This window comes from Aplysia californica, unplaced genomic scaffold (genome assembly GCF_000002075.1).
Source record: "Aplysia californica isolate F4 #8 unplaced genomic scaffold, AplCal3.0 scaffold00526, whole genome shotgun sequence".
Lineage (NCBI taxonomy): Eukaryota > Metazoa > Mollusca > Gastropoda > Aplysiida > Aplysiidae > Aplysia > Aplysia californica.
Genome location: NW_004797796.1, coordinates 489,305 through 548,332, shown reverse-complemented (window position 1 = coordinate 548,332; position 59,028 = coordinate 489,305). Strand labels below are relative to the sequence as shown.

The 59,028-nt window shown below is 38.3% G+C and overlaps 1 protein-coding gene across 4 annotated transcripts; it reads right to left on the bottom strand.

Moving 5' to 3' along the window:
• Nucleotides 1-14,960: 14,960 nt before the first annotated feature.
• On the bottom strand, nucleotides 14,961-57,188 carry LOC101863838 (acyl-coenzyme A synthetase ACSM3, mitochondrial). 4 transcript variants are annotated; one of them, XM_005106337.3, is made up of 16 exons: nucleotides 56,950-57,188; nucleotides 48,441-48,685; nucleotides 47,943-48,046; nucleotides 46,595-46,707; nucleotides 43,684-43,802; nucleotides 41,899-41,960; nucleotides 37,207-37,261; nucleotides 36,796-36,917; nucleotides 35,620-35,776; nucleotides 31,535-31,663; nucleotides 26,011-26,085; nucleotides 23,753-23,935; nucleotides 22,150-22,277; nucleotides 20,012-20,111; nucleotides 18,472-18,591; nucleotides 14,961-16,370 (listed from the first exon to the last, which is right to left on the bottom strand). In XM_005106337.3, the coding sequence occupies exons 2-16, from the start codon at nucleotides 48,678-48,680 to the stop codon at nucleotides 16,284-16,286; spliced, it is 1,794 nt and encodes a 597-aa protein (XP_005106394.1). In that variant the 5' UTR covers nucleotides 48,681-48,685; nucleotides 56,950-57,188; the 3' UTR covers nucleotides 14,961-16,283. The 4 variants fall into 4 exon arrangements, with proteins under 4 accessions (XP_005106394.1, XP_005106393.1, XP_005106391.1 ...); XM_005106336.3 differs by lacking the exon at nucleotides 56,950-57,188 and adding an exon at nucleotides 56,644-56,888; XM_005106334.3 differs by lacking the exons at nucleotides 31,535-31,663; nucleotides 56,950-57,188 and adding exons at nucleotides 31,727-31,855; nucleotides 55,900-56,459.
• Nucleotides 57,189-59,028: the final 1,840 nt, after the last annotated feature.

Genomic DNA, 59,028 nt, shown 5'->3' with positions numbered 1-59,028 from the left:
ATTTGGTGCCAAGCTTTTCTGGGTTTTCTCGAATTTGAGGGGGGTGATTAGTCTGAAGGGGGTGGACTTGACACGGGTCTAGTGGGGTTGGAGATTCTTTTAGAGAGATTTCAAGTCCAGAGCTGGAATGTCTGGCCATATGGAGGAAGCGTGTTCTTTTTAGGCGTTTGCTCTGGCTTTTTGAAGATCTATCCTTCATTGGATGGGTTGGCATTCTTTTGACCTTTTCCTGATGAACAATCGCTTTCAGAGCACGTCTGTCATTCAGGGGTTCTAGCCCCGTTAGTGTTTCCATGACATGAATGGGCGTGGATCTCATTGCTCCCGTGATGATCCGCAGATTTTGATTCTGGATTCTCGCCACTTTGTGGAAATTGCTGTCTGATGCTGTTCCCCACGCTGTGATACCATATTCTAAGACTGGGCGGACATATCCAACATAGACTCCACGTAAGACGGTGTGGTTTGCTCCCCAATCTGACCCGGCCAACTTTCTAAGTAGTGCTGTTCTTCTGTTGCCTTTACTTCTGCACCTCTCTGTTTGGGCTTGCCATGTTAGTCTTGGATCAAACGTCACACCCAAATAGGTGGGATTTGACTCGTGTTGTAGAGTGTTTCCATCAAGATGCAAGTTTACCTTTCGGGGTTTTGGTGAGAGGCTGAATGTTGTGTACATGGTCTTGTTTTTGTTGATCTTCTATCCCCACTCTTCTGTCCACTTCATCATGTTTTTAAGTGTGCTTTGGGGTCGTACCTGGGCGGTTCCTACTGATTCTGCCGAGCATAAAAGAGCGATGTCATCTGCGTACTCCGCTGCTGTCACTTTCTTGGTGATGGTGGTTGAAATGTTGTTGAGGAAAATCAGGAACAGGGTCGCTGATAAAACTCCCCCTTGTGGGACTCCATTACTGATTGTCTCCATTTTGCTTCTTTTTCCTTGCAGTTTCACACATGCTCTTCTTTGAGATAGGTATTGTGAGATCCATTTCAGCATGTTGTGAGAGATGTTCAGATTTTGTAATTTCAGTATGAGTCCTTCTGTCCAGACTTTATCAAACGCCTTCTCCAGGTCGATCCAGACGGCTACAGTGTTTTCTTTTCTTTAGAAGCCATCCTCTACTATCTGAGCAATGTATGTAATCTGGTCTTCGGTTGATCGATGTTTCCTAAACCCAGCTTGTTATCTGATAGAAGATGGTTTTTCTCTAGGAACCAGCAGAGTCTGTAGTTGAGGATCCTCTCTAGAAGCTTGCACAGACAGCTGGTGAGGCTGATTGGGCGGTAGCTTTCTGCACTGTTCTTGGGTTTTCCGTCTTTGAGGAGGGGTATCTGTATAACAGTTTTCCAAGCTTTTGGAATTTTCCCGTTCTTTCAGCTGCTGTTGAATATTTGGAGGATTTTCTTCTTAGCAGTGTTTCTTATGCATAAGCATGTCGTTGCTGATTTTATGTGGGCCTGGGGCTTGTCTTGGTTTGAGCTGGAGTAGGGCTCTATCCAGTTCTGTCATTATGAGTGGTTTGGTCATAACATCCTCTTTAGGTTCTTGTTGGGATTCAAAAGCATGAATTTTTTCTTTGTACTTCTTCTATTCTGTCTGGGGATATTTCTAACTTGCCCACTTCCTTGTACTGCATGCTGGATGAGTAGGTTTGCTGCTTGTTTTCCTACGTTGGACTCGCCATCTTTGTCAAATATTACTGGTGCATCCCTGTTTAGGTTTTCTCCGTTTAGTGAGCTGACAATCCTCCACATCACGGTCAAATGTGAATGAAAGAGAGGCGAATACTGAAGGGGGAGGGGGCATCATGCTTGTCGATGGATGAAAGGTGAAGTTGTAAGTTTTCAGTAGTTTCTGTTTTCAAAATTGCTCAAGCTCCTGTGATCAATGTTTATGCTTGCTTGAGGTGACTATTTTATAAAGAGCAGTCAGTACACACTTGAGTGCCCAGTGAGATTCACTGATGTTTTACAATATCATGAAGAATCAGAGTCGTAGAAGAGGTTACCAAGAAATTGCATCTGCATACAAGAAGTCCATTTTTTTGCCTTTTTGAAATTGACACATAATAATTTCTGGAATTAACACTATCCATCCACGCCGCTCGCAGAGCTTATTCTCACGACCAGGATACAGATGCGGTACAAGCTATATCACACTGTCGCCGATCGGCGTCCTATGGTGGCAAAGTGTTAAGAGCAGATCTAGTCCTTTAAAAATTCAAACTCCATGAAAAAAAAATTTCAACATTGAGCATTCCGTTTCAATGTCATTGAAATTCAAAGTTCTTCGTCTTTGCAAATGTTGATAAGAACTTGATTGTTTTTGCCTATTTTGGCAATCCACTCAAGTCCTGAATTCTCTATGTAGAGGTTATCAGCTTACGCTATTGTTTAAGATAAGGTAGAGATAATATGGGCACTGTTTAGTTCACCCCAATGATATCATGCTAAACTGGCGTGCATGACCCTGGTTTGATTTCCTACTGAGGTGTTCATATACTTCTGTTGTTTGAGTTGAGTTTACATAAGATTGATACATACATGTGTATTGGAGGTCCCACAACTTTTAGCAACTATACTAAATAAAAAGGGATATTATTATTATATTAAAGCCATTCCAAACAGTAAGGTACAGACAATGATGTCTTTCCTGTTTTTATTGAGCTGGACCGTGCTGTAGTTGTTTTTCTAAAATTTAAGTATTTTTTCTGTCTTCTTGACGCTTGCAAATCGTCTTTTATGAAATTATCACTCGCTGACTTTGCTTTAAGAACAGAAAGACTAATTCCTAGGAATCTTACTTGTCAGAAATTGGCAAAGAGAGGCCACAGACTGCTTTGTCTTTCTCAGGGTCAGTGCTTAGGTCGTAGTTAGAGTTAGAAATATGTACAAAATTAGATCCTGTGAATGGTCTCTTTTTTCCATATTTTCTACTTTTAAGCTAAATTATGTTGTATTCATTTACAGTTACCATTGTTATATCATGTAATGGATGTATTCAATTATGGATCGCTACGTCTTGTTTCGTCTCAAATTTATACAAAGAAGTGCACCGAAAGTATCAATTATTACACTTGCTCTATACTACCGGTGTATAGCAAGTTTGATTCCCTGAGATGGAGATTAATTAACAAAGTGTTTCTGTCTCTTTACTTATGTGATGTATCTCACTCAGTCCTGATTGGTGCTGACAGGCAGGGTCAAATGGGTTCACTTCTTAAATGATCTAATTTGTGTCAATCAAGACATGAAGCATATCATCACTGCACTAGCAAAATGGCATAACTCAGAGTTGTGCCAAAATACAACAAGCTTTTTATTTTGTTTGGTGGTACGCCACTACAGTGGAACTCGGATTCAACGAGCTCAGATTCAACGAGAACTCGGATTCAATGAGATGGGATAGATTCTCTGGGGTCTTTCTTCTTTATAATCGATTTAAAAAATAACCCGGATTCAACTAGCATTAAAATCAGTGAGCTCGGATTCAACGAGGTCGCTTCCAGGGTGAACAGCCCCCCCCCCCCCCCTGCCCTTCCCGCAGACGTGGCTTCGCTCATTTTTCTCCCTGAACGAACTTTAATAAAATTCTGTCCCCGTAGAATTATGCGATTGTGCGGCCGCGAGCTGCTCGCGGCCGCGTTTTTTCGCGTAATTCTACAACATTTGCATAATTTTGGATTATCCTCGCGGCCGCGTTTTTTCGCGTAATTCTACAACATTTGCATAATTTTGGATTATCCGCGTTTCTTCACGTTTTTTCCTTTTTTTCACAAAGCAATTAATTAACGCCTCGCCTTGTGACTAAAGGGACGTAATCACCGTAATAAGTCTCATTTAAGTGGAAAGTTGGTTATTCCCTTATTAGAATATCTAAGTTATGGGTTGTGATTTTGTTCCTTGAGCATGTTCAATTTTTCAATCCATCAAAAGTTGTTGTTCTCATGTCTGCTGATGTTTCATGTTTGACAGGTGTCCCTGGTTTTAGTAATGTGCCAGCATCAGAGGTCCAGATGTCCTTTTTTAAATTTAAAAAAAAAACATTTTTCTTACCTCTATAGATAGATCAAGATCTACAGCTGAAAGTTACAGAGATTATTATTTTTGGGGGTTTTTTGTTTTTGTTTTTTTACTGATGTGTATCGTTTTCTTTTCCAAATACACAACAAATTACTGATACTGATATGTTCTGTTTTCAATTTTTCTGCACATAAAACATGAAAATCATTAAACTTCGTGTTGAAAAAGTGCAAAGGCTATTGTTAGGGGACCGTACGCCCCAATAGCGCGTGGCGCTAGAGGACCGTACGCCCCCATAGTGTTTGGCGCTAGGGGACCGTACGCCCCCATAGTGTTTGGCGCTAGGGGACCGTACGTCCTACCTGCGCTAAGGCGTGGTGTTACGGAACCGTACACAGAATGATATGCATGCATCTGGACTTTGCAAAAATACTGGAGGAAAACGGCCAGTTTAACGAAGCTCCTGGCGTAAGGAGTTATTACTAGAATGTTCTGAATACGATTGTGAGGTATCCAGTGGCCGTAGGTGAACCAGAATTTGAAATTTGCTCACGTCTGCACCCACGTTGTTGTTATGCGTGTCAATAAAAGAAATCAAAGAGAGTGAGGGGGGGGAGAGGGGGGGGAGAGAGAGAGGGGGAGAGAGAGAGAGAAATAGAGAGATAGAGAGAGAGAGAGGTGGAAAGAGTTGGCGACGGGAATGTGGGGGCGAACGATGGGGTCGGCTGGGTATAATTATGCTATTAGATTGAGAAGAGATCATTAATCATGTAATTGTAACGCCTTGCGTGGAATATGAGTTAAGAGTACAAATTAAATTCATAGTATACCAACTTACGCCTATAGTGCGGTCAAAAATGCACGGCGCAACTTATTGTGAAATATCTAGAAAATTCCTTAATAAGTACTAATAAAAAATCCCAGTCGATTGTTTCTACAAATTTTTAAAAATTTACAGCTCCGGCAATATCGCTTTTGCCTTTTAAAAGCAAGTCTGTCATTTTTTTCCAATCGCACTAGCATGCATGCTTTATTGAACGTATGTTTAGGAAACCTTTTTTAGTGTAAAAAGAATGTGTTCATTATAAAAACATTTTTGTATGAAGTTTTGCCACTAAAAAGTGTCATTGGCGAGCTGTGACGTAGGCCATATATTGCAAATTGTGTGCGAGAAGCGGGAAGTGCTATGAACAATCACATTTTTCGCGTGATGGAGATTTATAGGCCTAGTATTTTATATAAATTTATGAAGAACATTTTTTTATCGAACTTCAGTTGTTGTGGAAAAATATTATTCAGTTAAGACATTTTTTTTTAATGAACTGCATGCTGTGCAAAGTATGGGTGACATTGATTCTTCTGTTAAAGAGATACAGTGTATTTGAGGAAAAGTTGGGCCACGAATTTTTGACCGCACTATTGTTACAATTACACGACACCTGTGCGCAAAAGTAGTCCAGTTATACTAATGTTGTTTTATTATTAATGTGGACAGGCGTATAATATTATATATGTAATGCGCTTGCAAATAAACTTTAATTCGTCTGTGCTTAGTTCACTCCCCGACGTTCTGTCAAGTCTCTACAATAGTTTGTTTTGCTTTCCATCTACCTTTTCCAAGCTGTCTTCTTTTTCCTTTCTTTTCATGTTATTGTTATTGTCACTGAATGTGAGTTGATCTTGCGTCTTGCGCGCTATCAAGACTGAGTGCGTGCTCAGGCGTGTTCTCTCATGCAAAAGTGAGTAAATTTCCGGCGTTTACGAGCGTCATTAAATGGGGCTAAGGGGCCTATTTATTTTAGGTCGCAAAGCTTAAAAATGTACTCACGTCTGCCAGCAGAATGCGCCCGAGCACACACACTATTATCCTTCTCATTTTTGTCCAAAACATTCCCTATGTGTAATTTGTTCATCTCTCTCTTTCTCTCACGACCCCCCCTCCCCCAATCGCTCTCTCTCTCTCTCTCTCTCTCTCTCTCTCTCTCTCTCTCTCTCTCTCTCCTTCTTACTTTCTTTCTTTCTCACCTCCTTTCTGTCTGTTTTTCACACACTCACTCAAACACACACTCTTTCTTTTCTCTCTCTCTCTCTTTCCCTCTCTTAGGCTTAGGGGCCTATTTATTTTAGGTCGCAAAGCTTAAAAATGTACTCACGTCTGCCCGCAGAATGCGCCTGCGCACACACACTATTATCCTACTCATTTTTGTCCAAACCATTCCCTTTGTGTAAATTTGTTCATCTCTCTCTTTCTCTCACGAACACCCCTCCCCCATCTCTCTCTCTCTCTCTAACACACACACACACAGAGACACAAACACACACATACTCACACTTTTTCTCCCTCTCTCTCTCCCACTCCTTCTTACTTTCTTTCTTTCTCACTCACTTCCTTTCTGTCTGTTTTTCACACTCACACTCTCTTTTCTCTCTCTCTCTCCCTCACTCTCTTTGATTTCTTTTATTGACACATAACAACAAATTGGGTGCCGACGTGAGCAAATTTCAAATTCTGGTTCACCCACGACCACTGGATACCTCACAATCGTATTCAGATATTTTAAACATTCTCCTTGCAATAACTCCTAATGTCAGGAGCTTCGTTAATAAACTGGCCGTTTTCCTCCAGTATTTTGGCAAAGTCCAGATGCATGCACATATCAGTGTACGGTCCCGTAACACAACGCCTTAGCATAATTTTTGCATACTTTTGCTTTTTTGTGCATAATTTGGCCTTCTAAATTTGCATAATTCTACGGGGACAGCTTTATCTATTCCTGGAAACCATCCATTGCACCTGCATTATTCATTTAGTCGATTGCATGGGACCAATTAGCGGCCTTTTTTCATGCCAACACATGCGTTGTTGACAAGCGCACGTGCCTACTCTGGCGTGTGTCGGACTAGGCGTGTGACAGTGTGTGCGTGTCGGGGATGGGGAAGGGGTGGACACTAGTGGTCCGGGCGTTGAACGTTGCAGATACAAACGCGTCAGTCTTTTTTTTTCCCTCGGCAACTGATCATTATAACAATGTCTTGACGTAGATCTACGTAGGCTAATGAATTATGCCCTGGTCTATGGAATCTAAAGTTGCCGTATGGTAGGCTCTACACTGCAACAACTTTTTGGTAAACAACCGAGATGACTCAGGCGTGTGCGTTTGAACGAATCGGGTCTTCTTTTTTTTTTACATAGCTCATAATATGCAGGCGTTTCAGGCACTATTTGTGACTTCTCTTTATACATTACTTGCTCAGTGCCAGTAATTATCTTCACAAAACCTCATGTTTGCTATAACGAACACACGGATTCCACGAGATTTTAGGTCAGGCTGACCTCGTTGAATCCGAGTTCCACTGTATATCCATCTCTTGGTGAAATCAAAACAAAAATGCGCTGGCAGTCACAAAAGAAATGTGCCTGCCGATGTTTACCATTATTTGATTACAAACAGTCTAGTCACAGTTTTTTTTTTCCATTTATCTAAAAAGTCGCAAAAATGAGACGTGCCACTTTGCTGGCACAGTGACAATACATGTACATGTACATGTATTTATAATAATTACATTTTCTGTATGATTAGACGATGAGATATTTATCTTGCAAATTTGTTTGTGTTCAACTCAAACTTCAGGGTTACATTAAAGTAACAAATTTGGAAGTGTGATGCTATGAATTTAAACAAATGTTTAATTGTGAGTTTGATGGAGTTGTCCTTTGCTACTTGTATACATGTGTGTTGAATTTGATGTGATCTTTGTCAGCTCAAAACAAACTGACCTGTGGCTGGTTTTGTTTTAAGTTTAAGTAAGAGTTTTACAGCACTTGCAACACATTAAGGTCTTATAAGTGACATAGATTAGAGGTGTTACAAGAGAGTAGCAAACACAAAAAGGAAGGAGGAGAGATTTATAAGGATGATGATAGATGTTTGATAGGAAAGAAGGAGCAAACCACACCAGAACACCCACCAATCATACGGTGCGAGTGGTTTGAGGGGGCCACTGGTAGTGGTAGGCACCGTAGGTCGTGTCTGCCTTGCCTTTTTCTTTCAGTCAGTAGCCATTTGTGTGTCATTGTGCTTCTCTTCACTGAAACTTAACTAAATTAAACCCACTTTAAAAATGAATATTTCTGACTGATCAACTTTGATTCAGGGACGTCTCTGTTAGAATTTAACTTGGGTCAGCTGAAATGTAGCCATTGCAATTAGTGTTGATAAAGCAAGTTTTGCTCGCTTTTTTTAAAAACATGTTTTAGCTTTTTATCCCACTAGACACTAAGTATGGCCGGTGGTTGGACTTCACACTTTTCCTCCTCCTGTCTGTCTGTCTGTCTGTCTGTCTGTCTGTCTGTCTGTCTGTCTGTCTGTCTGTCTTTTTCTAAGCAATGAATAAGCATTATTGTGTCAAAGTGCTCCTCTTTTTTTCAAACTTGCTCAAGCACGAAAATTGTTGCATGTATTTTAATAGCCTATATCATATCATATGGAAGCCAACACGAAAGTTTTAGGTATCTTTTTTTTCTGCCAACCGGAACACTTGCTCTGCAGGTTGGCATAAAAATGGATGGTAAGAGGGCACCAGCGGTAGATCTTACTTCTTTCCTTTTCCATTGTTGTTTGTCTGTCCAGTTTTGTTCATTACTACTACTACACAATCATTCAAAACAGCCATGATTGTGGCTGGCTGGGACTACCATGAGGATGGACAAGATCTTAGGCGAGTTCAAAATCTGACCCCAGGCTGCCGGTCTGTAGTGTCCCCGATGTGTTATTGATGTCCACATAACATCATTTACATCAGTATTATAATAACAATAAGAAGGTTGCCTAAGAAGAAATAGTTTGTCCATCAATGTCTAACGAGGAACATTGCATGCACAGAGAAGAATATTTTTCAAGTGATAAAAAAAAGTATTAAAGGTTAAGATGACTAAGAGCTTTTGCTATGGCCAATGAGACCAATTCTGGCAGAGAAAAGTCTGCCAAGTTTTGGGCATCTTAAACTTAAAGCCCCACACTAATTTGTGGATGTGTGCAGTTTGTCTGTTTATCTCTTCGTTTCAGCATTTCTAAATTAATGACTCCCCATATGACTTGCTGCCCACTGTGACTGATGCTCTCCTACCGCTTCTGTCAGGAGCAAGGATAACACAGTGCACAATGCCAGATTAGTGACGGTCACCACTCGAGGTTGCTTTCAAGTAGCGATAAAATCATGGCATATTTTCTTATTTTTATCTTCGCGTGTTGGGCTATTTAATGAGGCAGGACCTCCCAAGTTAAATGCCCAACTTTATTAGGATCTAGCCCAACAGATGAGGCATTATAATGAAAACTATCCAAACAAGGTTCAAGAAATCCTCTTCAATGATTCGAACTGAACCATCCAAATCATGGCGCAGCATACCAACTGAGCTAAAGATGTGCTTTTTGTAGTTACTGCTGTCCTCGTGGTTTTATGCAAAAAAAATTATGAAATTATGCAAACTGAGCCCAAAAATGTTAAATTATGCGATTACGTTGATTTTATATAGATCTAACAAAGAATGAGGAAGGAAAATAATCAGAAATTATGCAAAAAATCATCAAATTTTGCTAAATTATGCGGGGTGCATAAAACCACGGGGACGGAGTTAGAAGGCAACAAGCACTCCACAATGAAAATTAAAATGTGCTGCCCTATTTACTGTTAATAAATGTATTTTCTAAGAAACTATAAGCGACGTCCCTGTATAGTATCAGTGGCTCCATCTATTTGCATGCCAGATACTATACTGCGGGATATAAGAGATATTATATGTAAATTATGCATGTAATGGGTAAGAGCATTGTCCTAAAAGATTTTTTATTTGAGAAATAAAGTCAAACATCTTTTCATCAGTGTTAAAGGTGAAGTCTAAAAAACAGCAGGAATTGATTAGAACACCTTTGTGAAATGAGAATGAACCAACTTGCAAACTTGCAGTCTAATGTCAGATAAAGGGGCAAACCATTCGTTGGTCTACTATCTTTGTTTCTGCATAGCATTCTTTAAAGAAGGTGGTTTGTAAACATCGTATTACAGTGGAATCCTGTCTAAACGAGAGGGAGAGTACCGGGGCAAAATGTCCGTTATACCAGGATTCTCGTTATAAGGGATCCAGTTATAAATTCAAGGGAAATAGTAAAGTAAGCCTTATCCATGAGTTTGGTGTTCTGTTTACTTCTTTTTGTAATCTCCCCTGATGATGATTTTATTCAACATGACCTTTAAGTCTTATTTGATCAAAAATCGAATCAGGTTTCTTTCTCTAGCACTAGCTATGTTGACAGCTCGGCGTTGGCGATCAGAAAGAAAGGGTTTTAGGCTAACTCACCTGCTGTGTTGTCCCCCACCCCACCACACCCTGTGGTGCATTCCGTCTGCTTGCGCACGTCACACATTCGCTCCATCCATCACAGCACTATGGCCTCTCTATCTCCGCATCGGAGAAGTGAGAGGCATGATAGGCCTAGATAATTTAGACTAGGCTGGCCTATCACGCAATGCGTCCTGTCTGTCTGTGCATACCACACCCTCCCCACTCATTCGCTCCGGCCTTCACTGTTGGCACACGTGTGCTTTCCCATTCTTTGTTCCGCTCAACGAGTTGTTGTAAGATCCTTGGTTTCGCTAAATCACCGACAAGTTTCTCAACTGGAGAGGTTTTATATAATACTAGCCTATGCGCTATGCACAGCAGCAGCAATATTCCGCTATAACCGACTCGTGCGTTTGTCTGATTGCGCTATAGCGGCATTTTATTTACAAAGATAAAGAAGGAAAAAAGCGGGGTTTTAGAAAAGTGTCTTTATAACAGACTTCTCGTTATTTCAGGACTCGTTATAAGTGGACTCCACTGTACTTAAATTCATAAATGAATAAATAAATGTAAACCCAAACAGAGTAAAGTTTTAAAACGGGACTCAGACTTGCCAACTTGTTCAAAACCCAGTCAGGTACAGAACACCCAATGTTTTTTACATCAGATTACTACATGACAAACAAAATTACATCAAAATGGGGCTGGTTTTGGTGCAGTGTATGTGAATGACCTCTCAAATTTTCAACTGCCAAATCTGGGACAATTCCAGGAAATTCTGGACAGATGGCAAGAAAATGATGATGAAAGACGGTACATGACTGGAGAACAGGGAAGGAGGTGGAAAAAGAAAATTTTAGAGAAGAACATTTTTCAGAGCCATCATCATTCAAACCCAAGACCTTTTGAATGGGAGGAAAACACCTTACCTCTAGACCATTAGTGAGAACCCCCTTGGGAAGTTTTTATTCACTAAACTTTGATACCGTACACGAATGACAAGTGATTGGTTGGAGGGTGCCATTAGTAGATCATATGTCTCTTTCTGTGTTGCTTCTATTTTGCTTTATCCCTGCACTAAATAGCCATTTCATTATCATTTCGATGTGCTTGTGGTTCTCTTTCCTCAAACTAAAATTTAATTAACCAAATTAGCCAAATAACAGACAAAGAAAACAAAAGTAGGAGCACAGACAAGTGACTGGTGATACCTTCCATCAAAGGCTCATCAGGCGTTAAAGATAGACTCGCTCAAAGAAAAACCAAACATAACTCAACTCCATGGCAAAGAATAGTAAAAAAAAAAAAAAGAAAGCAGGGATATTTTTTGTATAGACATTTTTAATTCCATGTACATCTGAGTATTATATTATAGACTGAACTTTAAAAAAGGAAAATAATCTTGAGAAATAGACAAAAAAACTTTCCGAAAAGGTTCAACAGTATGTAAAAGGTTCAGGTAAAGGCACATTAGCATCTTGAATAAAATTCAACAAGAACAGGCAAGTATGGCATTATAAAAATATAATCAATGCTGATCATAGTCCTGTATTGCAAGAACATTTCATACCCCGGTAGTGTACAACAGATTGTGGATATGATTTTTACACTCCTTTCAACACAGTATGGTTCTTAAAAGATGCAAGATCCCCTGGGGAAGGATGTCGGGGTGTTAACATCATAATTTATTAAGCCAACTGAGAATAGACAACATTTTGGAGAAATGCAGCAAAAAACATTTTTACATTTTTTTCTCTTCACTGGGGAAGAAAGGCAAAGAATTGATGTAAAAGTAAAAGTGGGGTGCAAACAAAAAAAACTAACTGTAACATGAATAGATTATAGATAAACCCCTTAAATAGCAAATTCATTTTTCCTCATATGTGTGTCGAGCAACATAGTTACGGTACATACCATCTCGATGTATTCACTGCATGTTCTGACCCTACTCACTCTTTTTTCTGAGAAAAAAAAAATCATGACCCACTTGGCAAACATTTTGAAGCAGCGAGATGCAAAGCCAGAGCAGCACCCAGTATACTTAACTTAATATATAATTCATCAGCAAATTGAGATACTACGTTAAAGAAAACGACATATGAACGAAAAAGATTGGTAATTACCATTATAATGCACCCTTCTAAAAAAACAAATCATTTAGGCCGCAGGTCGCTTTGTTTCTGACTGTCAGCACCAACCCAGGTATTTCCACACTTATGAATTTAACCCTTAAAACATACACACAAGATGTATGTATATCATGGTGAAATCAACCTCTCGTCACAATAATGATATGAAATCGAAGAAACCAGCAGCTTTTTTTCGCTCGTATGGCAATTTTTGTAAGATTTTTTGCTTTTTAGTTTAGCTCAACACCTGTTATGCCCATTTAAAAACACAATTTCTCTGTGGATTTTACTAAAGACATTGATTAAAGGCACACAAAAATGATAATTTGCAGTTTCTTAGGACTCTATAGCTTTGGAAGTCACCAAACTTTGCCAGCCACTTTCTCACTGATTTTAACTCTGAACCCAGGAGACGCCAATCTTCATCAATAATCTTGACTTCTATTCAAGATAGACATGGGTATTTTTTCACCAAAAGCAATTCAAATCACTCCCTCATAATCACAAAGTTCTATCTGACATTTTTGGCCGTTTTGAGTAATTAAGACCATTATGTCAGAAACCAAATGTTCAACTTGCTCTATCAAAATCGTAAGATTATTCAGAGTCATTATCAAGATATTCAAAGAAATTGCATTCGAAAAAGCTTGACATGATGTGAAACTCAAAATCATTAATGTCAAATCTAAAAACTAGGTACATGTACAGTGCAGATTGAACTTTGTAATCATTTTATGAGGTAGCAAAATGAACAAACTTTAACTCTTCTTATCCGGGCTACGAGTATACTCTTGAGTAAACTCGGACCAGCTAAACAGTCACCTCAAAGAAGCTAGTTCTGCTTGTATTTACCAAAATACGCCAATATGGCGATGCTAGCTCTGTCTGAATATAAAAAATTTTCAATGAACAGTGGTTTCTTCGTTTTTGATGGGTGTAGAAGCTTGAAAGATGTCTCAAAAACCCACGTTCACAACTGACGAAGAACTTTTTGAAGTGGTGCTGGGTTGTGAGGGGGTGACAGAATCAAGTGCCGTAAATTCCGTTGCGGATGATAACAGGACTTAGACTCATCTAATAGCGATCCAGATTATGGTGAAGGGGTCAGTACTGGAATTCGTGCTGTATCGATGGGAAGGGCTAGATCTAGATCTGCTATAAAAATCCAATGGGACCTCGTGTGGGCGGCAATCAGGGTCAAGTTGGAGGGTGGAATACACCTCAAAATCTACATTCTGCAATTGGGGTAATTCCTAACCCCATACATTTATAAAAACTACATTCAATTTCTAACATAGCTGCCAAATTTCCTTAAAACCTAAGAGCAAACATAAGAAATACAGCACCTTGAAATATACACCCTGAATTCCAACTCGTATGGTGCGGCAGAGTCAGTAGGGGTACGGCCAGGATAAAACGAGTGAAGGGGACACCAATAACTCCATGTGCCCAAAATTGACAAGCTACTGTTTCCACCGCGTCATGACACAAAATCTCCGGAGAAATAAATGTTTATACATCTTGCATAGCAAGTAAATATCATGTTAAACTAAAGATCATATATGCATACATGAAAAAATTGTGTTTACAACTTGAATACAGGTGAAGACTGAGTTATAAGAAAAAAATTACTAAATGAGTTATTAATAGTAGGCTACATGACATCAGTTTTTATATCATCTACAAAAATTCATAATCTCACCCTGACTTCATTGAAATATTCACTTTTCAAAAAATAGAAGAATCAAATGTCACTTATAGTCAGCAGTTTAGTACTAATAGTATAGTTATATTTTTGACAATACAAGCATAATACTCAACCTAAAAAAATTAATTTTTTGCTCCAAAGGATTACCCGAATTATGGAAGTGGGGGTCAAGCTCATTGGTCAATCCCCGACATGTTCAAGTTATCCATGCTGGACTGTGTACTGAAGCCTTTTTATGAACATGGAAAACCCGCCAATCTCTTTAAAAAGAATTGTTGAATTGTTCATTTGACAACAGAATTCAACCACACCTTTATAATGACATGTCACAAAGATGCGATAACACAACATGTCAACAGTTTTATGAAGAGGTTGACCATTATATCAAAAACAAATTAAAATCAAGTATTGCAATTTACAGTCCTTAATTCTTTCAGTGTCAATCCATGATATAACATCTAGAAGGTACCCAATCCTTCTTTCCACTTCTTCTTTTTGTGAAACTTTAATGCTACATAATGTATCATAACTTTTATTGAACATTTTTGTTGGAAACAAACATCACTCTCGAGTTTTAAAATAAAATAAGTCCAATAACTATGTGAGGAGAGGGAATGAGAGATATGTCCTGCCTCCTAGAACAGCCTGGGGGGATCTAGAGTAGGCGCTAAAATTGAAACTAAATGGCTACCAAATATCATCATCATTGTGATTTCATAAATTTTCATCAGCATTGCTTAGTCTACTTTGATACATCATCTTTTTTTTTTTAGTTTGGGGTTTTACGGCTCGCAACTGATACATCATCATCATCATCATCATCATCATCATCATTATCATCATCACAATTCTTGACACATATAGCAATTTTTCCTCGGAAGCAAAAATTATAGCAGCAGCAGCAATGAATTACAAGAGATTTTTTCAGCCATAACATTGTCCAACAATCTAAAGCTGTACATGTAACTAACATCTGGCACCATAAAATAGGACACAGGACAAAAAACAATTAAAACCCGTAACTGGCTTTTCCCTGCTCTACTTTTCACAAACGCGGAAAACCAACAAAGACAATCGTAGCAAAGAAAGAGTCGAGGTATCATTATTTTACTGACCTCTCAACATGCACCATATAGTAGCTTGAGATTGCGTGGAACTTGCATGAATAACAAAAACAGAGCAGCCACATTGAAAAAGAAGCATAAAGACCTGCCTGTGAACTTCCATAAAGCTCACAACCAAGAATGCACAACTTACACTTACAAGTAACATTTTTTCTTTCTCCTGTTTCACAATTAGACATGCCATCAGCAATTTTAAAAGAATGGGAAATTCTATACCCCATGCCTTCCATGATTATTAATAAAGACAAACTGTAAAAATGAGCAGTTTCAGTGACACAGCTATGAATTTGGATAATAAATCAGAGATTCATCACATGAGCTAAATAATTTCCTAAGAAGGGAATAATAATAACCAACTGCCTCTATATATGATAAATATTATGCAGGCACCTATGATAAGATTCAAAGGAAAAAAATATAATATGAAGTTTGAGCACAACCTTTCCCACATTCGACATTCTGAAGACATTTTGAGCTTTGGGAAACAACAGGAAGAGTTCACTGAGGCGTTGAGCAATAGCACCTGTGACCTGACATGCAATCACAAAGTGGCAGCAACCAACAACTTTTTTTCATTGAAAAGACAGGGAATGGATGAACACATGAGAATGTTTTTTTACAGCACTTGAAGGTTTTTGCATTCAAACATGATAAAAGAACAAAAATCATCTATGCTGTACTTGAGGTTTTTTTTAAAGCTACGTTTTTATCATTTACCACTTGTAGTACATTAGGTTCAACAACAGCTTATAAGGAAAGAAAAAAGGATTTCAAGATTGTTTTGAGTATGATAATGACAAAAAGGTAAACTTGACATTTGATAGCTTTTTGACTAAATCAGTTGTCATTGTAGGAGTATTCTCACGAGTAAAAATGTTGTGGATGACTTCCCAGACGAGGACACAGTAACACATTTACACAAGAGTCAACTGTTGATGACATGAAGCAGAGGTTGACAGTTACTCCTTGTTCCACTCTTTGTTGCGAAGTTCTACTCGTCGAATTTTCCCACTTATGGTTTTTGGCAACTCTGTGACAAATTCAATCTGGGGAAAATTCAAGTAAAAAGAAATCACATCAAGAAGTTGTGCCATATAAACTTTTAAGAAAAGTTGTCTGGTTTAATTTTAGAAGAGTTTTACTGTGTTTGCAACACATTTAGGTTGTAAAAGTGCAGAAGATTATACAGGTGTTAAAAGAGAGTAACAAACCCCAAAAAAGGAGGAGAGATAAGAACGATAGATGTTTGCTAGGGAAGTAGCAAACCACACCAGAGCACATGCCAACCACCCAAAATAGTAGTTGTCTAATTCTACAATCAGCATCAAGTATAGTATGGGATCATTCCATTTAGCAAGGATGGCGAAAAGAGTGGAGTGATAGAACATTGCAAGTGAAAACAACAACAGCCACACTTTATCAGTTTAGTTAAGTGTAGTTTGAGAAAGAGAGTGCTGAGGAATGCAATATAGAAGGATAGAAAAAACAAAGTGGAAAGAAAAGAAGCAGGCTCTACCAGTAGCACTCTCCACCTACCTGCACAGATTGCCAAAACAAAGAACATATACTTGTGTTTGAAAGCTTCTGACGTGAAACAAATTAGCACTCAATGTTTTGGGCATTACATCCATTACCAAGAGACATACAAGATGGAGTTGAAACACATCTTTCAATAACAGAGAAGGACAACAGTAACAACTGATTAGATGTTGTCTCCAACAAAGAGGAGAAGAGGAGGTATCCACAGCCCAAAATAAAAGTGTCATACAAAAAACACTAACATTCTGACACTAAGTATGCATAAAAATATTCTCAAAAACAAAGCAGTAGCTGTTGCCAGCAATGATTGGAATGTAGAACTTATTCTTCCCAATAAGCAGCTTTCAGTCGAGTGGCAAAGGCTTGAGAAATTCCGATGGGTTTATTTATTCAAGGAAAATATCAGTCTCCCAAAATATGAAATTCACACAGCCAAATTTATAAACATGGAATGCCTCATCAAATTAGGAAAAGACCATTGTTATTGGTCATCAAGTTCACCAATTTTTTTTCATATTAAGTTACAGTGGGTGTCGCATTCAACGAGGTCACATTCAACGAGAAGTCGGCTCTAAAGAGGCAATCTTTAATCCCTGATTTTTCCCTCTATATCTCTTTGTAAATGTACGTTAGCTCCAACAAGGTTGCAAACAGACCGAAGTCGCTTTCAACGAGGTTACGATAACCAAATAAAAGCAGTTAGCGGTCCCAAAATCAAAGAATTTTTGTACTTTCTCTCCATCTCACGCGAAGCACAAGGCCCATCCTCCATTCCTAACGCATTGTATTGCTATCTAGTGAGCCTCCTAATACTAATATGGGTCCCAAAGCCAGGAGGATGGGCGAGGGTTGGCCTACGGTAGGGATGGGAGGGAACGCGACGTGGGCTGTGTGAAACTGGATGAACTCTGGATGGGTAAGTCTAGATCGAGACCTTAATTTTTTTCAATTTTCTTTTCTTCCCTGATCAGAAAATCCAAGCTCCCGCCTTTACTTTATGTAGATCTAGGTCCAGATGTGAGAGGGTACATTTCCACAAGAGAAGTGTTCGAAAAAAAAATATTTTAAAATACAGAAAGGACGGTCAGAACACAGCTCCAACTCCGCACACTGATGCTTTTTTGGGGTTTTCGTCATCAGGGGGAACAGCTGTTTTAATTACTGGTATTGGTACATCGTGTAATATAATAACTTTATAGTCATGTTCAAAGAGAGGTCGGATCCAACAAGGACAACAAGCCGGTCCCGGCAACCTCGTTGAATGCGACTCCCACTGTATAAGGGATCACATCAATACATTTAAAAGTGGGTTCTTCGTCCTGATGGTTCGGCTACGGCATCCCATTTACCTAAGATCCCATATTTTTGTTACTCCGAAGCACATGGATCTTAGGCAAAGACCACTGTATCTCCATCTTAAGCCTGAAATCAGCCATACGGAACAGTCATCTTCATTAACTTCCATAATTCAACTAAGATCAAAGCCTTTCATCAATGTAAATTGCAAAGCCAGTAGAGGCTTTTATTTAAGCAAAACATGCACTAGTTAATTGATTGCCATTCATTCTTTTTCATCATTATAGTATATCCATATATTCAAACACTTACCCTTCTTGGATACTTGTAAGGGGCGGTAACTGTTTTAACATGGTTCTTCAACTCTAGGTCCAGGGTCTCTGGGTCTGTATTCCGATAATCTGGGCTCAGAATCACAAACGCTTTGACCACCTGCAATTCAAACAAGAAAATGCATAGGTTAACCACACACAGTAGAAACTGTCTTGAACGGTCACCCTTTGGAGAAAAGAGCCCCCGAGTTCGATTCCCAAATACGAAGAATTTTTATCAAGTATCTCAGTCTTTTTGGGGAGATGTTGTTTCTCTCTCAGCCTGGGTTGGCCTGACAGGCAGGGTCTAAGCCCACCTCCTAAATGATCCAAACTGTGTAGATGGGGTTGTAAAATCAACTACGATTAATTAAATAAACTTTGAAAAGGAGTGAATCATCATTTTGCATACAGTCTTAGACTGTACTTAAGAGAATTTGAACTTCAACCACACAAAGCATACTAGTCTTACAGTTAGCTTTCAGACGACTATTCTGTCCAATATACAGCACTTTAAGTTTGAATGAAAGAGAAGCCTATAGGCACAGCAACAGTCATGGAATGCTAGGAAAAAAGTAAGAGAGACAGGCAGAAAAGCAGATGGATGTCATAAAAATAAGACCTATGACTGAACCCTCCAACCAACCCAGAGTTGAAAAATTAATCTTTTTACTCCAGAAAAATCAACAAATCAATATTAGCGCAGGTCCTAAATCTCATGCTTCAAACATTTCCCTCCCATTTATGAAATTATGTCAGATACAAGAGTAGAAAACATCAGCTTTTACAAATGTCTTCCTTCAAACATTACAATAAGACATTAAATCCCCTGAACATCATCCCTTTTCGTTTGATCCTACTGTTAAGTGTTGAGAGGAGACATGCCCAGACCTTTTTCCTTTTATGATCAGATACCCATTTTAAATAATGTGAAGGTAAGATTATACCAGAACAGGGACCTCCAAATATATAGTCCATCTGCAGTAGGACCAAGCCAAGTGAGAAGAGAGCCTATAAAACTCCCTCAACCACTCCCCACAGGAGATTCAAATAAGGGTCATCTGCACAGTGGCCCAGAACCAGAATGATACCAACTGAATCTGCCCCAGAAACATCCATGTCCAAGTTGAAAAGGTACAAAGATATGCAATAATCATCTTATGAGAGTTTTTTTTTTTAAAGCACCAAGCTCGGTTGGGCTTGTGTTGTCAGTGTTAGGTACTCAAAGAACAACAATAACAAAAGTCGCATTTTATCCAAAGCTGACAAGGGAAGAGTAATACTGAAAAGAAGTGTATGAATACTAGATGCGACTCGTTGACTCATGCTGGTTCATGAACCGCCTTTTACTTTTAGTTTTAGTAGGACTTTAACGGCACTTGTAACACAATTAAGTCATATAAGTGCCGAAAATGAGAGGTGTTACTAGAGAGTAACATCAAAGAAAAGAAGGAAGTGATATAAAGACGATAGATGTTTGATAGGAAAGAAGGAGCAACCTACACCAGAGTATCCGCAAACCACCAACAAAAAGCCATTACCTCTCCTCTGATGTCATCTGGGCTGCTCACAACAGCAGATTCCAACACTGCAGGATGTTCCAGGAGAGCACTCTCCACTTCAAATGGGCCAATGCGATATCTAAGATGATAGAAATTATCATCCAGTTGTTATTCATAGCAAGTTAGCAAGACAACGGATACAACTTCGGAAGTAGATTAGGACAAAGCCAAAACTGAAAAAAACCCACAACTTAAGAAATCAAATTTTACAACACAAAACTCATCCTACGATCCCACTCTGAGGTCTAAATGCAAGCTACATGAAAGATTTAAAAAGAAATGTCCTCCTTCCAAAAGATTCAAGGGGTAAATTTTGAGCATGACCCAGTTTCACTTGATATCTTTTGGGGCAATGTTTCTCTTTAAGAAAACTTTAAATTCCCTTCTTTTTATAAACGTTTAGAACCTTTATTTTATAAGACGATATTATGCTATAAATATATTGTTTAACCTTTTATATAAGTTTTTCAGACAAATTTTCAACTCCCAACACACTTGACATGAGACACTCGTTCCAAGAGCAACCTCTAAACGTTGGTGTTTTTATTGCATTTTTTAAAAATGGTATTGAAGTTCCTAATAAATTGATCAAAATCATATATTTACGCAAATGAGAAAATACTTAAATTTGATACAGAAGCCAGATTCTAATTCACAACAATTGTTTTATGATAAATTCTTTTCTTAACCCCTTTGTTGCCTTATGAAGTAGCAGGTACATCATGAAAAAGCACGATTTTTAGGTTTGTGCTTTATCATGGACTTCAAAGCGGTTGGCAAAATTTATCGCTCCAGGTTGCCTTTAGGACATTACATGTAAGTCACGCTAATGACCTGGCTCTAATTCTTCTGTAGGACGTTCTAGCAACAAACACAGCATGGATTCGTATTCAGGAATAAACAATGTGCATTTCGGAACAAAATTTGCTAGTATTAGTTTACTGCTTTGCTTGCAAACGTATACAATATACAATTCACATACCTGTAAATGGCCAATCAAAAAATTGTCTGAACTCATCGACGCGAATATCATAAAACGCAAAAACTGCCAAAAGACACAATGTGCGAATAGTTGATAAAAGCAACACATATAGATCTATACAGTGACACAAACTGGTAATAACAGTAATATAAGAAAAAAAATGCCTGAAAATAAAAATGAAATGAAATTAACTCACCCAAAATAAACTACTTTATACAGTAATGATGGGGGGGGGTTGTGGGGCTTGCTTTCAATTGCCTTTAAATCGCTGTTGCGATCCACAAAAGCAAGGCCTGCCATACTGGACATGGAGATCTAGAATCTATCTACATCTAGATCTAGCCAAAATACGGTAACCTATGGATAACACACTCACAATAATATAATAGAACACAATCCTAATAGAAAATCAAATGTATCAAAGTTAAAATTCCACAAAAATCATAAATCAACTCAAGAGGCCATCCTATTCGAACGAACAATGGAGAGAGAATGAGAAAGAAATTCAAGAATCAGATTTCAAATCGCCGAAGATTCGCCCTCGGCCCGTACTCCGTACAGTACGCAAGAATTATCTTTCGCATTATTCTCCACAACAATTGAATTCAAAAAGTTCCGCCAAACATTTTGGCAAATACAAATAAATATAAGGGTCGGAAAAAGAGTGTCTGAATGGAGCTAACAAGAGCCATCAGCGATGGTTTTCTATCAAAATTTCTGAGCGGCGTTTGGTTCCCTTGAAAAGGGGAGATTTTACGATTGGCGGATTTCCGTCTATTGGCGGAAGATTTACAGGTATGAATTCAGGCCAATACAATATACAATTCTAGGCTATGCTGATATCGAAGGGTATTTTTATACTAAAAGAGTTACACTACAAGTTTGACATGATTCTGTCAGTTCTTCATTTAATCCTTAAAATTGTGGTTTATCACCGTAAAACAAGATCTCCTATAATAAGTAATGCCTACTTCAACTATAGGAGCAGCCAAAGCCCAGGAAGCAATCCAAATAGGTTCGGACAAGAAGTGACCTTAACAAAATCACTCATCACACATGTAAAAAACTATTTTAAAAAACTAAAGCAGACTATAATCTCAAAATATCAGTAAAGGAACAGATAGAAACAAAATACCCTGATGAAATTATGACATCGTCTGCTCGCCCTACAAAGTAGACATAGTCTTCTTCATCCATGTAGCATCGATCACCAAGCAGGTAGTAATCTCCCCTGAAAACAGCAGCTGTGCGTTCTGGTTCATTCTGTAGAGTACATGCATTCACATTTCATGAGCATGTCATTGACGGAATAACTTTCTCTAATTCATTCATATTATATTATGTTTAGTTGGAGTTTTGTTTTAGTAAGAGTTCTATGACACTTGCAACACAGATCACACAAGTGCCAAGGATAAGAGGTATAACTAGAAAGTGTCGTACAAAGAAAAGAAGGAGGAGAGATAAGGACGATAGATGTTTGATAGCAAAGAAGGAGTGAACAACACCAAAGCACCCACCAAGCATTCATAAGTTTGTTGTTTACTGGCTTGTCAGAGACAATGAGCACATTGCTGCGTAATTGTTCATATCAGATCAACACAATGAAGGTGACTCAGTCAGAGACAAACCAGAAATACCAACGAATGAAGAAAAATAGCAGGTGCAGACTACACCACAGCACCCAGAGACCATCCATTGAAAAAATTAAGAGACGACCAATGTTTAAACCATCTCACCAGCAAAGCTATGCCAGGTCAGCTACGAACAAAGGAAAATAGACATGCAAAATATCATGGCCATACCAACAATTGGCTTTTCCTCATCACAGAAATGTCCTCAAACTCTCCATTGGGAATATCATCAGCACAAAACTTCCTCCTTCATTAGAATTTTTATTTAGGCTTTAACTGACTCCATCATTTCAATAAACTATTGCCTTCCTACAAAGACAATACTTTGACAGTTTAGATACACCACTGCCTCCCAATAAAGACTTAAAATTTCCTCCATTTCCCCAAAATAATGAGATTTCTGAAATTAAATAGAATCACACAAAGTAGACCTTTAGACAGATTCCAGAGAGAAAACAAACTTTAACAGAGGCTCAGTTTATTCAAAATCTAAAGAACAAAACTATACATTCATTGAACAAGTAAAATTATAGAAATAAGATGGCAGCGACTTCACGGTGAAACAGCAACAGTCCTTGACCCTATAGGGTCTACAGGAGAAGCAACAATCAACACCTCTAGGTAGGAATTGGTTCACAAAAACTTAAGACAAGCCATTAATAATAGGCTAGCAAACCAAAGTGGAAGTCATCAGAAAATTTGAGGAGACTACAACAATCTGTTTCTACCTGCACTATGACTAATCCATTTCATGAATTTTAGTTCTATATCGAAGAGAAGCACATTATCATAAAAATAGATGGTAAGAGCAAGGAAAAGGTAAGATAGAACAACAGAGGGGAAAAAAAAAAGGACCTACAAGAGACTTCCTCCAATCACCAGCAGTTTATATAAGATTAGGAGAGAACAGTAGTGACACCAAAGAGAATTAAGACAGAACAGACCTCATTGGTGTTTATGAACTGCCCATGAGGCGAAATGTATGACAGACAAAATAACAGTCCTGGTGATAAGATCAAAAGTAAACAACCCCTTATAAAAGGATCAAAGGTAGGTAGCAAGACAATGACCAGTGAACTAAAATACAGACCAAAGCTTAATACTGACCAAGTAGTGAGTGAAGAGTCCAACAGGTCGATGAGGCTTCACCTTCACAGCCAGGTTACCCTCTGTTCCGCGTTCCAGAACGTTCCCATCATCATCCACAACAGCCAGGTCAATGCCTGGTGAGGCTTTGCCCATTGAGCCTGGTTTGTAATCAATGCATGCATAGCGAGCACATATCAGGGTCTGCAGGAGAAAAAAATCATCAACAAACTTGTGACCGTGAAGTGAAAGACACTACTCTGCCGTAAGCTGACAAAACGCCTTTTTTTCATTCAGTTGTTTCGAGATAGAGGCGTTTTGTCAGCGTAACCATTTAAAGGAGTTTTTCCTAAATTTGATTACCAATTTATTACAAAACTAGTCACAGATTCACTTTGATTTTTACACACAAGTAGGGTCACTGATGAGGTTTTCGATTTAACGAATAGAAAAATTTGGCGTCAAAATGCAAAAACAGGCATTTTATCAGCTTACAGCAGTACTGTCCCTGTATTGATAGTTGTTTACAATAGTGCAAATGTGAGGAAAAAGACCTACTTGAAACTTTTACAACAGAATGCATGAGGTACACTTTATAACAGTAAAGAAAGAAAAGTATTCGTTTTCATGGGTAAATCTTTACTACAGCCATCATGCAGAGCAACTAATAAAGGAACAGATAACACCACTCATTCACTGCCCAGGGGATATCTTTTAAAATATTGATAATTCACTTTTCTATAACAATGAAGTCTTTTATTTTATTCATTTCCATTCTTAAAATGAAATATATCAATTTCAATACATAGAAGCACATTTCTCATGCACCATATGTAAACTGCATACAAAACGAGTATCAGCTTAAAAAGCACAAGTACTTTCACTGCTTCCTCTTTTCATCTTTCATATTGATGACAATTTTTCCATGGACAAAATGCTAGTCCTGGGACAGCCATGTTAAATGATTATGAATTACAATGTACTCTTCAAAGAGTTGTCACTCCTTCATTTATCTTTAGCTTTTGATGTGGCACTGGCATGGGAAAGGGACTTCACACTTACACAAATTTTCCTCACTTCACCCAGGTGGGAATGGGTACCTGGATATAGACTGCGAAAGATATTGTCAGTTTGTCAGTGTTTGAAAGCGTAAAATCCACAGCTTGCACTGTATGCTTCGTGGAAAGCTGAGAATGTTTCTGAGTGTTCTAGCGTCTGTTTGGGTAATAATGGCTGTAAAGCGCATAGAGCATGCAGCAGAGTATGGAAATGTGCTATATAAATGCAATAATTATTATAGAAGTATTCTTGAAAATTTTAAGCACTTTTATAAAACAATAGTTTTATCTTGATGTGCAAAGAAATTATTGTGTGACAAGAAACCATCCTTTAGTTGCATGACTATCACAAGCAGCTTCGACGCTTGGATTCTGACAGCCAGACCCAATCTCACACTGCCATATTTTTTCAAGTGGTTGTACTTGCAAAACTAAACAAACAACCATTTTGTAGGAAAACTGAATTTTCAACCAGAGCTACCCATTGCTGCATTTCCATATTTTATGAATCACACGTAGAGCTGAGTGGTTTACATTTGTGTCTGACGTGAGTCTTCACCAAGGCAGGACCAGTAATCCAACAAGTATACTCATAGCCCCGAAAAAGACTCCAAAGCAAAACTTGGTATTTTACAGAGTATGACAATGCAAATGTGTAAAATCTGAGTAGAAAAGGTGTCTGAAGGTTCTTTACCCCATCCCTAAACTGAGAGCACACCTGAGAATGCACTACCTTTGCCATTTTCAGCATGGAACCTGAGTCTCCATGTAAGGTGTAAGAAGTCTAGAATTCAAACCATGGGAGCTCTGGTGCTCAGATCCTGCAAGCTAAGGGGCCCAGGGCTTAAATATTAAACTGCTTTCTCTCAGTCATGTGCCATGGGAAGGTGATGCACACAAAAACCATGTTTCACTGTGAACACAGTACCTCAACACACATTGTGCAAAAAATTATGTTATGAAGGCCAGGCAGTTTATGAGGAAAAGAATAGGAGAGTAACGGACCGAAAAAGTATCTTTTCTACTGTATACTTTGACTATCGAATGCAAGACCGTCCTTGGCTCCTCCTCACAAAACATAACTCACAACAGACAATGGTGGTCCTGATGGTCCATTTGGGTACCTTCAAGCCAGGTTTTATAGCACTAGACTTATTGTACTCTCCATTTGTCATAAAACATTGTTCCCTTTTCATATCTGAAACAGCAATGGGTACTTACGGTTTCGGTCTGGCCATATCCTTCATGAATGTCCAGCCCTGTGCCTTTTTTCCACAGCTCTATCATCTCTGGGTTCTAACAATACACAAAAGACAACCTTTCGCATATTGGCTCAAGTTAAGAAGGAGAACAGGCCGTTGTTTAACCTCTGCACTAAAACATAAACAGGAAATTTCTAAAAGGCTAACAAAGTACACTCTTTATACTATCTGTTTTTTACAGGACCAGATCCTTGGCTGAGAGATCAGCACAAAAAAGATTTAAATAGAAAACAAACATAGTGAGCATGGAGACATGATGCCTTCCTTGCATCAGAAATGCCATGGTATAGAGAGAGAGCCAAAAAAAAGGCATTGTCCCTCCTATAACTGGGGGTTGGGGGAGGTGTTGGGTGCAGGCCATAATCTCTGCATCATGCAAGACTGTAGTGCTGGCCGCTCCATTTGAGATCCCAAAAAGAGACATTCTTGAACTTGAGTTGTACGAGCAGTCTACCAGCATGGCTCTGTCCTATCAGAAATGGACATTAAATTAGGTGGTCCTGTCTCTTGAATAAGCTTATAATGCATGAAAGGGCCATCAGGCTCATACCATAGCCCACAAAAATCTCTTGGATCATTTTATAATGCATGAAAGGGCCATTAGACTATTATCCCATTTCAAAAACTGGCACATGTCCGGTGAGAAAAATTAAAAGAAGAACAACACAATAATGGCCATTAAGTACAGGAGAAGAGCAAGACTAATAAACAGACAGAAACAACAGAGGAAGAGAAAAGAAGTAGGATCTACCAGTGTGCCTTAAAAACCACTTGCAGGGTTATGAGCAACACGTAAATTGGTCGCTTTTAAGCACAAGGAGGCTATCCCAAAAAAATGCTGTTTTGAGAAAATCGAAGGTAAAGTTTTTGCCCCTTGTTCAGTTTCTCTAAATGACCAGGAGAGTTTTCTCTAAAACCAAACAAATATACACACCAATGAATCCAAACTTCTCCTATAGGAAGGGCAATGCCCACTTTTGGTGTAGGTCAAGATTTCTGGAAACCCCCGAAATCTGGGTTAGCCGCCTTGTTCTTAGAACTAAGTGTATGTCACCAATAAACACATTCATCTACCACTTAAAGGAATGGGAAAAAAACATTGGTCGCAACTTCTTCAAAATAAACTCACAACAATACCAAAGATAAAATCGAACAATGCTTTAAGAAAAAGTATGACTTTCATAGTACCATAACATTTAGTCAAATATTTCAGAAGAAAGGTGTTGAACAAAAAGGGCATTGCTTTTATGAGTAGCTTTTGAAATCTGACATAAAAATACAAATCATGAACCTTTCTTACTGTAGATTAAATTTGAAGAGTTTCAATCTCAAGCACTACTTTTCATTTCAGTCAATATTTTTTTGTGGACCGATTCACAAAAGTCAAAACAGGTAAAGCTCATTCATTTAGTACAATGTTACATTGTTACCATTCTAGATGATCACATAGTGAGTAAAAGAAATATTTTTCATAATTTAAAAGTACTGTAAAAAAACAGATTTTTGAAAAGTATTTGAGACTCAAATATTGAAAAGCTGAATCTATATAATCAGAGAAACACATTGGTGATGGCACTCAACAGAACAAAAACCTTTAGAAATTGGTAAACTCGTTTTACTACCTCATCGGAAGGAGGAGCAAGATCGAAAAACCTGATGGAGGGTAAAAAAAGACAAAAACATTCTGAGACAGAAAGAGAAGAGTACATAAAAAGAATAAATGTGATCAGACCAAAAATATCCAAACCCCAAAGGTTAATCAAGGACAGCTTCATGCAAATGTAGATGTAAAGAGATATTTCCAGCCACATGCTCTTACATTTTAATACAACTAAAGAGCTTACTACATCATAGCAATTATTAGATTAGTTAGACACGTAAGAGTGTACAAAGATATGAAGTTAAAAGTATTGGGGTTAAAGTGAAAGACACCCACAGAAAAGAAAGTATTCTTCCAGTAAAGGTTTAGTGCTAATACGGGGTGTGCCCATTGGGGGACTGGGTCGGGGCGGGGCGGCTTGCTGGTCAGATTGACGGCGCAAAACAGCTACGGGCGACTCGATCCCATCCACACTAGGCACCCCGTATAAGAGAACAAATCATACAGTCAAACTAACCAAAGTCAAATAGGTCAATGTACTGATTCCTCAAACCAAGATCTCAATCTCTGTCTTTTCTCCTGTTTTTTTTATCTACATTTCAAGAGGAGCTCAAACAGATTTACCAAAGACTCAAACACGTTTAGTATTCCTCTGAAAAAACAAAGAAAACACTGCCTAGAAAGGAATATCCACTAAAACTATCAAAGTCCATGCATTATCTACATTCCAGTAAAATTAACGTTGTAAAAAAAGGGATAAAATTAAAATCATGAATAAAAGGTGCACTGGTGCTAAAGTTATGAAAAAAATAGATTTTAAAAACACCCAAAATGATAAGGAATCAAGATATTAAAGAAAATTTCCAAAACAGAGAAAAGTGACTCAAAAATATACACAGAAAAAGACAACTTTCGAAACTTAAGTTCAAAACTCTACATCACAATGCAGTGATAGAAAAAAGTTACAAGTTGAATTATGCAATACGGCTAAATTAGTTCCATTATGATACCTACTGCTCACATTAATTTATCCCTTTTGCATCATACAGATCAATATAGAATGATTCCTTCTTTTCTATTTTTCTTTTTTGGTTGCCCTTGTTCTTTTTCTTTTATCTTTTTCGTCTACCAAAAAAAACAAAACTGGATTCCAACTAAGGCCTTTGCACACTTCTCCACTTTGAAATACTGGCAAAAATCAAACTACAAAAGCCAGTAGGCCTATAGTGCCGTCAAAAATTTGAGGTGTAACTTATCCTCAAATATCTCTTTAACAGGTGAATCAATGTCATCCATACTTTGCATAGCAATTTGTATCAATCTGTCTTAATTAAATCATATTTTTCTAGAACTATTGGGGTTAGATTAAAAATCTTTTCTTCATAAATTTATATAAAATACTTGAAATCTCTGTCACACGTAAAATGGTATTGTTCACAGCACTTCCCACTTCTCACACACATTTTGATTACGCATATGGCCTACGTCACAGCTCATCAATGACAATTTTTACTTGCACAACTTGTTATGAGCCACGGCATTTTGAGAAGCATTCAAACGAGGCGAGTCACCTTTGTCTTCCATCTCTTTGTTTAAATTCTTCTGGATTGTGGGGACGAAGCCGTTTAACCTCCAAATTTCTCTAATGAATTTTCAGCCAAAGAAAAAGTTGTCTCAAAAGTGGTTTGATGTAATTAATTGCTGTTAAATCTCAGCGGCACACACACAAACATGCACACAAAGCACTCCAAACATCATTTATTAGCTGGATTAGGCCGTGTAGTCGTGGAAAGTACAGAGCACAACAAAGGTCCAATGTCCCTGGGGGAAAGTGTGTCGTAAACTTTCACCCCATTGTCAGGGCTAGGAGAGCATGAGCCCTCCGTGCAGTGTTATTTTTTTCAAGTCTTCTACCTTTTTACAAGAGGGGTTTCATTACGAAGGGAGCGTGGGAACGGGCTTACCTTTTCTGATCCCTAACAACATTTGATTGGCTGTTAGGTTATTATAATTCTAAGCGGTGACAACAGTGATTGGATAAACAAGCAAGCCGCCAAGTTGATTACTCAGTGTTCATTGCCTGCGATCATAACAGTTTCAACAGATTATTTCATTATTTTCATTTACATTGGGATAGAGTTGGGGGGTGGGGGGTGGGGAGGGGGGGCTCAAGCCCATGAGCCTTTCACCACCCACCGCCACTGGTGTTACAAGAGAGAAACATACACAAAAAAGAAGGATGAGAAATAAGGACGATAAATGTTTGATACGAAAGAAGGAGCAAACCACACCAGAGCACTCGCCAACCACCCACAGTGATGTCATGGCGGGCATATGAAGACAGAGACTAGGACAGTCAATGACTAGGATAACCGCCCAGTAAGGACACTGCTCTTATAGAAAGCAATGGCAAACTACAACAAGTGCTTCTGTCAACAAGCTCTCGACACAACTGAGAAAAACACAGAATCCAACATGGGACCCGCTGATGATTCTGAAACCACTGTAGTCTGTGAAGAGTGGTATAAGGTATGTTAGTTAGTAGAGCATTGTTGATATTAGTAAAGCAATGTCGATTTCAATGCCAAGGCAGGAAAAAACAAACATTGAAGAATAAGAAACAGTAGGTAACTTTGGGTTAAGAAAAAGAAATCAAAGAGGAAGTACACTTATTGACTTAGCAAATCACCTGCTATCGATACTGAACAGCAAGTTTCAAAAGTACCCAAAAAGATTGTATTTATGGACATCTTCAGATTTTTAAAAAAAACCAAACCAAACTGACAGCATAATGACGGAAAAGAGGTGGAACTCTGTAATACAAGATGTTACAACCGAACGAAAAGCTGACTGTGACACAGATCTTTAACTCCTGGAAGGAATACTAAAGCCAAGATTGAAAAGTAAGAAAATGTTATGATGTAGAAGACAAAGAAGAGAATTATAAAGATGAAGTCAAAAATTGTTTCCAAATACTGCTCATGGACATTGAAGTAAAAAGAACCAAGTGAAACTGCAAACAAGGCACAAAAGATTTTCATAGCATCAAAACACCTGAAGAAAATACACAAAAGAAGACAGCCTCGAGTGACTGATGAAGCGCAGAGGAGAAAAGAAAACATACCTGACTTTTAAAATGTTAGAGAATAGAAGAAAAAAAAAACATGAAAGAAAACTAGAGCAGAGAAATGTACAAAGAATTAAACAAACTTGCCAAATCATTCCAAAATTGACTAGGAGTAATAAAAGACAAAAACAGGAAAAATTTTGACAAAGTCCAAGAAAACTAAAAGGAGATGGAATAGACGCTGAGAAAGAATGTACTAATAAGTAAGTGTAAGGGTTTAGTGCCCTTTCAACACAGACTACTTATTATCAAAACTCAAAAAGATGACATATGTCTGGAAAGGCCAATGCAAAGATACAAAAATAAGAATTCTGAGGTGAAGCATGGACCATCAACGAACAAGATACAAAAAAGATTACATCTTTTGAAATGAAATGTATAAAAAGAACTCTTAGAATGTTGCGGAGACAGAAAAGATGGAATGAAGAAGTACAAAAGAGAATAGACATAGATGTATTGAATGACACAGTCAGCATTCCAAATTACAAGAAAAAAACTCACTCACTTTCACCTGTCAAATTATTTAGCAGAATATATCTAGCTAAAAAAAATATCTCTACCATGGGAATTTTATGTTCATTTCTCTTCTATTTGCTATTGCTTTGCTATATCTAGCACTAATAGTAAGCGAGCTATTGCCCTTCAAAGAAATGAGTCATGTCAGGCATGGCCCCTGGAGAATTTGTCCCAGCACACAGGCACGACTTATGGTTAGCAGGCAATAAGCTAATTATTCTGTGAGATGCATAAACTTACAGACGGTTCACCAGCAGCAAAGCAATATTTCAGAGCTGGGTAGCGGTGCGCAAATTGAGACTGAGTCACTAACAGTCTGTATCCTGAAGGAGCGCTACAAAAGTGCGTAACTGGGTATGAAGCCAGCACCTGGGAATATAAAAGAAAACGTGCTGTTAAAAAAAGATAAAGCCGCTACAAGGCCATACTCACGACAGGTTCTCCTCCACATATCGCATGTTTCAAACTCTTTAACATGCCCGGTTCTAAGTGACCCTTCACCAAGTGTCGGTACGCAGTGGGCGGAGCACATAATATCTCCACAGGATAGTCTTTCAGAACCTGGGTGAAGAGGTCAAGTTAGTGCATAATGTTGACACCACTGAGCTGAACACCATTTTGTCAAAGGAACTGAATTGCACTGGTAAATAACTTTTCTTTTTCTTTTCCTCGGGGAGGGAGGTGGGAGGAGTACACCATGATGTAAGTTGTACAAGTATAGAGATCACTGCTGGTTAGAACACAGTCCTCAAATTTGTTGTACAAGTATAGAGATCACTGCTGGTTAGAACACAGTCCTCAAATTTGTTGTACAAGTATAGAGATCACTGCTGGTTAGAACACAGTCCTCAAATTTGTTGTACAAGTATAGAGATCACTGCTGGTTAGAACACAGTCCTCAAATTTGTTGTACAAGTATAGAGATCACTGCTGGTTAGAACACAGTCCTCAAATTTGTTGTACAAGTATAGAGATCACTGCTGGTTAGAACACAGTCCTCAAATTTGTTGTACAAGTATAGAGATCACTGCTGGTTAGAACACAGTCCTCAAATTTGTTGTACAAGTATAGAGATCACTGCTGGTTAGAACACAGTCCTCAAATTTGTTGTACAAGTATAGAGATCACTGCTGGTTAGAACACAGTCCTCAAATTTTTTGTAAGTTATGAACACCTTGATGATTCTATTTGAAAAAAATTCCCATTTTCTTGAACTTTGAACTGGCAATAAGTCCATAATGTTCTCACTTAGTAACTGGAACTCCCAGATTGTTTCTCCTTACTTAACTCTTTTCCTACCAGGCCAAAATCCACCACTGGCCAAGGGCTTTTCCTTGACCTACCCAACCAAAGGAAAATGTCAAAACATCCAACTAAACACACACAAACCATATCATACGGCCCATCAAACTGAAGATAAAAAAAATAATCTATCAGATGGTGATACAATATAGAAGATTTACTCCAATTATATTAGTTTGGGGGTTCTAAACGTGATTATGCAATATCGAAGATGCCATATGAAATCCACAATTTTCCAGCTTTGAGAGGTCATATCTAAAAAAGTACAACAGCATCATTCAAACTTCCCTGGTAGGTTGCCTCAAGTAATGCAAAGAAATACTGAAAGTTATGTATGTGTACCTAATACAGAAGTGAAAATATGAGACATATACTGAAGTCAGGGGAGCGCTTTTTAAAATCTTTTTTTACGTTTCGAAGGGGACAAAAAAAGCGCTGAAATGACTAAAAATCGTCTCTCAGTGCTACATTTTCTTTCTTATGTGCTAACAGGAAGTCTTTTCTATTATTTTGGGAACGTGGATCAGCCAAGAATTTCGTGTCTTCTCATTACTGGATTGGAATAGATAGGGAGCCACTCGAGTCGTATTTTGCGGCTCTCAGTCTAGCGAGGCCACGTCCGCGAGCGCAAAATGCAGCTCACGGTAGGGAAAGTGTTAAGAGGAGTAAAAGCAAAGTTCCTCCCTTCTGAAGGATCAGGAATGCGTGAACCTCAAAAACTTCTTTACTTGAAAGAAGGGTACAAAAGGTTTATGTTGCACAACGCCAAAATCCAATTGAAAGAAATAACAGAAAAGAAGAGGAAACAGAATTAAGATTTACTTCACTGATACTGACTATGATCATTAAGATACTTTTTAAATTCCATAATCGATCCTAACAAGCTATTCTACAAAACATAAGGAGTTGATATGATCCAGTGAAAAATATTACAATTACAGCCCCCCCCCAAAAAAAACAACACACACACACTCTCAGTTAAAATGATTATTCATTTTAAGGTTTAGCTTGCTGTGTTTTTGCCACCTCACTGAGCAAAATCTTTCATCTGCTGTGAAGAAAGTTGTATTTTTGACAAGGGTGTATCTAAGTTTTCACACCTCTATATTAATATCATGGAGAATATTATAATTATACCAGAAACATCGCATATGAACAAAATCTACCCCAAAAAGACAGGCTGTCTGGGTTTTGGTTCGAAAGTGGCACCCTTCCCATGGAACCTGAAAAACGTAAATTTGTGGTCATTGAACCTGGGATTATAGGAAAGTGTGTCACTTCTTTGGGAAAATGGCGTCAGAGTAAGACAAAGAGGATGACTTTGAGCTTCTTCCCTACAAGAAAATCTAATATGAAAGCAATTCTTTCATCTATACAACTGTGGAAGATTTGGCCCTTGTACAATGAGACCAGTTATTCCTCCTCCGATTTGAGACTCAACAAAGAGGTCAAAAAGCTCAGGATCCTATAAGTTTGGCGTTAAAATGGCATCCGTTAATATGTTTCTGTTCGCTTTGAAGTCTCTCCACTGCTTTTGAATTTCATCTTCAAAAGCTCGAAGAGCAACACAAGAAGCACTTTCGAAAAAAAAATTTCTGATCTACGGTTTTTAATCTGCATATCGTCGGCCTTGTGATAAAACCGACTAACCCCAGCGAGGTAAATTTTACAGGAGAAGGAAAAAACTGTTTTATTTCAAAACAAAGGCATCTAACGATAAATCAATGCTTTAAACACCTATAAAAACACTTTAGCGAAAATCTGTAGACTATTTTTTCCTTTAAAAATTGCTTTTAATGAAACTGTGTGGGTTATCAGATGGTGATACAATATAGAAGATTTACTCCAATTATATTAGTTTGGGGGTTCTAAACGTGATTATGCAATATCGAAGATGCCATATGAAATCCACAATTTTCCAGCTTTGAGAGGTCATATCTAAAAAAGTACAACAGCATCATTCAAACTTCCCTGGTAGGTTGCCTCAAGTAATGCAAAGAAATACTGAAAGTTATGTATGTGTACCTAATACAGAAGTGAAAATATGAGACATATACTGAAGTCAGGGGAGCGCTTTTTAAAATCTTTTTTTACGTTTCGAAGGGGACAAAAAAAGCGCTGAAATGACTAAAAATCGTCTCTCAGTGCTACATTTTCTTTCTTATGTGCTAACAGGAAGTCTTTTCTATTATTTTGGGAACGTGGATCAGCCAAGAATTTCGTGTCTTCTCATTACTGGATTGGAATAGATAGGGAGCCACTCGAGTCGTATTTTGCGGCTCTCAGTCTAGCGAGGCCACGTCCGCGAGCGCAAAATGCAGCTCACGGTAGGGAAAGTGTTACGAGGAGTAAAAGCAAAGTTCCTCCCTTCTGAAGGATCAGGAATGCGTGAACCTCAAAAACTTCTTTACTTGAAAGAAGGGTACAAAAGGTTTATGTTGCACAACGCCAAAATCCAATTGAAAGAAATAACAGAAAAGAAGAGGAAACAGAATTAAGATTTACTTCACTGATACTGACTATGATCATTAAGATACTTTTTAAATTCCATAATCGATCCTAACAAGCTATTCTACAAAACATAAGGAGTTGATATGATCCAGTGAAAAATATTACAATTACAGCCCCCCCCAAAAAAAAACAACACACACACACTCTCAGTTAAAATGATTATTGTGAAAAAAAAGACTTTCTTTCTCATCAAATAATGGGTAAAGTTACGGAAAAAAATTATGAAAATATAACTCACCAGTCATGATGACAAAATATCCAACCAAAGGTGACAAACATCCACTTTTTTAAAAAAAAGGTTAAGCATTTATTACTCCCAAAACTTCCAAAACTCTCAAAACTTGAACCAGATGAAAGTTCACAATGCTTATAACTCTATCTGAAGACAAAAAAGGAATACCTCGCGTGAAGTTATATGAAAAGGTTAAGCAGTTTCCACATTAACTTCTTTGAACTTTCCTCTTCACATAATTCTGACACCTCTTCAAAGCAAAAATTCAACCAAATCCAACCTGTAGAGTTTCAGCCGGATCAAAGGCCGCAGAATTGTAGATAAAAACACATGACCCATGAATCCAAGCAGCAAATAAAGAAGACCATGCACACTTGGCCCAGCCTGTGTCGGACAGGTTCCACACCACTGACCGAGAAGTGCTTTGCAAAAAGTATCTGAAAGAGAGCAATAACATAACACACAATTACATGGAAGTTAAAAATAAATGAAGAAACTGGATGTCACAATAGTGTTGGGACTAGATGGGAGATAGATTTGAAAGCAAGTACTACCATAAATACCCATTTTAAGTCCCAAAAACCTGCTTCTTTCCAAAGTTATATAAGCACGATTACACTCAAAACAATTCTTTTTCATTGCTTTTTCCTTTATGTTCTTCATTTCAAAAGCAAAACAAATACAAATCGAGTTTAACACTTTACAGTCAAACAGCCAGCAGAACAAAATTCCCCATCTGGTCATCCAGCCAGAGTGACTGCAACGGAATTCTTGGGCCTGTCACAGAACTGCGTCAGGTGACCAGAATTGGTAATTTTCAGAGTCCCATTATTGCGGCAATTGACCGCAAAGTGTTAATATATTTGCCATGCTTTGATCAAAAAGCATAACTCTACTTTGACTCCTTACGAGAAAATTGACATCAAGTGGACGAGTGTAGTCATTAAAATGAAAGCTTATTTTTTTAAAACTCTTTTTATCTCATCAACATCTTTCAGTTTAAGTTGGGCAGTACTAATACATGTATAAAAATAACAGTACCTCACAGTTTAGAAAAAGTGGACAAAAAGGATGTCACAAAATCCCTGCAGAAGTAGATATCTAGTTGTAATTTTATTTGTCACAGATAGTCTGAACAATCCCCTTTTTTTAAATCTTTGTATAATCTATTTTTCACTTGGGGGAAAATGTTATTAAAGTAAAATGGAAGACTTTCATCACTGAAGTCCATTAAAAGAAAGGGCTAGAAGAATTCTGTACTTCAAAGCGTTAATATTCCACAAAGTCTAACTTTGACCTCTCGTGCATGTGCTTGAATTGCCTTTTCCCGACAACATTAAGCAGATCCATGAAAGATCAAAAGGCAGTTTTACAATATAAAAATTCAAGTTTGAAAATAGCACACCATCTCTTTCACACTAATAATACCATACAGAATGTTACATGAACCTCCTACCTGGCAGTCAGTGTATGGCCCAGGCCATAGCTGGCATGAGAAAGTTCCGCCATCTTAGGTGCACCGGTTGTTCCACTTGTGAAGAACAAAGTCATTGGATCCGTCGCTTTGGTCTTAGCGGTCTGCGGCACAGAAAATGCAGATATACTGACAAACTTTACCCCTGTATGTTATATTAACCCTATCCATACGCCCTGGTGTTATTTTGTACCCCGGGGTTGTATTCTTCACATTTTACAATACTTCTAAAGCGAAGATCTCTTTGAAACTTTCAGCATTTCTCAAAAAATCATTTTGACAGACTGCTATGTAAAGCATAAGGATCGGATAAACAAGTAAAATTCCTCTTGCAAGTTTTTGATCTTGGAAAGCCATTCATTAAAAAAACATATATTCTTCAACTCAACTTACCTGGAAATCTGCAGAAGCTTTCTCCACCAGAGAATGGTAATTGACCCATCCTGGCCTAAAAGAGGAAATTGTATTTATAATGTTTATCTCCATTTTACAACTTTTCTCATGTTTGTGATAGGTGAATAGGATTCAGATATAAAAATTGCTGATAGAATGATGCAGAGAATGGAGCCAAAATGCTATCGGAAAGGAAGAAAAGCAAGGAGGAAGTACATGGATGAACTGTACAAAGACATACAGTTGAAGGGTATGAGGGAAAACAGCAGGAGAAACAGCAGCGGTAGCAGAAACAGAGGGCGAAGCAGAGGGGAAGAAGAAAAGAAAAAGAATAAAAAGAAGATATAATGAGCATATTTCAAGTAACGTCTTCTGTGAGATCTTTTATCAATGCTCACTTTCTGTTTGAGCATATACAAATTTTAGTAAAACGTTTCTGCCGACATCACTGTCTTGCAAATGATAGAAAAGGATCATTTTTCAAGAGGTATTAATTCAAACTGTCCAAAAAATGTCATGGGATTACTGACCTTTACTTTTCTTGTTCAGGCCTCTGTTACCTTATGGCATAAAAACAGAGAAGCAAAAGTCTTTCCCTTGTTTGTAGCATCACCTGTTGCATGGTTACATAGTTTTTGTCTAATGTTTCTCAGAGCCTCTCCTCAATCTTTTCCTGGGCCAGCTTCTTCCTCTGTATCCATCTGATCTCTGGTTGTATGCTCTCACAGTTAATTGTCCATGTTTGGCCTTGGTAGTACAGTGTTGGTGTGAAGTGAGTTTTGTTTCCATTGCAACGTTGGGATGTGAAAGTAATGGTGCTAGTTGGCCTTTTTCTTATTCTTGTTTCTATTTCTCTGTCTATCAATCCGTCTTCGCTACGTCTTCGCTACAGTCTGGAGGTAATCTTGACAGATTTCATAACCATTTTATTCATTGTTTATCTATGTACTCAAAGCAGAGAGTTGAGCCATCTTGTTCTTTAACAATCTCATTTCTTGCCCGGTTTCTTCGTACAATGTTCTAAGTCTTACATAAGCATTAATAATAATAATAATAAATAGCATTTATACTGCGCATTTCCATTTCCTAAAAGATGCTCAATGCGCATTACAATGAAAAAGACATCACATCTTAAAAATTAATCGACACAAATGTGTACGTAAAACAAAGTATTATACATATAATATAAATGCATATGTGTAAAATTTTATACCAGAAAAACAGTCTCGCAGTGAGGTTGAAAATGTGTTCACTAAAAATATACAATGCAATATAAATTCACGAACAGTCAAAATACAGTTGAAACGTGAGTAACTAGAAACATTCATTAAAACATTAATTCTATACAGATAGAAAAACATTTCCTCTCTCTCTCTCTCTCTCTCTCTCTCTCTCTCTCTCTCTCTCTCTCTCTCCCTCTCCCTCTATCTCTCTCTCTCTTTCTCTCTCCCTCTCTCGCTATCTCTCTCTTTTCTCTCTCTTTTCTCTCTCTATCTCTCTCTTTTTCTCTCTCTATCTCTCTCTTTTTCTCTCTCTCATTCTCACTCGCTATTTCTTCAGTCTCACAGTCTGGCATACACATGCATATATATCACAGTACATCATTTTGACAGGTATGCTTTTGTGAATAAAAAATGCTTCAGCTGATTTTTGAAAATGGAAATTGTTGGGGCATTTCACTTGACAGGTGTTTACTTTACTTTGGTGACTCTTGTTTATTGTCAATGTTTGGCCTTGGTAGCACAGTGTTGGTATGAAGTAGGTTTTGTTTCCATTGCAATGTTGGGATGTGAAAGTAATGGTGCTAGTCGGCCTTTTTTATTCTTGTTTCTATTTCTCTGTCCATCAATCCGTCTTGGCAAAATACACTTCCCACATACTTGAACTCTTCTACTGTTTGAACTTGCTGTTGTCGACTGTGATATTTAGGGGTCCTGGTGCTTCGCTGATTTTCAGTGCCTCAGCTTTGCTCGTGTTGATCTTCTTTGCTGTGATCTTTTCAGCTTTTGTTCAGTTTGTTTACTTGTTCTTGGAGGATTTTCTCGTTGTTACTTAGTATGCTCTGATCATCAGAAAAAAGAAGCTTGTTTATTGTGTTGTCCTCTGGTTTAGCCTCTGCTGTCATTTCATCCTTGTATGTTATAAATAGTAAATGGGACAATAAACATACTCCTAATCTTACTTGGAACCGTAGTGTTTTTCCATTTTGTGTCCTTAGTGATGTCTAGCAGTTTCGAATAATACCAAGATGCTGTCCAGTCGTTGTCCTCTGATTCTTCCAACAGTGCCCATAATCATGGGATTAAATCTAAAAAATCTTTACAAATTTGTTATAAGGAGAAGCAAATCCTTCTTCAGTGACAAATACTGTCATTTTCAGAAACCTTTTCCATATATGCATTAAGGCAAAACTTTATACCATCATCCCTTTAAAGTGAGCAAATTTTGGGATTAAAATTATACTTCTAAACATTATCTGTCACAAAAATTATGAATGTACTTATAATGACTGAGTGACAACCAGGAAAAAAGCAGACTTAGTTTACTTTACTTTACTTTTCCGATCCACGGCCATTTGGGTTCTAGCCCTTCGGTCTGTCGATATGGCAAAGAATTGACAGCTTTTACTAGTTGGCCTTTTTTTTATTCTTGTTTCTATTTCTCTGTCTATCAATCCGTCTTCGCTACGTCTTCGCTACAGTCTGGAGGTAATCTTGACAGATTTCATAACCATTTTATTCATTGTTTATCTATGTACTCAAAGCAGAGAGTTGAGCCATCTTGTTCTTTAACAATCTCATTTCTTGCCCGGTTTCTTCGTACAATGTTCTAAGTCTTACATAAGCATTAATAATAATAATAATAAATAGCATTTATACTGCGCATTTCCATTTCCTAAAAGATGCTCAATGCGCATTACAATGAAAAAGACATCACATCTTAAAAATTAATCGACACAAATGTGTACGTAAAACAAAGTATTATACATATAATATAAATGCATATGTGTAAAATTTTATACCAGAAAAACAGTCTCGCAGTGAGGTTGAAAATGTGTTCACTAAAAATATACAATGCAATATAAATTCACGAACAGTCAAAATACAGTTGAAACGTGAGTAACTAGAAACATTCATTAAAACATTAATTCTATACAGATAGAAAAACATTTCCTCTCTCTCTCTCTCTCTCTCTCTCTCTCTCTCTCTCTCTCTCTCTCTCTCTCTCTCTCTCTCTCTCTCCCTCTCCCTCTATCTCTCTCTCTCTTTCTCTCTCCCTCTCTCGCTATCTCTCTCTTTTCTCTCTCTTTTCTCTCTCTATCTCTCTCTTTTTCTCTCTCTATCTCTCTCTTTTTCTCTCTCTCATTCTCACTCGCTATTTCTTCAGTCTCACAGTCTGGCATACACATGCATATATATCACAGTACATCATTATGACAGGTATGCTTTTGTGAATAAAAAATGCTTCAGCTGATTTTTGAAAATGGAAATTGTTGGGGCATTTCACTTGACAGGTGTTTACTTTACTTTGGTGACTCTTGTTTATTGTCAATGTTTGGCCTTGGTAGCACAGTGTTGGTATGAAGTAGGTTTTGTTTCCATTGCAATGTTGGGATGTGAAAGTAATGGTGCTAGTCGGCCTTTTTTATTCTTGTTTCTATTTCTCTGTCCATCAATCCGTCTTGGCAAAATACACTTCCCACATACTTGAACTCTTCTACTGTTTGAACTTGCTGTTGTCGACTGTGATATTTAGGGGTCCTGGTGCTTCGCTGATTTTCAGTGCCTCAGCTTTGCTCGTGTTGATCTTCTTTGCTGTGATCTTTTCAGCTTTTGTTCAGTTTGTTTACTTGTTCTTGGAGGATTTTCTCGTTGTTACTTAGTATGCTCTGATCATCAGAAAAAAGAAGCTTGTTTATTGTGTTGTCCTCTGGTTTAGCCTCTGCTGTCATTTCATCCTTGTATGTTATAAATAGTAAACGGGACAATAAACATACTCCTAATCTTACTTGGAACCGTAGTGTTTTTCCATTTTGTGTCCTTAGTGATGTCTAGCAGTTTCGAATAATACCAAGATGCTGTCCAGTCGTTGTCCTCTGATTCTTCCAACAGTGCCCATAATCATGGGATTAAATCTAAAAAATCTTTACAAATTTGTTATAAGGAGAAGCAAATCCTTCTTCAGTGACAAATACTGTCATTTTCAGAAACCTTTTCCATATATGCATTAAGGCAAAACTTTATACCATCATCCCTTTAAAGTGAGCAAATTTTGGGATTAAAATTATACTTCTAAACATTATCTGTCACAAAAATTATGAATGTACTTATAATGACTGAGTGACAACCAGGAAAAAAGCAGACTTAGTTTACTTTACTTTACTTTTCCGATCCACGGCCATTTGGGTTCTAGCCCTTCGGTCTGTCGATATGGCAAAGAATTGACAGCTTTTAATCAGCTGTGCTTTGTCGCTGTATAGAGTGTTTCTGATGTCTGGGGAGGCAGGTAGGTAGGTGCTACGCAGGTCACAAAGTGCTGGGCAGTTAAAGAGGTGGTGTGGTACTGTTTCATCCTGGCAGTCGCACAACGGGCAGTCGGGTGGGGTATCCTTGCGGATCCTATTAAGGTAGGAGTTTAGTGGTATGTGTTGTGTTCGCAGGGAAAAAAGCAGACCAATCAATATATAAATACCTTGTCTCAGACTGTTCACCAACAAGAATTTTGGTCAGAGGTCGTTCAATATCAGACGCTCCCTTAAGAAGAAGAAAATAATACACAAAAAATATCAGAACATAGTGTAGCCTGTGACCCAAAACTTTCAATTAAGAATGAGCACAGACACAGTCATATTAATTATTTTTCACAGACAGAAAAAGAAAGTTTAAGTGAAATTGTGCCGGAAAAAAGACCTCTAATAAATCCACACAGAATAACATTATGTTGACCACTTCTGAATATGAACATGATTTTCCCCTTTTTCTGTTTTGGAGTTGACAGGTGTTTCTGGCAAGTAACAAAAGACTGACCTAACAAAAACCTTATAAGGAAGCACTGATGCATACAAAACGCAGTCAGTATTACACTTATTCTGCATGGTGATGAGCCACTATGCTCCTGAACTGAAACTTGGTGCAAATTATAGGGGGACTGCATTGATTAAAAAAATATGATTATTGATGTCTTACGCCCCCATCAACATGATTTATATATTTTAAGAAGGCAGGTTTTGACCCTGCCTGTCAGGCCAACCCAAGCTGAGAAGGATACAACTTCGCAGCAGAAAGACCAAGATACTCAATAAAAAGTCTCCCCACACTGGAATCGTCGAACTCGGGTCTTCTTATTTTCAATGGCAAAACAACTAACAGTGACACCAGACGCCAGTCTGCATTTATAGGACATAATCCAGCCTCTCATGACCAAAGAATAATGATCACTGCAGGACACCAGGTCAGTTCTTACTTTACCAGGCACAGGTTTGGATCCCCATGGACAAAGAGCAGTGCTACGTTTAGTGGTCAGTTGTATATAATTAGACATGGTTTATAAATATGACTGTCTCTTAAAGGAAAAGATTTCTCTGTTGGTAAAGAATATCGCCGAGTGTGAATCTGCAATTAGGTTTACCAAATACATCTTATAGAAGCAGTATGCAGTATACAACAAATGGCGTTCGTCATCATGGTCCTCGCGCTTCACAAGGCATGATGAACACCTTATGTCAAAGCAGCATCTTGGCTCCTTCGCCATATAAGAAAAAATGACAATGGAAAACATCATTTAGACCATGAAAGGGTTAAGGGGGTAAGGAGCAGTTACAATGGGACCACCACCACCACCACCACCACCCCCCGCCAAGGACCAACAGACTTAATTTGTCATGTACACAAGAAGGGAAACATGATGTATTTAAAAGTACCTGAGAGACAAAACTGAGTATTTTCCCATTTGACACCGATAGAAACATTCCCTAAACAGCAGAAAAATCGCATATCTGTCTAGTCTAGTCATGAGGAATTTTGACACTGTACCAAGCAATCTGAGGTGGTTTATGCATTTCAACATTGGTGTGGGGAAGAGTAAGTGACGACAGTAGGGCCACTGGGTTGTAACTTCCAGCAACTCAGCATGACACCTGCCAAAATTTCCCTATGAACAGATAAGGATATCAGGAACACTGGAAAGAACAAAAAGTTATTGAAAAAGCCAGTTATTTTCTTCCATTGCATCTTAGCCCTTTTCCCTGTCTCAGCTGACCTGGTCTTTTAGCTTGTTTTTTTTAGCTAAAGCAAGTTTCACAGCACTTGCAACACAAATAGGTCATAAAAGTGTTGGAGATAAGAGGTGTTACAAGAGAGTAACATACAAAGAAAAGAAGGAGGATAGATAAGGACAATAGGCATTTGATAGAAAAGAAGGAACAAAACACATCAAGCACCAGCCAACCAACCACTGGCTTGGCCTGATCTTACTTACCTCATCCACGTAATGACTGAGCTCAGGACTGGTGATGATGGCCTGGGCCCCAGAAAGTTTTAGTCTGTGCCTGATATCTTTGCTTCGTAACAAGGTAGTCCCTGGACTCAAAATTATGTCTGTAAAATGTTTTAAAACATTTTTAATAAATAAAACAAAATGCCACGTTTATGGATCCCCCTGGACAAATTCAGCTTAGAGTGGCAAATACAATAGATACATACATGCAATTATTCATGAACATCACAAAATGCACAGTGTCACTCCAATACATGTACAGACTATCCTATAAAGGCATCATAGCTGGAAACCAATGTGCAGTATCACTTATTTGAGTCACAATTATTGTGTCTTGCTCAAGGACACACTCTGACGACAACCTCCAAACATAATAAATATATTCTTGCACGCATTATAACTGCCAGTTTTTTTCGCTTCTTCTGTCTTCTTTATAAATTTGAAAAAGTTACAAGTTTATCTCCCCTTTCAATACTGTAAGGTTATCTAACAGGCGGTACCTCCAAACTAAAAGTCCATCTTTGATAAGACTAAATGGAAAGGGTGGAGAGCCTCAAAAACTCCCCAAAACAATCCATGTTCAGAACGCCCCATTGAGGATTGAAACTAGAGCCATCCACTCAGTAGTCCAGCATGATACCAACTGAGCCAATGGCACACCCATTCTGCTTTTGAAAGGACCCATTTGTGTTTTGTAGACCATTTATGCACAAACAAAAACAAACTGTCTACTTTCAAAACGAAAACCTAGGAAGTCTCAGGTGGGAGCACGACTGCTTTCATGCACAAGTAATACTGACATCAAACTTGTGTTAAACCGTAAGAATGATGCAAGGAAATGAAAAAACGACCGTCAGGTCAAATTCATTGACCAGTCAGTTAGTGCAGCAGACCATGAAATATTCTTGACATCTGCTACACTGGGCTATCCCCAAAATTAAACTACACACCTCACCCTCACCCAGCACATATGGCACCATGGCAATACCAACTCATCAGTTGTTACCAGGTAAGTCAGCTTTGCTGGACCTCTAATGAGGTTACTTTTTCCAAAGGTGCTGCATTGAAAATTATACAAATTACTGAGCAATGCAAATACTGATCCTGTTCATGAATATTCCAATCCATACACTTTATCAAGTAGTGGTGGGAAGAGTGCTGCAAAATTGGGATTTTAGGGACCAGTATTTTAAAGACAACTTGAAAATGGTTTATTGTAAACATCCAAATTTCACGAACCTACATTTTTTTTCTCTATACAGGAATCTATACAAAATGTCAAAAGGCTTTTTTTTCAAGAGTCACAAAATTTTAGCAAGTAACTGCCAACATTCTAAATTTGAGAAGCGCTTAGCAAGTGAGAGGTAAAACAGCTGACTGCTCACATTACAGCTTCAATGCACTCAAATGACATGACTTTCATATTTGAGTAATTAGCCTGTACAAACACCATCAGACTTTGTGGTGACAAAGTTTTAAATTTCATCAACTCATAAACAGCTGCTCATGGAACATTTAAATGGAATAACATTCAACAGAAATGGAAATCATTGGTTTTACATCAACTGGGATGTGACCCTGTCTACCAAGGGTAACACGAGATGACTGGGAAACTGTTCCAAAGCAGAAAGACAGAGATACTAGTTGATAAAATAAACTTTCCCATACCGGGTACAGGAAACAAATTGACATCTTTAGCATGCAACAGCTGAGAGCCTAACCCTTTCACTACAGATATGGGAAAAGTTACATTACATGCACCAGCTTGTTGACAAATGAACCATAACATCATACTTAATCCTCTCAAACCAAAGTGCAAATGAGGCTCTATAGAATGAGGTTCATGACAATTTTCAGTCGTCAGTTGCCTCGATTAATATGCATAGTATGCCTCTTTTTCACTACCATGGCAAACCAGGACCCCAGGTATCAGACAAGCTGAACAATGAAAAGTGAAATGTTTTAAGCTATTTTTATTCCTCCACTGTATCATTTTCACAACCTATGAGTTTAATAATACACTATATCATTTTCATGACATATATATTTAATCAAGACATATTAAGTTCATATTGAAACAGATCATGCCCAAATAGAATGCCTCACCTGTGATGGAAGAAAGAATTTTCTGTAGTTATTTTTAAAAAAAATTCTTTTTTTAACCCAAGCTCAATTTACTCCCTTCATTTATTTTCCTTTTTTTTCTTTGTAAGAAATTATATTTCCTGATTATATGCTCCTCTCTCGTAGGAGAAATGTCATCCCTGAAATCGAGGGGGCCCCGGGGGTTGAGTAGTTCAAGAAATCATTAACGAAAACATCTCAAGAAATGTTAAATGGCAGTAGTTATTAGATGACAGGTGATTGAAATGAGACCTTGCATAAAATATGTTGATTCTTGCTCTAAAAGAGGGGGCTCCACTGCAGTGACCAGAAAGGCTGTATTACTATTAGAATAAAACAAGTAAAACCCTATATGAACTGACACTGCAAAAACTAACATTTCAGGAAAAATCATAGCACATCAAAGTCTTACCCTCAACTTCTCCTCTGAAAAAATATATCAAGCACAATTCTGCATGGTACAAAGCTTAGAACCTTCTAGGGATTAGGCACTTTATAAATTCCCATTATCATTATTATTAAGCAGTTTTTAAAAATCCTTGCTGTGGTATGAAAATTCCTCACTTGAAGTTGAACTAAACCCTTGATTCTCTTTATCAGAGCATTCTGCCATTTCAGCATTTACAACAGGTAGAAAGAATAAATGCAAGACATCACGGTCAAAGCACAAACCCATTTTTATAAAATTCTGTAACAATGCAGAAAATTCCTAAACCTAACTGTTGTGGACAAAAAAAGCAAAAACCACATTTATTGAGTCTTATCTTACCAGCACGAATGCAAGCTAAGTTCAGCAGCCACCATTCTGGTATTTTGGGTAGAATAACTATAACTTTGTCTCCCCGCTGAAGACCACATCCACCAGTCAAAGCGTTAGCTACTCTGAAATACACAATAACAGATTTTTCACCCAATAGTGGCTTGAAAGCATCAGAACCAAAAATAGTTTTAGAGACAGTTCATTAGATTTATATGAAAATCATTTACCATGTGTCTCCGAATGTAAACTATTGCATCTTTATCAGCCTGAGACACGCCACTTGGCAAAACAGGACCAGCTCATGGGCCGCTGCCAACCATCACTTGGAGAAAACAGGTTACATGGCAAAATTTATGTTTGACAAGAATGGCTTTGGTTGTTTGTGATTGATAATGTTCAGCATGTAACAGGCTGCCCTGAGGATGGATATCTCAAATTCTGTCTATCAAAAGAGATACGAGATAAATGATCGCTGAAATCTTAACATGCATTGCCCAGAGAGAGCAACTACTAAACAAGGCGAGAAATGTTATTTATAAGATAAAGCAATTTTAAATTCAATTGGTCCGGAGAAGGGGGGGGGGAGGATTTATCAAAGCTGACAAAAAGTGAAGTAGCACATGTACCGACCATAAATTTTTGCTGTTGATTTTATTTTTTGACAAAGATATCAGTTTCACTTCTCCTTTGACAACTGAAAACACAAATACTAACTCTTAATACAATATACAGAAGGTTATTCCCCCTCTGTATCCAAATTCACAAACATCACGATAACTCTGCTCCTTTTATAACCTAAAAATAATTATCAAACTTGATAAAAATAAAAGGTCCGAGCGGTTACCATACAATCTTATGATAAATAAAATCAATCTGCTGACGTTCGGTAAGTTTTTTTGTTATGACTGTGAACAACTGAGTGATGTTGAGAGCCAACTGAACCAACATGTCGTATACAAAAAGTTAATGAGCAATACAGTGAACAACCCTTATGGGGGATACGGGCTGAATGTCAAAGTGGATAATTTTTAATGAAATTTTCCAAAAACCCTTCCATTCGTTCCTGCCACAAAACAAATTTGTGTCTTGACACAGAAGAATCATATCCAGTGATTCAACCATTATTTTCATTCGTAACTTTAAATTAAAAACAGCTAGTGACTTACAGAAAAACAGAAGAGCCAGCTTTACTAATACACAACTGCAGTTTGTGGAGTTGAATAGAAGCACATTTGCCCTAAAAGCTATCATCTATTATTGGGACAAGCAAGATGACTGGAAAAAAATAAACAGATGGGCAAGAAGTATCACATATCAGTGACCCAAATAGAAATGTATGAGAGATGAAGATGCTGACCGTTTCGATTGTTGAGATAGTTGCTGAAATGACCACTTGATTTCTTTCTTTGACACGCTATCAACCCACCAGAATGCAGGTACATCAGATTCACGTTTGCCGCTCTAGAGGACGAAAGTTATATAAATTATTAAAAATGCAAAATAAAAATCACCAGAAGGCTAAAAGCAAATATCCAGTACATGTACACTTACTGTAGAAGTGTTCTTTCTTACCTTTCAAATAAAAGACAAAAATAATCTTTAAAAGATAGAATCTAATTCTACGAGCTGTATTAAAGGGTATTTTTGTCGATCACTAAACTACATAATGAAAATAACATTTGTACAAGAGAAAGAAAAACTGTCAAGTTTCACAAAGTACATTTCCAAATGCTTGGCTTAAACGACTACATAACAATATGTTCAACACAATGGGCAATTTTATTTGAGTCTTTTGTTCAACGGAAACTAACTAGTGACTTAAAAACCCTTGGCTTCAATTTTTTTTTTTTAATACCTGCTCAGCTGCTGCCCATCCATCTATGAAATCATGAGCAAAGTTGAAATATTCTGGGACATCAAGATGAAAGTTCTTCCTCTCGAGTTCATAGTTGTCAAAAGGGTAAGTTGTGCAAAGCTGAATCCATCGCTTGCCTTGCACTGACAATGGTGACAACTTGAGTGAAACGACATTTTTCTTCGACAGCACTTGACTCAGACGACAAGTGTTGAAGACTCTTGACAGTAAAACTCTCATGATTTCTGCACAAAAATATGTACACAACAAATGGTTAAATAAAATAAAAATTAGCAAAGTCTTCTGGACTAAAAACATTGGAATCAAGATTGAACTTGAACTCAAGACCTTGAGTTAATAGGAGTTTTAAAAAAAGGTTTTTATCGAATAACTCAGAAATTAGCCTGTGCTTGAAAGCAAGACTTGGCCAATGACCTGACATTATGGTACAATAGCATATGACAGATTCAACTAGCAACCTAAAAAAAAACAAATATGCATTTGATTTTGAATCCAATTTAGTCGAATTCAGTTAAGTAGTTCCAAAATGGTAGTTTCACTCTTCCATGGAGAAAAAAATCTGGCTGGCCCTAACCCAATCAAATGAATTTGATTAGCAATGTGCACTTAGTATAACAGAGATCCTGGAATCAATGCTCATGTGTTCACAATTTCACCAAAAGTAAACCCAACAGGGAAAGAAGAGCAAAATAGGTAATTGACATATGTTCTAGTACATTAAATACAAAACCATTATCAAACCTTATAAATAGGCCTATATATCTAGCCCTCAGATCAAAGGAAAAAACGAAGTTCAAAATATGTGATCTCATTAAGGAACTGCTTGAGAATGATGCATTGGTTCTGACTCACTCAAAGAAAACATTTCTTATATCAGAAGAACAGTATTTCCACTACCTGCAAAAGGTTTGGCCTGACAGTTAGTTATAGTCACAAAAGTTAGTTTTCTACCAAAGTGAATCTACAGAAAACTTGAAGAGTATTGACAACGAAAAGCTCAAAGCTGCAAAACACATCACATACTTGAACACTATTATCAACAACAAAAAATGTCTTTGATCAAGTCAAACATCAGAATTTCAGCACTTTAGTGTTTTCATAATATGAATCTTTATATCAGTCAAAATGAAAGTGTACCAAGCATGCATTCTGAACACATTGCTGTGCCTGAGTTAGAAATAGACAGCATATAGGGGAAGAGCAGGGAGGCCTCAGACATGGTGAGACTTCGGACACGTCAATTCTCGCTAAACTATTGACAGTGCACATTTTGTTACTGGATCACATAATGCTTCATTTTAAGGTTTAGCTTGCTGTGTTTTTGCCACCTCACTGAGCAAAATCTTTCATCTGCTGTGAAGAAAGTTGTATTTTTGACAAGGGTGTATCTAAGTTTTCACACCTCTATATTAATATCATGGAGAATATTATAATTATACCAGAAACATCGCATATGAACAAAATCTACCCCAAAAAGACAGGCTGTCTGGGTTTTGGTTCGAAAGTGGCACCCTTCCCATGGAACCTGAAGAACGTAAATTTGTGGTCATTGAACCTGGGATTATAGGAAAGTGTGTCACTTCTTTGGGAAAATGGCGTCAGAGTAAGACAAAGAGGATGACTTTGAGCTTCTTCCCTACAAGAAAATCTAATATGAAAGCAATTCTTTCATCTATACAACTGTGGAAGATTTGGCCCTTGTACAATGAGACCAGTTATTCCTCCTCCGATTTGAGACTCAACAAAGAGGTAAAAAAGCTCAGGATCCTATAAGTTTGGCGTTAAAATGGCATCCGTTAATATGTTTCTGTTCGCTTTGAAGTCTCTCCACTGCTTTTGAATTTCATCTTCAAAAGCTCGAAGAGCAACACAAGAAGCACTTTCGAAAAAAAAATTTCGGATCTACGGTTTTTAATCTGCATATCGTCGGCCTTGTGATAAAACCGACTAACCCCAGCGAGGTAAATTTTACAGGAGAAGGAAAAAACTGTTTTATTTCAAAACAAAGGCATCTAACGATAAATCAATGCTTTAAACACCTATAAAAACACTTTAGCGAAAATCTGTAGACTATTTTTTCCTTTAAAAATTGCTTTTAATGAAACTGTGTGGGTTAGACGGTTATGTCGCTCAAATTTTCCTGGATAAAACCGACCAACCCTCAATTTTGTGGGTTGACCGGTTTTATCAGGAAACCACTGCTGGCCTTGAGTTTGGTTGAGTGCAGCCAAGCCACACTTGATGGTAACGTATTTGATCACTTGCTTCAATCGTCAAGATCTTTTGTAGAAGAAGAAGAAGAAAAAGAAGGAGGAGGAGGAGGAGGAGGAGGAGGAGGAGGAGGAGAGGAGGAGGAGGAGGAGGAGGAGAGGAGGAGGAGGAGGAGGAGGAGGAGGAGGAGGAGGAGGAGGAGGAAGAAAAAGAAGGAAGAGGAGGAGGACTATATTATTGCTACCAACATACTATCATAGTATCAGCTGCTGCCATTTCAGTGTTACGGAGTCAATTCGGGCAAAAACAGCAGTCACAAAAATGAACCTTTAATAAAAGTAGAAGAAGCAGAACACAGCAATGGGTATATTAATTACATTTAAAGTAGAAGAACAGGAGGTTGGAAGGGTAAGGGAGAGCAGCTACAGCAACAACTACAAAAACAACAACTACAACAACAACAAAAACAACAGTAGTAGCAGCAGCAGCAGTAGGCCTTTAGAATTTATGACCGTGTCTGACACGGTACTATTGGCACTGGGTGGCCATTCAAAGGCCTGGAAAAAGGTAATACTAAGAAAGAAATGAAAGCAGAAAGCCACACAAAAGCTCCACTACCTCACCAATGGTTTGGGAGAAGTTGGTTACTTAATGATATGTCATTATTATACAAAAAATACTTTGTGAGTACCAAAGAATGCGCCAGCTTTCTCCAAGGTGCGTGGCTTGACAACTACTACTTTATTGAGTTCTCTCAACGAAAGAAGAGCATGTCTGTCTCACTCTGTGTCCTATGGCTACAACAAGGCAATACGACAAAAGTTACCATTGTTTTGCAAGACTCTACAATAATCAAATTTGGCTTGATCGCTTTCAAAACTTCTTACTGAGGCAAATATTCATTGTAATTGTGGTAGCATCGTGGTACGACAGCCTTCAACTCCAGTAGATGTTTATACTGGTTGGCAGTTATCTTCAATCTGTCTTTGCAGAGAGGTCCAGCAGTAACCGTCGTACACATGGTGTTCAGCTTTCTTGGTCCTTGCAGCGCCTGCCATCCATCATCAAAGTTCAGCTTGCACTGAATTTTATTTTAAAGACTGGAGTGTACTTTGATGCCTGCAAGTCAGTGGCAGTAGGATCGCCTGCCTTTCTCCTTGGACTGATTGTTTAGTGCTCTCCGACCTTTGCGAAATCTTTGAAAAAGCTGTGGTCCAGGTACATAACTTCCTAGGGCCTGGGGATGCGTCTGGCTTTGAGCATGATGTTCACGTAGTCCATTGGGATGTACATCAGGCCGTTTTTTAGCGATCGCTCAATAGTGCCACGGACTGAATCCACTTCCATTTGGGTATGGCCCTTGGGGAGAATTTCTGCTCAACTGTGATGTCAAGCTCTTCGGCCAGCGAGGCCATTGCACTCACCAGGGTGGCTTTCTGTTTTAGTAGTTGCGCCAATCACTGCAGATGATGAAGTGGTTGAAGTCAGTCACTTGCAATATCAGTTAGTGAGTGAGACATGATGAAAACTGTTGAAGCCCAGACCAACTTCACTTTCATACCAGACATATCATCTGGCGTCTCTGGTGGCAAGATCATAAGTCGTAACATTGTGTACAGCCAGTTTTGTTTTATATAAGGTGGAAGTCTTTAGTGATGGGGCCAGAAGGACGCACTGGATCTCCATACAAAGGACACACACAGCCTCCCTGTCCTTCTCCTTTTCTGGTCTAGCTGCAGCTTTCCTCATATTCATATTTGAGCTGTGTGTTCTGTTTCTGTGAGGTTTCCAGATTTGAACTTTGTACAAATGTCGCACTGGTCTTTCTTGGTTGAAAGTAAACCCAACTTGTTTTTCTTGAACTTTTGGCAGACCACTTGATAGCTCAATGTGGCTTTCACCCTCTCTGCAAAGTTCTCCTTGTATACTTGATGCAGATCTGACGTTGTCTGGATTGCCATCTGTAGACAGGAGGATATCTTCGAAAGTTTGTCAAAAAATTCCTCTTTATGGAACAACTTGTCATCCTTGGCTCTCTCATGGTGGGTGTGATGTGTTCAGGAAGGGGGGGGGGGGGGTGGACCTCTCGTTTTTTGTGGGGTTTTTTTGGAGAAGATACTTTAAATAAACCAGTGGGTCAGGCCTGCGGTGTTCTTAAAGATTGTTTTACAAACAGGTGTTCTTTGACCTTTGGCTCTTGTAAGTGGTATTGAAGGCTGTAATTTCTCCTTGGGTTTTCCCTTGCTGGGTAAAATCTCTTTTTGTCTATCATGTTTATAGTGGCATATACGTGGGCTCTCTTTTCTTTCCAAGAGAGTGACCAGTGATGTCATTGCATTTTGTACCAACCAGTTTACAACTGCAAAGGACGTCAAGTTCACATCCTGCTCGCTTCGTGCCTTGACATGGCTAGAGGCATCCCCAGTTCTTTCAACCTCTTCCTTTTGTTACCCTTCCTATCGTTTTCATGCTGTGTCCTTTTCGCAGAGATCAAAGGTAACATAACTGTTGTATTATCAGCTGATGTGACATTAGCCTGGTCACATTGATCACTTTCCACTGCGCTGAGGGTAAGAGGTGACGCAGCAAAAGTGGCATCATCTTATTGAATGTTATAGCGTTATGTAAGCTAAGGTTTGATATAAAAATAAAGCATTATGTTTTGACACTGAGAAAATAATCTACTCAAAACACAAACGAAATGAACTTTCAAAGAAAGTCGAACGATGTTTCAGAAGGTAATGACTGCAATAAACACAGCAAATGAAAAAAAAGAAAAAGCGCTTTAAAAAAAAAGATCGTTGGGGGCAGACGGTGTGCTGGACAGGTAGCATAATTTTATTATTTTTTTGAGTGAGTTAGTAAAGGAGGAAATGCTATCTACTTCGTCCACTCAATTGTGAAGGAAAAATGATTAGGAGAAGAGACAGTAGTCCGAAAAGGGGAAATGCCTTCACAATCGGTGAATTTCGAGTGCAAAGACAAAGAAAAACACGCAGACAGAAAACATAGTTTCATAGAAAACAAAATCCATAAAGATGCATTTCAAATACCGGAATTGTCACGAGATAAACAGTTCTGTGGGAACAGTGGGGAGTTTTAGTCATTAATTACATTATCAGCAGCATTAAAACGAAGAAAAATGAAGAAACATCCAGATCTATATAATTCCCCAATGAAACCAACAAGAAATATTACACAAATATTCCTTTTTGGAGAGCTCCCACGGTTATGTGAGCAAATTCTAAACTATTGCAGGTCTGAATCTGATATCAAACGTAGTCCAGAGAGGAGTCGAAGCCGGGGTTAGTCGGTAACGTAGCAAGTGGCCCCTCATTGTTAGCGCGATAAAAACAGCCAACCCTCATTCCGTCCCTCGCAGGTGGGATAGTCGGAATTATCGGGCTAAAATCTGATGGGTGCCGGGTTATATGGTTTTATTTCTAATGTTTTAAATACATTTCTAGACAAAATTCACATCTGTCTTTGAGTGAGCATATGAAATGGACAATTTACTATCGAGAGGGCCAATAAAAATTTTTTTAAATATTTTGTGGGTTAGTCGGTTTTATCACCAGGCCGACGATATATTTTGTTTCCCTTTTATCTGTTTTGATTTGGCCGATGTACACCTCCCGAAACACTACAACTGTCAGGTCATTTGAGAAGGTGGATCTCTGATTTTATGTCCCTCTCCATCAGGATGTGACAAGAAGCCATGAAAACCATTAAAAACCCTACAAACAGCCCATATTCAGGAACAGATATACCTAGATTCGAACCAAAAGGCATCGTTCAGAGAGAAACAGCAATAATTATAGCTTAGTAAATGGAGCACCTTCATTAATGCTGTGCTCTCACAAAATCCAGAAGTTGAAACACTAGGAAACTAACATGGAAACGAATACTTTTCATCTCTGACTATCACTGCAAAAACTAGCTTGTTATTTGGGACATCATTAAAATACTGAGTAGTTCTGTTTTACAATAAAAAGAAAAGATTCAGGTCAACATGTGCAGAGGTGTACAAAAACGGACTGATATGGTTTGATCACTGGGTTCTACTAATTCCCCTGAGTCTGAACACAATTTCATATTGCAAACAAAAGGTAAAAGTACAGATCATGCTGTGTCGAAGTTTTGCCTCTCAGAAATAATATTTGAGACATGAGACACACTGTCCGAGGTCACCCCTCTTCATTCGAAGTTTCCCTCACGTTCGTCTGATGTCTCTCGCAGAGTAGGGTGATTTCGGATACCTTCAGGGTACTCTAGAGGTAAAGCATGATGATACACGAAGCTGATAATCGCAAGTGCTGATCACAAATGGCTTATAATAAAGGTTCTTTTTCTTAAAAGCTTTTATAATGTGAAGCAAGCATTGGAGCCAAACGTAAAGGGTGTCTGAAGCCTCCCCGTTCTCCCCTAACTTTCACACCAGGTGAAAAAGCCCAGCAACTTTAAAAAGATACTCTGCAGAAAACTTCTTAAAATAAATGGCATGAGCCCGATAAGATTACCAACAGAGTACTGTGAAGAAATAAAGCTCCGACAGTATTTTTACACACTTCATGCAACCCAGATTCAGACAGCTTCTCTCCATCATGTAGGATGCAAGAATACAAAAAAAAAGGGTATACAAGGACCAACCAAGGAACCTCGGAACAACAAACAACAGCAGAAGACCACAGCCAATAAAGAGGTAAGCCACAGCAGGCGCGATCATATATACGACATAACATTATATAGGATGGCCAAAACAGTGCAAAATACTGTCATCTTTCTTAAAAGCAAAAGAACAATTTGCCTATCTACTTCTATTTCTACTTCTACAATACTGTCATAGGTTGCAAAGCTAAAGGATGCAACATCCTGGTAAAAGGTCACAAACAAGGTGATATTCATGGAATGGAGGAGGAGATGATCTAGATCTACATCTAGACTCTAGATTAAGGCTAGAGCATGGGAATCGGGAGATTAAATCATCAGTGGCCAAAACTCAAATTTTGTTTCACTGCACTGATCTGGAACAAGAGTCATCAGGATATGTCCTTTTTAGTCTGAAAAGAAAAAATGCTGTCTTCTAGGCCTATCTTGCTCTAATCATATCTAGAATCTAGATCTAGATATAGCCTAGATAGATCTGTACATCACTAAAGAACCCTCAATCAGCGGCCAATTAATCTGCTGGGCTTTTATTGATATTATATTTTACAACATGACGTACCTTCTCTTGCACTGTCTAAAAGGCAAGAGAATCCAGTAAATTTTAAGTGCCCAAGTCTCAAATTGAACTGTGGAGTGTCAAAAACTAAAAGCGACGAACAGTCGGGGAACTTGCTGAACTTGCCGTGTCAACAGAATTTATATTATTATTGCCCCATTGGGACTGACGGTTCGAGCTCGGTAGGAATCGCGAGCTGGAAAGACACGTTTCCATTTCGTTCCGTTTAACTGCCATTAGCATGTGTAATTTTAATTAGCATTCAATTTTCCGCTCTGCAACAGCTGCATGGTCTAGGGCCTAGATATATAGATCTAGATTCTAGACAGGTTGTGTTCTTGGAAAGCCTTAAAATTGTTTTTATACCAGATTCTAGGCTATCTCTGGGCAAGTTAGGCCTAGGATTTAGAGCAGAGATCTACAATGAGTTTGATCAAAATCACATAGATCTAGAAATCTACATGCATGTAGATATATCTAGTGAATCATGTAATCTACTAATGATGGGGGTAAGATTGAAGAATACCGGACCAGCGGACTGACTTTGCCTATGTCTCAACCTTAGGAATTCATAATTTTCCTGTTTTTAATATCTCTCAATGGAGAATCTCGGACCGGTAGCCTAGATCTATTCATTAAAATTTTGTCAGGGGGGAGACCCCCCTGAACCCCTACCCCACTTTCTCGCGCAATAATGTTCGAGTGGTCCGGTATTCTTCAATCTTCCCAGAAAATCTATTTATCTACGCTCTTTCAACTTTCAACTCAAGTTCACGCTTCAGCATCGAATCCAAGGGCCTAGGCCTATTTATGCGCTTCAATCAGAGACAGGATGGGCACGGTGACATAGTTTATTAGTCTAGGCCTAGACTGAGAGAACACACGAGGGCCAGTTCCTCAAACTCAAAGCGACGAATTACCAGATTAGATTTAAACTTTGCTTCATTGTAAATCTCCCGAACGATAGACTTTACGCTTGGCTTAGCCTAGCCTACAGGCCAGTTAAATTTAGTAGTGTCTGAAACTGTGATTACAAAAAGATGTTTTACTGACCTAACGTACTTGAAATACAGCGTGGCGTAGACTGTAAACCCTCTCTGGTTCTAGCATTCAGGCTAGGCCTGGCCTAGATATATCTAGTTACAGGACAGTCGTAATGTGTGTCCTCGTGTGACTCGTCTTGTCAACTGTTTAGTTGACTAGACTGGAAAGCTAGGCCAATTGCGGGCAGGTGCTCGGCTGCTTGGTGCCGTCGCTTGAGTGATGAGTGAAAGAATAGCCTAGATCTGAGTAGTAAGAAGATCTGGTAGTTCCCACCCCCCTTATTTGAGCCTGACCTACATCTAGATCTAGATTTATACGTTTGATTCGCGGTGAGCTAAGATCAAACCTAACAACAGCAAAACATTAAATTGTGGTAAAATTCAGGGGGGCATGCCCCCCTGAAACCCCCCTTCCTATTTTGGTTAGGTCAGGGGGTCAAGAAACCCCCCTACTCTTGGGGCCAAAACCCGTGAATAACAATTGCGGGGTGGGAACTACCGAAAAAGCGCCGAAGACCTCTAGGCCTACAGCCTAAAGAAAGTGGAGTTTAGTGGTGAGGCCAAAGAGGTTGTAAATAGAACTAGAGGTCTTAGCTGTGACGTCACGAGTATCAAGCTTGAGGGGCGCGCCGCCATTCCGGGGAGGAATAAAAAGCCTGTCGGTGAAAAGCAACACTTTTCAATCACGGATAAATGATACTCTGTGAAGTCTTTTCATGTCGATTTCTTTTTCATGTGATTTGCCTATCGCTAAAATATACTGTCATTGGGATTTTTGTGATTTTTTAAATTTTGGAATGAGCCAAATAATCTCCAAATAATGTAAATGGGACCTTTTACACGGTGAGACCATAATATGGGTGAGTAAAATTCAGAAAACATGAATGAAATGGACTTGATAATCAACAGTTAAATTTAAAAAAACATAATTTTAATTAAATCTTTTTTTGTGCGTCGCTCAAACAGTATGTCTAGATTTAGCACCACTGGCCACAATAATAAAGGCCCTCGTATCTGCCCCCGGGAACCAATTATGCGACTGAGAAGCTGCTATATGCTTCAGCTGCAACTCTAGCACACCTACAAGGCTGGTTGAACGGAAATGAACCACTGTCGATGTTGTTGAGATGAGTGAATATGAAGTAGCCAACCAGATGTAACTACCCACCCAAAAAAATTCTGTCTCATTTGCAGAACCGATGCCAAACTGTTATCAAACAGCTTGTGCAGCAGCAGTGGTTCATGGTAGATGGGGTGTTGTGTAGCCAAACACCATTACCAATCAACGCCAATTTTAGAAAATATTGTGAACGTTTTAGACACTAGATAAATTGGCTATTTATCTAAGTGTTGCATTTTAAAATGTTGTCAGCATATAATTATTTGTACCCGATATCAAACTACACTCTTTGGGTATGCGCACAGGATCTATACAATGCGTGATTTACAGTATCCCAGCCTACAATTAATTGCTCATTTTGAGACAATAACGAATTGATATATTAGATAATTGACCAAGTCTTAACCCCCTTTCATAGTCTATGAAAACCTAGGCTTTGCATCAGTAGAAAAAGATTGTAGACAACATGACATAAAAGCAATCCAGTTTGTAATTATGAAATGTTCCTTTTTCTTAACAAACTCAATTACTCACTATGTCTCCATCCATCTTAATCCTCTCAAAAATGGCGACAAAGCGAAGTGAGAGGGCCCACTCAACCATAGTGAGTTTACGCGAGTGACGTCCCAGCTGCGACCTCTAGTACTATTATTTACCTCTTTGGAAGCATTAAGGGAGATAAATCGTTGACTTTTTTTTTCTTTGCTTTTTTTTTTTAGGTTTAACAGAGTTGCTGGTGCTGAACCGCACCCGAGAACAGGATAGTTTTATTCCAGAGAGAGACGTAGGCTATGTCATACTCATACCATAGACACAATCGAATGAGCAATCTTGGGGTAACATTCGATAAAAGAAACTAGAATTAATTTGGTAAAATTGACTAAAACCTCATCATCATCATCATTGCCTTTCTCACCCTGCACCAGGGTATAGGCCACGGACAAACACCCCCCACTTTTCTCTATCCTG

Bases quoted from the DNA above. Each gene is read 5' to 3' on its own strand.
- LOC101863838 (XM_005106337.3), bottom strand. From the start codon at position 48,680: ATGAGAGTTTTACTGTCAAGAGTCTTCAACACTTGTCGTCTGAGTCAA. The intron at 31,664-35,619 runs GTTGGATTTGGT...TTATATTCCCAG, and splicing joins ATCCGGCTGAAACTCTACAG to GTGCTGGCTTCATACCCAGT. The intron at 18,592-20,011 runs GTAATGGCTTTT...TTTGAATTGCAG, and splicing joins CAGATGACATCAGAGGAGAG to GTGGTCAAAGCGTTTGTGAT.